Source organism: Apodemus sylvaticus, chromosome 20 (genome assembly GCF_947179515.1).
Source record: "Apodemus sylvaticus chromosome 20, mApoSyl1.1, whole genome shotgun sequence".
In the NCBI taxonomy this organism is placed as follows: domain Eukaryota; kingdom Metazoa; phylum Chordata; class Mammalia; order Rodentia; family Muridae; genus Apodemus; species Apodemus sylvaticus.
In genome coordinates, this window is record NC_067491.1 from 50,254,977 (window position 1) to 50,327,065 (window position 72,089).

The following is a 72,089-nucleotide window of genomic DNA, read 5'->3' on the forward strand; positions in this document are numbered from 1 at the left end:
GGCACATAAAGCATTATTAAAACACCATTAGTGACATTTCTCCAAAGGGCAAATACAGGAGTCTGTGTGAGACGCCTACATTCCTTGGTCCTAAGGCTTTATTTCTATCTCTTGGGAAGGGCGATGGAGGGAACCAATGCTAACCTAAGCCCCATCAGCGCTTCTTCCTGAAGGTGGGCTCCGAGTAGAGACCTGGCTCTACTCAGAAAACGGAAAGCAATCGCAGCACTGCTGCCTTCAATTCCAAAAGTCTTTTTTTAACTCATCCAAATGGCAGTACCCAGTTTAGGTGGGGCCCTAGGACTGGCACCACTACACTGCGGTGGGCTGGGTCAGCATACAGAATGCCAGGACAAACCACAACTTCTAGATGGATTCATTGGCAGAATTCTCCGGGTTCCTCCTAAGAGGGGGCCTGAGAGCTCCGCAAAGAGGCTGGGACTCTCTGAATGTCGGGGTACCATGGTTCTCTACACATCTGGGGTACACATAGGATGAATAGAGAAGAGAAGAGCATCAGATAGGGAACTTGAAGATGCAAGGCCAGATCCAGTCTCTTTGTGCTTGACACAAGCCCTGGAAAAGCAGCCTAACATGGTTAGTCCAGAAGGTAGTAATTTCAAGGCCACAGCCAGCAGCTCTAAGTGCCCTTGGCTCAGCCACTCACACCAGAAGTCAATTCTTTGTAATCAATAGGGCCTTAAAGAGAGTGGTCATCCATTATGGGTAGGGCAGGGAGTAGGCTCCCGGAGCAAACAGAGCCCTTATTACCATTCCATTCCCCTCTGACCCGCCCCATTTTTTTCAGAGGAGGGGAGGTAGGATCAACATTAATTATAAACGCCAGTCCAAATCCCAACTGCCAAGGCCAGTTCCAATGGCCTATTTCTTCTGTAGTGAATTCCAGAGCTGCCTTCAGCTTTGGAAGTGATTTGAGTGGCCAGTAAAGAGAAGCTCAGAAAGCTCACCTTAAGGTCAGGAGACCTGGATTCGCATCCCAGGCCTGCTCCTTACTGGCTATATGATCTCCCACAGTCCTGAACTTCTTCATTGGTACCTGAGAGCCTGTAAACTCCCTCAGCACAACGGCCACACTCAGTATGCCACCGCGGAAGTCCCTGGAGCCAGCTACGTTCTAAATAATCAACGTTTTCGTGAAAACTCGGGAAGCACAGCACACGTTTAATTGGCATGACTCCATCCTGTCTCTGTTCACTGAAGAACAAAGAGAGAGCCAACAAAACAATCCTTTGAATGGTAGAGAGATTTTTCTTGACAATCTACTTGGGGCCTGAAATGATACTGAAAGGGAGCGTGCAAAGCTGCCCTCCGGAGTCGTCCTATCTGTATGGGGTGCAGAAGTGGCTTTGCCCTAATATGGCACCATGCCAAGCATATCTTCCATCACATTACTATACCCATCATATATAATTTGTAAATGTATTTTTTATTTGTTTAAAAACTTTGATTTTTTTCCAGCATGTATTTGCCTGCATATATGTCTGGACTCTGTGTGTATGCAGTTTCCAAAGAGATCATAAGAGGGCTTAAAGTCCCTGGAACTGGAGTTACAGACAGTTGTGAGCCATCATGTTGGTGCTGGGACTAGAACTCCGGTCCCCTGGAAGAGTAACTAGTGCTGTTAATCACTGAGCCATCTCTCTAGCCTGCTTTAATTTGCTTTTGATCATGGAAAAACCATACTCCCAATGCCTCCTTGTCACTTAATTACAAATTTAGACCTCCATGGTTCACTAGTAGGTCCTACACTTAGTAGGTCCCACACTTACTGACGACACAGATTGAATGGACATCATGTTCTCCCTTCCATTGCATGGGGCTGGAAGAGGAAACAGAATCCTTTGGCATAGCCTTAAGTATTTCCATATTCAAACACAAGAAGAAATCATGGAAAACAATACCTAAGGTTAGGCGAAGCAATGTTGCTCCACGTGTGACAGAGTCAAATCATTCTGGTATATCTTTCTGGCACACTGACAAGAAATGGGTTTGTCTATAGATGCTAGAGAACATAATATTGTGTCTATAAGTTAAGCATGTTCCAGTCAGCCTTGTAGATGGAAGAGGTGCTTTCGGGAGAGGATTTTGTTTGTACCCATTGCTGCCTTTGGATTCGTCTTGAGCTGTTGGGTTCTGACATGACCACTGACTACGAGGGAACTGGCAAGGACTCATTGAGGACTATTATCAGACACAAGCAGCTGCTGACCTGCTTCATACCCTTTGGGTAGAGCAACTCAGTTAAGTTAAGGTCAAGAGGCTGGATTACAATCCAGACTTTCTGACTGGGTTCCAATACTGGCATCTGTAGTACAGTTTTACCCAGTGGAAGCTTATTGAATAGTTATGAGGTGCCCAGCACAGTGTCAGGTACACTTGCCTAAAGCACCTAGAACACAGGTTACCAACAGCTCAAACAGATGGTTTATGCAAGCCCAAATGGCATCCAACTAGCCCAGAGTATGATGAATCTGGGCATTTCATTTTGAAGCCAGCTACTGGGGGTGGGGGTGGGGGGGAATGCAGTAGGCAGGCTCTCACACAGACTCATGCAGAATCAATGAGTCCTTGTCCTGTGGGCAGTAGGCACTTCATCTCCATCCTAACTAGTAACTGTTGAAGAAAATCCCAAATTCAACACCACCTTGTATGCATGTTGTTTTACCAGGTTCCAAAGCAGACAAGAAAATACAATGTGTTTTCTACCACTCAGGCATTACCAGTAAGCTGCCCTTGTTTTGCCCAGCCAAGCAGGAGCCTCTAAACGCAGGGGATGGAATGTAATAAGGACATATAATCCTATATCCCATGTGAAGTGATGAGGGACGTGGGCCAGGATTCCCAGGAAAGCCTCCACAGAAAGGTCAAAGTTGGGGAAAGAGTGTGACTGGAGAATCAGGGTGTGAACTGTGCCTCTTGGTTGTCCCTCGCCTATGTCTACCCAACTGTTCTCTCAAAGTAAGATTCTGATTAGTTGTGGGGAGTGAGGACTCTATTATTGCCTTAAAGGTGAACAAGGGACCCAAGATGGAAGATAAGGAGAATCTAACACTTTGGTCATAGTGATTATTACATGAATAACTATATGTTAAGACCCAAGATGTCCCAGTCAAGCCCATGCCCCAGAATATGGAGAGGGAATCAGCCTCTTTCTATGGAAAGGGACATAATTTAGAGCCACCAGAGCTCCCCTCCCAGTACCTACCAACAACTGGAGCCAACATGGAGAAACAGACCAACACCGCATCCTAGGAACACTGGACTCCTGGATCCGACTCTGCCTAACTTAGATGGCATCCATCAGCATTCCATCATGGATATAGCAGGAGCTCGTGTAGCTCCCTCTCTCCCTGAGTTATAGGGAGTTGTAGTGGATGTTTTTCTAGGGTGAAAAGGGAGTCAGAATCTCAGTAGTGTAGCCACTGATATGTCACTCTTCCTCAAAACATAATAACCAGTACCCCCACCAACGCTCATGTAAGCACCCTAGTTAAATGTATAGTCTCTCTCTCTCTCTCTCTCTCTCTCTCTCACACACACACACACACACACACACACACACACACACACACCAGGGAAAAAAAGAGAGGAGGATTAAAACGGGACAGAGCACTTAAAGTTGACCTTGTTTATAGTCGAGAGAGCCTTAACACACTGGATTGTCACTTAAAATGGGAGGAATAACAGAAAGGTAATGGTAGAAAGAAAGACCTAGGGGCGGTGCAGGTATAGAGGCTTTTGGGTTGCTCACTTTTTATATGGTCAAGAACCATAGAAAACAAGGATTGGGGGCATATCATAAAAGTCCCAAGTGGCAGGAAGAAGAATTTATACTTGAACATCTGAGATTCTAAATCCAGAGATAGAGTTGGAGAAAAGACACAGCTAGACCCAATGGCATCTCATAAACCGACTGGTCAGTCAAGTTGCTGCACTTCTCATCTGGGAAAACCCTGCCATGTGTGCCAGATGCTGCACATCTGTGGTTAGCATTGTTCCTTTAAAGAATCACAAGGATTCCTCTGTGGGCGAGCTACACATTCTCATTAGCTGTGGTCAGGAGGGGTGCCTCACTCCTCCAGAGGAATCCTAGCTGACAGACTGCTGAAGGGCACGTCTGTTAGGGAAACTGATTCATCTCCTCTCTCAGCTGGCGGTAGGGGGTGCACACCTGTGTCCTAGGATGACTTCAGAGAAAGACAGAAGACAATGTTGGAGCCCAGCTGCCTCAGCAGACACTTCAGCAGCAGTCAAACTCAAGGGCTGCCATGCCTGGTGGGCAGTCCGCAGTAGGACTGTTTATTCTTTGTGCCTGGGTAGCCCCACTTGGGGCAATTCCTCTGACTTTGGTCCCACTAGACAGCTTGAGTTGGGGGAGTCTGACATCTGGGCTTGATTTGATTCCCCATTCTTCCTTTTCTCCGACATTCTTCAGCCATTGCAGAATGCAAGTTCCTCAAAGATGCTTTGAAGTTAGAGGCCCCAACAAGGATAGAGGTTCAGGTACATCCTACTCACATTTAACTTAAGACAATTCTGCTATATGTAGTTAAGAGGAGAGGAAAACATAGAGAAATAAAAGATGAACAATAGGTTTGACCCTGCGTCTCTAACAGGGCAGAAACACCACACCAGTGTTCCATTGTGAATGGGTATCAGTGATTCTCACAGGTAGCTTCTACCAAATAAGCACCTTGCTTTGCTAGTGTATTTGTCAAAATAAAAAGTAAAATAGCAGACATAGCACTGAAACAAAACTAGGGTTTTACTGTTGTGAAGAGACATCATGACCATGGCAACTCTTATTATAAAGAAAAACTATTACGTCTGACTTAGAGGTTCAGAGGTGTGGTCCATTGTCATCATGGTGGGAAGCATGGTGTCACACAGGCAGACATGGTGCTGGCGAAGTAGCTAAGAGTTCTACATCCAGAACAGCAGGCAGCAGCAAGAGAGGGTGACATTGGGCCTGGTTTAAGCTTCTGAAACCTCAAGCCCAACCCCAGTGACACATTTCCTCTAACAAGGCCTCGCTTACTCCAGCCAATAAGGCCATACCTTGTAATAGTGCCACTCTCTATGTGCCTACGAGGGCCATTTCCATTCAAACCACCAAGCTGTTCTACTGTCACGTGTGATGGGAGTTTAGAGGGCCCAGTTGGTGGCTGTCCTCTAAGAATTGATTTAAGGACCAGAGGCTTCCATCTCTGACATTGTCCTATTGAACAGCCTAATATGGAACAGGGTTTCCTCAGAGAGCAAGCTCCAGGAGCCAGCTCTGAGATGGGAACAGAGTGCAGGACACTTAAGTGGGAATGTTCGGGATTTGTATCTGTGGCAGGAGAGCAAGGTAGCAAGGTTAGATGCTTGGATAATGATGCTGATATGTGTGGTCCCAAGGAAGGATCTCCAGCAACTCCTCAAACAGCTGAAGGGCCTGGCCATGGGGAGGCTTTCTCAGCTGTCCCTTATTGGAGAAAGATAATGATGCTATGGAAACCAGACCAGGCATTAGAGGCAGAATGGGAGCATCTTGCAGCAGCCAAGAGTTCATTACCTATGAGTGGAGATGGAGCGTTACCACAGCCTGAAGGACTAGAGCAGGAGTCTACAGCTGCTCGGGAAATGGTTAAGGGTCTGCAGGCCACTCCGTCGGTCGCTTACTTATCTCTGTTGCTGTGGAGTGGAAAGAGCTACAGGTGGAATAGGGACAAAGGGGTGGGGCTGGGATCCAATGGAACTGTGTTTCTAAAACAAGCAGTGGACACTGCTGTGCTGACTGCTAGGCGGGAACGAGGGAAAGACGAAGCCTAGAACTGACTGTGAGCATCCAGGCCTTAGTCCAAGGCGCCAATCAGTCACAGGATGCCGCTGAATCATAAAGGACAGGAAATGGAAGCTTTCTTCTCATTTCAACAGAAAGCAGATGGAGTTTGCGGTGTTCTTTTAATGATCTATCACTGCTCTGAGGGGTCTCCTCCACCTGGTCTTTAAGGACAGCCAGCAAGTCCGGAAAGAGTAGAGGTGACTCCAGAAAGGGCTTCCGAGGAGCAATGAGGGCCTAAGGAGAGATCGAAGAAGTAGGAGATGGGCATGAAGACCTCAGGGGACACTTCCTAGAGGCCTCGGGGGTCATATCTAAGTAACACACCATGTGGCTTGTTCTGTGTGTAATGAGAGGACAATATGAGAGGAAGAAGAGCCCACAAATGCTAGCCTGTCAGAAAAAAATAAAAAGAATACTTCTCTATCCACATCCCCTTATGATAATGTCAGCGGAGGCATGGTCTACAGGACTGTACTACTCGGTATCTACTGGGGTGGATCCTGTCCAGAAATTTAAGGCCTTGGTAAAGTGTCGGGGTACCCCTAAACACATCCTGCCCAATCCTCAGAGACCCTACCATTTCTTACCATCACTACAGATCATGTCAAAAAACACTTCTTGCATTGAAAACCATTTTCTACCACAATCCAGGCCCTGCACATTATACACAACTTTATATAACTATTACTAAACAGTTAATACACACTTTACTTCAAAGGAGAGTTCTGAGGGTTTTTTTTTCCCAAAGCACTTTTCCAGACAAAAGCAAAGGAGATGACTCAGTTGGTTAAAGTGCTTGCCTTGCAAGTACCAGAACCGAGCTCTGACCACAGAACCCAGGTAGAAGCCCGGCATGGTGGTGGGTATTTGAAGTCCCAGCCCTGGGGAGGCAGAAGGTGGATGGATACCTTGGGCTCACTAACCAGCCGGCCTACCACAATCATCAAGTTTCAGGTAAAATAAATGACCTTGTTTCAAAAACAAAACCAGCATAGATTGCACCTAAAGGTTGGCCTCTGGCCTCACACACATGTATACTCATATACACACACAAACACACACACACACACACACACACACACACACACACACAAACCACTTTTTTAAAAAATCCCTTTTCCTTTGTGAGAAAGTAGCCTCATATGCTGTCTTTAACATGGAATCTATCACCTTGCATCAAGGGAAGCACCTGCAGGAGCCCCAGGTTTAGCGCTCAGCTCTGCTCCTTGCTAACTCTGAATAACTACTTACATGGACTTTCTTTTGCTACGTGTGTACATTCTTTTATGTACATGGGTGTTTTGCCTGCATGTATGTAGGCATACCACATGCACACAGTGGTATATAGATCTAGAGCAACGCACCATTGTTAGCTGCCACATGGGTGCTGGAAATCCAACTCAGGTCCTTTGGAAGAGCAGTCAGGACTCTTAAACTGCGAAGCCGGGTCCTCGGCCCTGAGCTGTGAGTACTTCTTGAGCCCCAGTTTCTCCATCCTTAAGATGATAACTGAGTAATTTACAAGACTTCAGCAAAGTTGAAAGAACCGTAGCGTACGTAAAGCTCAGCTCTCGGCAGCTGGCAAGCGGCAAAGCATTCAATAAGCATCAAAAGTTATGAATTATTAATACTGCCACACGGCAAGTGATCAAAGTCTGCTGGAGGGGACCTTCTGCAAGCTGCTGCATCTCCCTGACTTTGATTACAGCTTCTACAAGAATGTGGCTCAACCGACAGTTGTGTCCCATCTCGCACACTCCCCACCGCCACCACACACGCACACACCCAGTACGAAGGGTTTGGCATGAGTAAGAGGTTGTTTGACTCTCATAATTAAAAATAAATACAAAGCAATGTTAAACTTACCTGGAGGGCTGTTAGGAGAATAAACTATATGTCGCAAAAGGGGGTGGAGGTGCCTGTCAGGTGCCAAGGGAGCAAGAATAAATAAGATATTGTTATTCGTTATCTCCTGCCCGAGAGCTGCTCAGCTGAAAACGACCACAGGTTTGCTTCCCACAATTCTGTGGGCTGGCCATGTGGTGACACCCAGCTGGTGTCACCTGGGCTCGCTCTAACAGGTAGACTGTATCTGGCTGAGAGAACTGGGAAGGCTGAGTACTATGAGAGCAAGTCCCCCCACCACCCCAGCATAAGCGCTTAACCTCTGGATGTGTCCTGGGTGTCTAATTGGCCAGAGAACGTCATACAGCCAAGCTGCACACCAACACAGAAAGGGACCACACAAAGGCACGATAGCCGGTGGGTTCATTTTGAATCACTGTTGTGAGACAGTTGGCCACAAACATCTTACCTGCCCTGAGGTAAGCCTCTATAAAAGGTTCACTTTGCCCCACTAGGTTAGCCATTGTCCCAAGGCCAATTCCCTGGTACACCTGGGAGAGAGTTTACAGAAGAGTCCCCAGGTTAGTTTACACAATGCTATAGAAGTCTGGCTTTCTACACAGAGTCTTAGACACCAGTTGATCTAGCAAACATGACTAGACCATTCCTTGTCGTGTTCCATTAGCCTGAATCCGATCATATGGCCACGATCCAACTGCCAAGGAAAAAGTAGATTAGTCTTGGCGATATCCCTGGTGTTATTTCTGCCTCCATAGACTCTGTCCCGCTCCGGGATGCTTACAGAGACCTACTCCTTTGCCTGTTGACACAATCTGGCTGACAGTGTAGTGATCATAAAAAATGGTTTGGGCTGCTGGCCAGGCCACTGTGGGTTTCAGGGTACCCAGCTACACTACCCAGACCCTAAAGTCGCAGCCATGAAGCCAGTCTCAGTAGACACTGAGTAGTACAGACCTTTAAACAATGCCTCCACTGACTTTATCATAAGTGGCTATGGGTAGAAAGCATTCTTTTTATTTTTCTGGCCAAGTAACATTTGTGGGCCATTCTTCCTCAGCACTAGTAGGCAACAAGGACTATCATCCTCTTGGTACACACGAGACAAAGCCACATGCTATGTTGCTTGGAGATGACTCCCAGGCCTCCAGGAAGTGTCCTCTGAGGTCTTCTGCCCATCTCCTTTCTCTCTGGTCTCTCTCTGGGCCTTCAGTTCTCTCTGAAGTCTTTCTTGAGTAGCCTCTGCTCTTTCCGGACTTATCAGCCCTCCTCAAAGACCAGGCCAGAGGAGCTCCCTTGGAGTGGAAACCAAAGAGCACCGAAGAAAGCATCAGTCACTGTGGTTCAAGTGGCAAGACCCAGGGCTCCTGACCCCAGGATCCGCTCTGTAATTGGAAGGGTCTAGAGCAAAACGAACAGCAGAGCCTCTTGTTAAAACAGTGGGAGAAAATGACATTAAAGGAATTAACACGTGAGGCCTGACTTTTCCTCCCACAGTTCCTCTGCAACTTTTCAAAATCTTACTATTTGCTATTGAACATCATTGTATGTAAAGAAAAATGGGGGGGGGGGGAGTAAATGACTAGATATTACATGTAAATATGAGAGAATTCAACTCGTACACAGAATCATCAAAATGACTCAATTCTTAATTCTTGGCTCTTCCATGTAGGTATATATGAGTATGTGTAAATATATATACACATACGCACATGCACACACACATTCATACATATATACATACATATACACATACCTACATGTATTTTCATTTGTTCTAGAACAGTAGTAATTTTGCCATGGATTTCATCAGTTAGTTTTATTTTGCTTCTTCACCATGTTTGTTTGATTGATTGTTTGGTACAGGGTCATTCACCTAAAACTCTTGATCCTAGTACTTCCATTCCCCCTAGTACTAGGATTACAGGTTAACGGTGAAGGAAAGGAGGGCCAAGCTTCTCTCTCCTTCTCTGCCTTCTATATCTTCATTTATGGCCCAAGGAAGAGTGAAATAAGGTACACAATTTGTTATTCAAAGTAGGTGAAGGCCTACTTTCTTGTGTCCCACTGAACTGGGAACATGGCCTCTTAGGGTTACCAGTGTTCCAACATCTACTCCCTTCATGTTTTGTTGAAAAATATGTATTACATGTCTCTCAGGATTTATTATTTGAGTCCATCACGTGTATGAATAGAGGTGACCAAGCCCCAAGGAAGCATGGGCACAATATTCTGCTCATTGTCACACTCCAAAGTCCAGTCAGACTTCACTCACAAAATACATATTCAAATGCCAAATTCTTTTTTTTAATAATTTTTTATTCAATATATTTTTTATTTACATTTCAAATGATTTCCCCTTTTCTAGCCCCCCACTCCCCGAAAGTCCCCTAAGCCCCCTTCTCTCCCCCTATCCTCCCACCCACCCCTTCCCACTTCCCCGTTCTGGTTTTGCCCTATACTGCTTCACTGAGTCTTTCCAGAACAAGGGGCCACTCCTCCATTCTTCTTGTATCTCATTTGATGTGTGGATTATGTTTTGGGTATTCCAGTTTTCTAGGTTAATATCCACTTATTAGTGAGTGCATACCATGATTCATCTTTTGAGTCTGGGTTACCTCACTTAGTATGATGTTCTCTAGCTCCATCCATTTGCCTAAGAATTTCAACTTCACGATGACCATAGCAGTGCATGAGACCAAGAGAAAGGCTCTGCATGTGCCCATGGAGTTAACATCCAAGGTCTTCATGTGTCTGCAGCTGCCCCATGAGATATTCTGTTTCCCTTCATTCCCCTAATTTGATTGACAGCTCTACCGCTCACCTCTTGCTGAAGTCATTCTCCTAAAGCTAGGGTTGGATCCTTCTCACTCTGACCACCAGCCCCTCCTCTACACAGCATTCAATTACAGCATCCAGTCTTTGCCAAGCCTTACTGATCCTCGCCACCCATATAGGTCCTCCATCTGTCCATTTTGTGGAAATGGCCATTAGCTATTCCCCATACAATACTAAGAGCCTGGATTGTTGGTTCTCCCTAACAATCCACTGGCCACTTGCTTTCCAGAATGGTGACCCTAAAGTATAAATGGATTCCCTTGAATGTTTGCTGCTGGAATTCGTTCATTTGCTGATGTCTTCAGACCCTTCATATCTGTGCTTCACATTAATCCCTCAGAGAGGCCTTCCAGGAGTGTTCAGTGCAAAATGGACACACCCACAGGCAGAGAGCTGGCTCATTTCCTTCTTCACTCTTATCCCCATGCGCAACTGTGTACGTGGGTGTTTATTATGCCGGAATATAAATTCAAAGAAAACAAAATGATTTGTCTCCCAACACAACATCCAGCAATTAGCCCAATGCTCAATCCTTGGTAGGCACTTGGATAGCTTAGGAAATTGATATACGAGTTAATAGAGTAAAGGGAAGGAGCCTGGCCAACTCCCAGGTCTGGCTTACATGAAAAGGAGCTCAGGATAGCACATTGAAGGAGGGATAACTTTAATGATAGAACAGTTCATTTGAAAACAGAAGAGCTGGTGCGCGCGAAGCTCATTGGATACCATGTCACATGGGTATGTAATAGTAAGAGAGACTAAAATTAACTCTAGATAATGCAGGCTGGGCTGACCAAATCGTCAGAGCCAGGGAGAGTTTCCAGTGAACAGATATGTTTGCACAAGAGGAATAAATCAAGACTGTATGGAAAAACAGGCATCAGGCCAGCCCAGACATAGATTATAAAAACTGTGTCACTGGACCAAAGAGTGAGTTCTGTAGACAGATTTCAGATCATTTTGGGACTAAGAATAAGAAAGACTTTGATTATCCAAGAGTTGGTCTGTTGCCAGGGTCCAGAAGACCCTTTCACAAACATGGCTCCATATAGTATATAAAGCCAGGCAGTCTCTCTCAGAGATTAACTACAGGAAATGCATAGCATTCAGAGATTCAAGTCTGACTGGCGAGGCAAATAAGCGAAAGGATTAAATGTTTAAAAACCCTGAACAGGCAAAGACAGAGCAGAATCCTGGGAAAGGCAAGCCTTGCGAGTCAGATGGTTTAGGGATGGAGGAGCTATCAGGACATTTCAGGAAACAGGAAGAGTACGAAGAAAGGTAAACGGCAAGATAACTGAAGATAAATTTCACCGTTAAATTTCACCAAGCTAATCATCTATGCAGCCTCCCTATGTGGTAATGTTGCAGGATATTTAATCACACTGTGAACCCCAAGATTGTTATTTAAAAAAAAAAAAGCTGTTTCTAGTTGTGATGTGACTCAGCCTTAGTATATACCTTTAATCCCAAACAATGAAGGTAAAGTTAGTTTATAGGAGGAAGTGGTCATGTTTTAAAGTATGTCTAATTGAGTGGCAGACAAAGTGATGAATCAGAGAAAGATTTGACAGACTAGGACATGTCCAACTCTCATGAGAAGAGAGAGGAAAGGGAAGCTACTTGAAAGGCAGTGCAGAAGGAAGAAGAGGAGAAAAAGCAGGTTTACTGGGACGGTTGTACAGAGACAGGTTGCAGAGATAGAACAAGCTAGACACAATGAGGCAGGAAGTGAGAAGGAACCTGGTTTGAACAGATGGCCGGAGTTACTTTGAGGCCAAACAGAGCAAAAATTCAGAGGCCATGGGAGAAGCCAGATTGAGTCAGTGAGCTTGGAAAGGAATTTGAGCCACAGTAGCTGACTTGACCATCAAGCCAGCATTCAGAACGAGCTAGAAAGGGTGAGCTTATTCAGCAGTAAGACAACAGGAGTTAAAAAACATTCAATACCTAGATAAAAGTGTATGGAGGCTGGAAACTTCTACAATGAGGCCTAGGTGAGCAGGCAGTGGCAGTAAGCCTCTGAGATGAGAATTATATCAGGAGAATAAAAGGTACTTCTACACAGTAATCTTTCTTAGTAATAATCTGAATTTTAATTCTTGCTCCCACGATCTTCATGGTCAATGTTGAATGGGCAACAGTGAAGGCCTGTCTGTAGCTGGTGTCAGTTACATTGAAGGGAAAGCCACCCTATGGGAAGCTATTGAGACCACTGTGGTTTCTAAGCCGACACAATCCAGTCAACTAGGACTTTGAAAAAGAATATAAAATATGACAAATTAGAACGCATCGTAATTCATTGTAGACAATAAGGGTAAACATAGCTTTGTCAAAGATATGTTTCACCTTTCAGCTTTATAGGAATGTATAGGTCCATAGTAAAAACAAAACAAAACAAAACAAAACAAACACTTAAAGACATAGCCCAGAGGTGGATCACATTCAGAGTCTTTTTATTGCTTCCTGCTTCATGGGAGATGGGTATATAAGAGACAGCAAGTTGAAGAGGCGGTGATGTTAACCAGATATTCCTCTAGGGTTTGATTTCTGGTTGTGTTTTAAAGAGGTGTCAAAAGTTTATGCCACATTAAAATAGAAAACACATTTTGGACCTTCCTCTCCTTTTCAGGTCTTGTCCTATCCATTGGTAGACCTGTCAATATGGAGCAGAGAGAAACTGAATGGACTGATACTCAGTGCAGACACCAAGAATGAATAGGAATCTGCTGCTCTCTGACCTCAGCACTAGATCCTCCAGATGGACTATTCTTGAAGATACTTTAACAACAACTGACCATGACCTTGCCCTGTGTTGTGCTTTGAATGTGAAATATCCTTCATTGGCTGATGACTGAATAATTGGGTCCCAGCTAGTGGCACTGTTTAGAACAATTATGGAGTCTTTGGGAGGTTAATCATAGCTAGATAAATTGGATCATGACAGGCTGGTTTTGACAATAGATAACTTACCCCCATTTTCTGTCCCCTCTCCTTCCCTACTGTTGGCACAAAGTGATAGCTGAATCTAATAACCCCTTCGGTTCCTTCTCTGCTATACTTGAAAAATCTCCCTTGAACTCTAAGATAGAATAAGATTTTCTTTCTTAAGTTGCATTTGTCAGATATTTTATAGCAAAAGGAAAAGTAGCTAATACACCCTGTCTTTCCAACTTACAAAACAATCAAATCAATGGCTTTTCTATGAATGGATGAATCCAGATCTCCTGACAGCCATGCAAGCATTCGGCTCTATAGGTTGACCAAGAACAGCAGACCTTGCGTAGCAAGCTAAGCAGATTCTCAGGCTCTCAGTTACTAGGTCAAGATCCTAAGAGCCAACAGCTCCCTCTGTACCCTTCCCCACCCATGGAAAACTACAGCATCTGGGTCATTGAACAATGTCCAGTCGGTCTGGATCTGGACCATTACACTGTGGGAGGTCAGTTTCCCTTTTCCCTCGGCATCCAACATTGAATTTCCCGTTCCTTCTTTTCTCATCATAAGATCCAGCTGTTTCCTGCAGCCTCCTGCTAAGATGTGAGCTCTGAGCTGGAAGACCCAACTCCAAGATTAGCACAGTCTTCTGTCTGCCGTCCACGTCCTGGCCTTCCCTGTAGAGCTTGGGGGATGGGATTGCTTGGCCTTCTGCTCCTCCTGTAAGCATAAATGATGATAGCATTACAAGCCAGCCCTCCTGGCTTGAGGATAATAGGATCTGAAGTCTGGGTGTCAACCAGAAACAAGGGTAGATGCTCAAACGAAATGCTGACCCAATGATACCTTCATTATCCTTGGCCCTCAGCCCACCCACAACTTTCCCAGCAATCCGGCTACTTCCACACCTTAAAACCACCCAGCAAGAAAGGGGGGAAGTCTTTCTGCCCAGGAAACCCTCAGGTCCACCCTACAAAACCAGAGCCTCAGGGAAGTGAGACTAGCTAGTTAACTCTCTGGCTGAGGCTGTGACACTCCAGGGGCCAAAGATGACTCCGGACTTAGCTTCCAGGATTCATCCCTTCCAGATCTCTAGCAAAGAATGTGAATGCCATGCGCCTCCTCGGGTATCATGAGCATCTGTCCTTGAAGAGGGGACAACTAGGGCTACCTAAGGCTTATATTCAGAACTGAAGCCAGGCATGATACCCTTGTCTTTCAGCCACACCCTACCCTCCACCCCCCACCCCCTGACCCCAGCCAAAGAAAGAAGACTACAAGAAATTTCCAATCCTCTACATGAGAGTCAAAGGTCTTTCTTCTTTTTCCCTCAGGCCTCCTTGTTCACACTTCTCTTTCCTGCAAGTGTTCATAAAAAAAAAAAAAATAAGATAACATGCCAGGGTCTATAAACCAATACACAGAGATGAATGGACAGGCTTGATGTGACCAAATGTGACCAAATGAAAGCCTGTGAGCTGGGGGAGACAATCCTCCTCAGGAAAGAAAACGGAAGGAGACTGGGAAGGGAGTGGGGCCCAGATGTGGAAAGAATGCTGGGAATGTCAACCAGCTAAACACACCTTAGAGATGTCACCACCTCAGGTCCATCCACTCCTGTGCCAACGGAGGAAGCTTTGAGGTTTTCCCTGCCTCACCTTGGACCCTCCTCAACCCCCGTCTGTACCTTCTTTCATGCAGAGCTCACTGCCAGGACTCAGCAAGTCATAAATAATGGTAAAATAAAGCCTATCGGATGGAGGCTGAGTAGTTCAATAAATCAACCTAATTAGACATATTCCTGTTCCAACCAAAGGGGACAGCAAAAGCAGCTGTGGACTGCTGGATACCTGCTGGCTCAGGAATGTCTGGTTTAGCTTCCCTGATTCCTGCGCATTGGGTGTCTGGGCTGGTCCACCCTCAACCTGTGAGTCTAGGATAGCCAAGTGGTCCTAGCAACAGAGGCCATGCATTTGACCAATCTGCAGGCCAAATTAGCATGCATCAATATTCTAATATCATGATGGAGTCTATGATCTCCGCTTTGGGCTTTCTTGTCCCTGCTCCATGTTTTAGCTACATTGGCCCATTTGCTTCAGAGGAGAAACAGACACATTTGATGCTGGTAAAAAAGCAAGCCTTTTTGGCTCACTCTAAAATATGAAGAAGAAAAAAAGCAACCAAACGAAGACTGCCTTGACCTGAGCGAACTGCTCTATCACCGCTCAGGACGCATGAGGTTAAGTCCAGGAATAAATTGATCTGTGTCACACCAAGAGAGGAAATACTTGTTCCCTTCTTTTCATGATGTATCTCCGTAGCATTGCCTGACATCATTGTGTGTGTTTTATATTTATCACTGTAGAAGGTAAGTCCTGTGAGAGAAAAATATCTTGATTTTAGGCCTGATTATGCTCCACTGTTCTCTAGTGGCCATGTATGCAGTGGATGAGCAGTCTAATGGTTATCTCTAATCACATCAGAACATAGAGTGGTAAGTGGATTTCCCAATGGCATGAATACAAGAGGCAGAAATAGACGTGCACATACCCATACAACCAGGGGACTGTGGGGAGTCATGGATATGTATGATAATATTAACCTTGATGATAATGGCTTCCAGTCATGCCCTTCTATGCCACAGACTAGGCCACTGCTTTTTAAGTAAGATCTTAGTCAATATTTATTGTACCTGGTTCCAAACAGAACTCTCACCCAGTGATTAAGTAAAACATCAATGTCACAAATCACAGGAACAGAGCCAGGCTTGAGATCAGACCCACCTGTCTGCAGAGGCCCTGCTAGTTTCTGAACATTAGCATCCTACTTACACATATGTTTATTCTACAAAATGCTGTCGTGCTACCGGACTTCTGTCTCTGAGAGGACTGTCACTAATAGAACATCTGAATCTTAGAAACTGTGTCATTTCCTTCTCTTACGCCAAGCATGGCTTGGAAGCATGCACTACGCAGGGCACCTGTGTAACACACACATGCAGACAAAGCTAATTAACATACAATCACAGAGTGTGTCAGAGAAAGATAGATGATCTAAGTAGCGATGGCAAAGTGAATCTGCCTGGCCCTACATCTCCCAGCATAGGGACAGTCTATTGTTCTCAATTTTTAAATTATCCACAAGGTTCTTTGCATCATGCGACTTGCATGTCCCAGTAAGAAGATTGAATCCAGCGTGTGCACTCCCCTCTGTCCTCCATACCCACCGCTCTTTCTTCATGGACAAATCAGCACAAAGGCCCTACCCAGTGAATCTGAAAGAGAACAAGGGGGTGTGGTGGTTTGAATAGGCAAGGCCCCCACAGACTCATGTGTTCAACGGCTTGGCCCGTAAGGAGTGGCACTGTTAGGAGATATGGTCTTGCTGGAGTAGGTGTGGCCTTGTTAGAGGAAATGTGTCACTGTTGGGGGTTGGCTTTGAGGTTGCAGATGCTCAAGCCAGGTTCTGTGTCTCACTCTCTTCCTGTTACCTGCTGATCCAGATGTAGAACTCTCAGCTCCTTCTCCGGCACCATGTCTGCCTGTCCGCTACCATGCTTCCTGCCGTGATGATAATGGACTGAACCTCTGAAACTGTAAGCCAGCCCCAATTAAATTGTTTCCAAATTAAAGAATTGCTGTGGCCATGTTCTCTCTTCACAACAATAGAAACCCTAACTAAGACAGAGGGGTCTATTAACAGTTTTGAAGGAGGCAAGAGAAGGGGGAAATTATGTAATTATATTATAATCCCCAAATCTAAAAGAAATATTTATTAAAGGCCCTGGCCAGATGCTGGCTCCATTCTAGATCTCCTAGTATCCAGAACAACTCCCTAAATCTCTGCTCTTCTTAAATTCAATTCTAGCAACAAGAAATGAACTATGATAGTTTATATAGTCTTATGACATTTAAGATGGAGAAGCAACTAGTGTAAAAGCAACTAGTATAATGTTAGTCATAGAACCTCTAAGCACCACTGACTATACCATTCCTGGCCAGAATGACTGGGGCAGTATCTGACATAGACTCGACTCCATAACCAGACATAGAACGCATGGCTCTTAGCAGTCTAGTAAAAATGGCTTCTGTTTATTTTGCCATGTGATAGGGTTTATTATTTTATTTGATCCCCAAGCCAACTCTGCAAAGCATCCATAGTTCATAAACTGGAAGAGAATGTTTAGGTCGCTTGCCTGATCCTCACACACAGAAGATGTAGCTGGGATGGAAAGTGAACTGAAAGTTGCCACCATGTTGGAGTCTTCCTGGCCAGCTCCTTGTGTCATGAACCCTCTGTCTTGGCAGCACCAATGGTCCTGGAAGCCTTTATATACCAGGAGCTGTCCTCCTGGAAAGGGTTCTGATGCAAGGCAGAGCTATAGGTGACATCCCATCTTCTGAACTTGCCAGTAGCCCAGAGCTCCCAGGGACAATGCAGGGAAGCTCATAGGGACATGGGACACCCGAAAACTATTGGCCCAAGGAGGCCAAAACCCAAGCTTTATTCTTTCATTGTAAATATTGGGTTCCTTCAAAACACAGAGACTGCCTTATCTAGGAAGAAACTTATATAGTCTATGAAGCTTGGTGTAACTGAGACTTAATGAATTTCACAAAATGGGACTGTGGCAGAACTGGATTTTGAGCTAAAACTAGCTAGTTTCCTGAACTTGTCACTGTGACTGCCTCGTTTACACTTCTGGTGTCCAAGATGACCAGCTGAGTCTCCACTGTCCATCTAATAGAATCGTGGCAATCATGTGCTGGGTACCTACTGTTCACCCCATGTTGTTCTCTTTATATGAGCCTTCTGTCAGTGCAAGGAGGTAAAAACTGCTAGTCACATCCCACTGACAAGAGAAGTAAGGCTAATGCAAAAAAGCCAGTGGTAGAGCTGGGATTTGAACCTGGGTCTGGCCACTTCTAACAGTCAGACACAGACACCTTCAAAAATGGTAATTCCATATCTATTATTCCTTGGATTCTTGTTCTTAACCAATAAACTTTGTTTAAAAAAGTTTTTATATGTGTGTGCACATGTGCATGTGTATGCATGTGTGTGTGCACGTATGTGTGTATGTGTGTGTGTGTGTGTATGCAACAAGTAAGTCTTATACATCTTCCTCAGCTGCTTCCCATCATATTTTGTGAATACATGTATGTAATATGTGTTCCTGGACATGTTTGAGCACATGTGTGAGTATACACACATGCATGCTGCACTGTATGGGGGGAGGGGGTAAAGGACAACTTCACTTCCACCTTGTTTGAAACAGGATGTCTCTGTTGTGCATGGCTGTGGTCAGGAGGCTGGCAGGCCCATGTGACCACAGGGATTCTCCTGTCCACCTCTCGTCTTACTATAGGAGCACTGAGATTCCACATTCACACTGTCATGCCTGGCTTTCCATGGGTTCTGCAAATTCTAATTCACATCGTCATGCTTCAAAACGAGCCCTTTGCCTAGTGAGCCATGCCTTCAGTACCACTGGGTAAACTCAAATTGCTTTTCTAACTTTGCTCTTCACCCTGAATCTTCTATAAAGGCCAAAGGGGCTACGGACAGGAAGAGTATTAGGAAAATACAATTTGATGCCTTGGAAGGAGTGCTTGCAGGGGTCGTCCTGGCTCTCTGCTCTTTTCCATAGAAGTGTTAGGAAGCACCCTTGAGGACTTTTAGGAAAAACACTGCTGAGAGCCAGTGCTCCTCAGAGTCTGCTCAGTCAGCAAGGCCAAAGGAGGGGACGTCCTCTCATTAAGGAAAAGTATGGCTCTTTGCAGCACACTCTGGAATCATCAAAACAACCGCTATGCAGCAGACGACAAGTAAACACAGACGTGTGTGTGTGTGTGTGTGTGTGTGTGTGTGTGAGAGAGAGAGAGAGAGAGAGAGAGAGAGAGAGAGAGAGATGTGCAGAGGCGCAGATGCTGAACAAAACGCCCTTTGGCGTGTAAGTCTAGATCCCCATGGAATTATATTACAAAACTTAAAAAAAAAAAAAAGGCAGTCAGGAAATGAATAATTCAAAGAGATGGCTCTAGGTGTTTTCCAGAAATAATCACGTGACGCTATTATCATTAGCATCGATGTTGTCAGAGTGGAGCTTACACATGAACTGAGCTGGTGAGTGCTGCCGGGGAGGAACAAAGCCATCTGCAGGAGCTTTTCTTTTTCTTTTTCTTTTTTCTGTGCTGTGGTTTTGTCATAAATATTCTTGCCACACTCACGGAGATCCACAGGACGTCCAGTTAGAGATAAGAAAAGTGGGGTTCAGATTCTAGGCTGTGAGAATTCAACCTAGTGGTCCAACCAATTAAAGTACAACATTGATGAGAACCAAGGAGATGCCTCTTCTCCCGTCTCTCTCCTGCCGAGGTTAGAGCTCGCGGTTTAACTATTTATATCTTAGAAAGCATGAGAGAAACGTGCTTCCAAATATGAATATATGGATATAAATATTCATTTTACATATACGTGTTCATATATAGTCTACATCTACATCTAATACACATCTACATACACATCTACATATACATTTAATACACATCTACATCTACATACACATCTACATTTAAGTACATATTTATATCTAGATCTAGATCTATCTAAGTATAGATTTAGATCTAGATCTAGATCTAGACATATACATAAAGATGTCTTGAGGAATGGAACCCAAGTGTAAACATATAAATCTAGTGATTTATACATATAAATCTATTATTTTATACATACCCTATTGTAAACATAAAACTCACTGTTATTCTTTACATATCCTACATACATGGCTGAGGGGTTTTGTGCGCTATTCATAGTGTGCCTGTATTTTGATGGTGACATGGGCCATGTGTGGGATATTCCACTTTTAGTGTTGTAGATTTCAGAGCATTTCAGGGTAGGGATATTCAACTTAGGTATGCTCAGTCTTACCTAGGCTCAAGAACACGCAGATCATGGTGTCCTTGTCCTGTGAACCAACTGGAGAGGTGAGATTTGGAGAGAAGCTGATGTTGGACAAGGCAACGTTGGATCTCTCTCTATCTTAAACCCACTTAGTCAACTGTGGAGCGTGTTAATGTACTTGGTTTTGTTTTGTTCTCTCGATGACAGCCATTTTGACTGGGCAAGGTGGACTTATTTTTGTGTAGTTTTGATTCACCTTTCCCTGGCAACTAAGGATTTTGCATACTCTTTTGTGTATTCATAGGCCACTTGAACTTCTTTTAATTTTGAAGTTAATGTTATGTGGGCGTGCATGTGGGAGCTCTGCAAGCCCCTCTACCTGCTGAGACACACCTCTCTGCCCCTACTTTCCATCTTCCTTTGATAAGTGTCTATCTAGCTTACTTAACTCTTCATTGATTGAATAATAATAATCTTTTAGTGTTTTTTAGTGTTTTTCAATGCAGTCCAGATTGGTATATTCTAGATCAATAGTCAGCAAGGATTTTGTCTATTCTGTAGTCTATCTCTTGATGCATAGTTGTTTCTTAAGCTCTTCAGAAGATTTTTAATTTGATGCAACCTTAGTTATCTGGGGTTATTTTAAATTAATATAAAGTAAATGTCATTAGGAGTACACCACTCATTTTTATGGAAGACCATGTGGCAAATCACAGAAAGCAGACAGATGCAGAAGGGAAGGAACTGTCCCGCATTATCTCAGTGACTGCAGTCCTATCAGTCTGTGACCTTCACTGGTTATCCTCCTGCCTCCAACCTTGTTCCCACTGATCCATTGTGCCTACTAAAGCCAGAACAAGGTTTGTAAAGGCAGATCCCAGAAAGATCCGGCTTACACAGGGAGCTAGCTCAGGCCAGGAAGTTCTTGCCCCGAAAGCATGAAGACCCATGTTCAGTCCCCAGATCTCCCACACAAAAAAGACGGATATAAAAGTACACCATTGTAACCCCAGTGCTAGGGAGGCAGAGACAGGCCAGCCTAGCCTTCTCAGTAATCTGCAGGCAGGTGAGAGGCCCAGCCTCAAAGGAAGGTGGGCTGGAAGAAGAATAAGGAGAAAGACCCCAAAGTTGCCCTTTACTTCACATGCACTCACGCAGAAGAACCTTAACCACAATAGCCCCACCTTCAGCTGTGGGTTCACTTCTGCTACCTGATGTTAGTCACAGTCCAGAAGAAATATTAAGTAAGAAATACCAGAAATAAGCAGTTCATATGTCTTAAGTTGTGTATCATTCTGAGTACTTTAAAAAAAAGGAATTATTTATTTATTATGTATACGAGTACACTGTCACTGTCTTCAGACACACCAAAAGAAGGCATCTGATCCCATGACAGATGCTTGTGAGCCACCATGTGGTCCCTGGGAATTGAACTCAGGACCTCTGGAAACGCAGTCAGTGCTCTTAACCACGGAGCCATCTCTCCAGCCCCCATTCTGAGTGTGTTGATGACATCTTATGCTGCCCCATTGCATTCATCCTGAGACATGACTTATCCTCTGACCAGTGCATCCATGCTGTATAAACTCCCTACGCGCTCATCGGTGGAGAGGCATCTTGGTTATGGGATCTACTTCTACGGTATCATAGTCCTTGGATTCAAGTAACATTTATTTTAGTTAATAATCGTTCCAAAGATCAAGAGTGGGGATGCTGGCCATTTCATTACATTATACCACATTTTTTTTTATTTCATTATAAACTATCACTATTAACCTGCAGCTGGCCAGGCGGTGGTGGCACATGCCTGTAATCCCAGCACTTGGGAGGCAGAAGCAGGCAGATTTCTGAGTTCGAAGCCAGCCTGGTCTACAGAGTGAGTTCTAGGACAGCCAGGGCTACACAGAGAAACCCTGTCTGGAAAAAAAAAACTATAACTGTCCACATTCCAAATCTCTACAGTCCACAGAGAACCAAGCTCCACACCACACACACACACACACACACACACAGAGAGAGGGGGGGAGAGAGAGAGAGAGAGAGAATACAGCCCCACTCTTTCCCAGCACTCAAACAACTATGTTCTCAACATTAGACTGATACAAGATCTGTTTATCTGGGCTTAAGAAGGAAACGTTTACAATTGAAAAAGTCAATGTATGGTTTCCTAGCCACTCCCTGTGTAACTCCTGGGTGACAGTATTCTCTCTCTGGCTCTGACTCTTTTCCTTTCTCTTTCCTCTCTTCTCCCTGACCCTCAAGGATTTTGTTTGTTTGTTTGCACACATTTGTTCTATCTATCTCAATGCACTGCCTATACAGCCCAAGCGGTTCACTGCATGCACCCAGCCTGGCTCACAAATGCTTCTGTAACACAAGACTTCTGTCCCTAACTCCATACCCGTCTAGGCTAGGGAGGGCCATGATTTCTGAAGCGAGGGTGATATCCTGGAAACTACTTAATGGCTCAGCTCATTCCCCCCTCCCCCACCCTTCTCCGTGCTGCTAATCTAAGCTCAGAGCACCCATATGCCTACCCCTCGGGATCTGATTCTACCACCTCTCCTGCACCCCAGTTAGTGGGCACTCATGAAACAAGATTGCCTTTTCAAATGAAGGTCTGAGGAATGTGCTATAAAGGAAGGCAGGCACCTCCCAAGAAGGCCATCCCAGTACAAATGGCTTCAGAGTCTACTCACGGCAAAGGAGGCCATGCTGCGGTCAGGCGTGGGGAAGGCCTGAGAGCATCCCAATGGCCAAGTGCAGATGCTGAGCTGCCCTCCCCACCCCCAGACTTCCCCGACTCTCCTCACGGCCCAAGGCTGTCCTCATCTCTCACAAGCCCCAGGGGCTCATAACCATCAGTCACTTGGTCCACGGACAACCAGTGCTTCTGATCACTTCTATGTCATGTACGGCCAAGAAACTGATAGAAAAGGGACAGGGGCAATTGTCACTCTACCGTTTACCGTGTACTTGTCTTATGTAACCTGTTGTCATCAGGAACTTCCCATGCTGTGACTTCAAGGAGTTTCACGTGGTGACAATGGGCAGCTTGAGAGACAGTCACTAGGTAGGACGCCTGTCCCTATCACCTACCAGCTGTGTGACTCTGAGACACTATTCATCCTCCTGCACCAAAGTTTTTTCACCTGTATATTTTACTGCAGATGCAGCTGTTGTGGCCTGATATGACATATCCCCCAGGGGCTTGTGTACTGTGACCTTGGTCCCCAGGTGGTGGAGTTTTTTTGTGAGATCCTGGACACCTTAAGAAGAGGGGCCTCGTCGGAGGACCGAAGGACATGTCTCTGAAGGTCCCTTCTTCCTCTCTCTCAGTTCCTGTCCACTGTGAGGGGAACAGCCTCGGCCGCGTGCTTCTGACATCTCGATGTTCTCTTACAGCAGACTCAGAATTGATGGACTCTGAAACCCTGAGCCAAAGTGAACCCTTCCTCCTTGTGAGTATTCTGCTGGATATTGTGTCATAGTGACAGGAAACTAACATGGGAGTAACACCTCAGAGACTGGAAAGATGACTCACCCAAGGGCGTGCGCTTGGACAGCATGTCTATCAATCCCAAAGCCCAGGCTCCTACTACGCTGCCATTCGGTCCACCACTCTTGGCTATTAAGCACTTTGAAATGATGATCTTTTGAATGGCGTGTGTATGCGGAAGCAACATTTTTCCATATGTTCCCTGACTGTAAACACAACACTGCTCTGTGCCTCCTAACAGATCACTTCCTATAGGTCAACAACTGTTGGTCAGAATTTGGTCAACAATGGAAGTCCCAGAGAATTGCAACAGCTGAAAACTCCCTCTCACTTGGTGACATCCAAACATCAAGACTCAGAGACAACTGCTTGGGTGGGAGTCTTAGTGTTACATCTGTGAACAAGCCCTACCTATAAAACAGAGCAGTACAGCTATGCACAGAGTACAATGACCGGATGTGGCATCAAAAAGATTGGTCACATGGAAGGAGACAATTCTATGTGTGCGGTGGCTCTGAAGGCTTTCTAGTAGGACAAGATGTGGAGGGTTTGTGGTGGGGCTGATTATCTAGGTCACCTGGGTAGGCCCAGGTTTATGCGTATGGCTGGGACTTCATTTCTGTTGGTTTTGGGGGGGGGGAGAGAAGGAGGGAGGGAGGGAGGGAGGGAGGGAGGGAGGGAGGGAGAGGGGGAGAGAGAGAGAGAGAGAGATAGAGAGAGAGAGAGAGAGAGAGAGAGAGAGAGAGAGAGAGAGAGAGAGAGAGAGATTTGTGTATGCTTCTACATGGCGTGGGCATATGCCGTGTATACCCTGGCAGGCTCACAGAGGCCTGAGAACAGCTTTAGGTGTGGTTCTCACCTTCAGTATTGTTTGAGACAGGGTCTCTTGTTTATTCCTGTGTGACAGACCAGTCAGCCTATGAGCTTCCTAAAATTCTCCTTCTTCCTGTTGGAGCCCAGGGATTATGGATGCAAGCTACTGTGTCTACTTTTTATGTGAATTCTAGGGGTTCAAACTCAGCTCCTCACACTTCAATGGCAAGTCCTGAGCTGTCTCCTCCTCCTCCACCCCCAGCCTTTGTCTTAGTTTAAAACAAAACAGAAAACACAAATAGAGATGTAATAGGCTTCAGTCCACAGCCTGGGTTTCTAGTAAACATCATCACCTCAGTTTCTGTCATTGTATCCCACAGTATTCACACACAGCCACAAGCCATATAATGCAAACAAAACAAAAATTTAAAATACTTGTCACTAAGGGACGCATAACTGTTTAAGAAAACATTGTATAAACCCTAAATTGGAATCTATTCTGAAAAAAAAAAACAAAACCAAACAAAACACTGTCACATGTTCTGGCAAAACATCAAGGTCATGACCACAAAGTCCGAGGACAGTTCCATATGGAAAGAAACTGGAAAGATGTCACAGTAAGTCCAGGGTGTGACCCTGGACACATCTAGAACCCCTCAGAAGCTTTTGTTGCTCTTGTTGGTTAAATTGCTGTCAATTTTTGCCTAACATCTGTGAGCTAGATACTTAATTTATACTGGCACAAATCACCTAATTTTGATCATCATAAGAGGTACATGGTTCCCAGGGAAATGTACACTGAAGTATCCATTTGTGTGTATGAGCGTGTGTGTGTGTGTGTGTGTGTGTGTGTGTGTGTGTGTGTGTGTGTGTATGAGCATGTGTGTGTGTGTGTGTATGAGCATGTGTGTGTGTGTGTGTGTGTGTGTGTGTGTGTGCTCATTCATTTGTGGATGGAGACCAGAGGTCAACTTTAGGAAATATTCCTTAGGTGCTGGTCACCCTTTTGGGGGAGGGGCGGGCTCTCCCTCAGGAGGACCTAGAGCATGAGGCAGACCATCCAGCAAGCTCTGAAGATGCCTGGGATTGCAAGCTCACATCACCATCCCCAACTTCTTATCCTGATTCTGGGGATCAAACCCAAACCTTTAGACTTTCAAAACAAAAACTTTACAGCTGAGCTTCTTCGAGGAAGTGCCTCATGACAAGGACACGTGTGTCTTCTCAAGCAGCTCAGAAAGACATGATGTTGTGTCCAGAGGAAGGCGAGCAGGCACAGCCAGAGGTTGGCCTGTGGAAAAATAGGTGAGAGATATTCAGAAAGTCTTTGCATTCGGTGACATCCTTCCTACAGATCTCCAACAACTTCAAAATAAACCTGTCTTGAAAAGTGGGGATACCCAAAAGACTCAACCTTCCGCCCATGTCCAGGGATTCTCAGAGCATGTGTGGTATGGGACTGAATTCCTCTAGGATCTTAGCTACAAGATGTCTCTCCCTTTAGAGACAACCCTGTTGTCACGTCAACACAGCACGATTTTCTTTTCCAAGAGAGAAAATTCCTCCCAACTAATCAGTTAGGCCTTTCACAGGAAGAGAGAAACACTTCAAAATTGGAAGACTACTCTCTCGTCCAAGAGGACACGGCCACCCCTCACCTCTTTCCCCTCTCTTCGAAACAAATGTCCATCCATGGTTACACCCGTCATCTGACACCCACTCACAGACTTCTTTTTGTCTTCCGGATTTTCACAGGCTCCTAAAGAATGTGGTGAATTTGCTGTTTCTGAATGTGGTTCATTTGCACAAAATTCTTCATCTCCTTTCTCCTTCCATGTTTCCATCATCCGTGACCTTTTCCCCAATAGGCTGCCCAACCGAGAGCAAGAGAAGGGATGGGAAGGGTTGGGGGAGGGGGCTCCCACACCCTCTCTCATCGGTGGGAATTTATTTAGTTAGCGCCTACTAGACACCAGTTAACAGGGCCAAAGACCCAGGAGGAAAGGAGGCAAACCCAGCCCTTCCCTCACAGTGTGCACCAGGGAAGACAGGCAGAGGATTCCAGTGAACCCTGGAAATCATGGCCAGGGTGGTGGGAGACATACCCATGGGAAACCAGTTTACTCTGCAGAGGTCAAGGGAAATCTTAACCTAGATGACGTCTCCATTGTTGGTTAGGTCAGAGGACGTCGGAGAAGGAGAAGAAAAGAGAATTCCTTTCCTCCCTTACAAATAAACATCCTTATTTTCTCTTGAAAACCAGTAAAACAGCTCTGTTGGTGGGATTGCAAAATGGTGCGCCAGCTATGGAAACAGTGTGAACGCTTCTTCAATAAACTAAAAATAGAACCGCCACAGGATCCAGGAGATTCACTCCTGGGGAGCAACGGAGACAGCGAGAGAGGTTTCCACACCCGTGTTCTGTAGCCGCACGACTCACAGTAGCGAAAGGTAGACGGTGCCCAACTGTCTACGACAGATGACTTGACCGACAAGACACAAACCCTGAATGTACAACACAGTCCTACCAGTCATGTGGAGGTGGAACCCCCACCACACACTACGTCATGGATGAATCCTGAGGACATTATGCTAAGGGAAGTGAATTGATCACAAAAAGACTAGCATCGTATAATCTGCTTCCGTGAAGCACCTAGAAAAGTCAGGGTCACAGGAAATGAGGTACAGCGTGGCTGCCAGGGCTGCACTGTGACTTAAGAAATATAGACGTTCAGTTCTGTGGGATGGAAAAGATCTGGGGGGTCTCACAGGTTGAGGGGTGGAGGTGATGTTCAGCTTCGCACGGTGTATGGGACAGCTGTCAGTCTAAGACCGTGTCCCCCAAAATCCATTGCCAGGACTTAACCCTGACACAGCAGTGTTGAGAAGTGGGAGAAAGGACTCTGCTTCACAGCACTGAGGCTATGCTATAAAGTTATGCACCCTGACCTTTCAGAGTAGCGGGAGGGGTGGCTCAATGGCTAGAGCCCTTGCTGTTCTTTGTCATGTTGGGTGGCGCACAACTGCCTGTGACTCCAGATGCAGAAGATACAATGACATATTCTGGCCTCCTCAGGTATCCACAGACATGATATCTCCCGACACACACAACTTTTAGAAGTGATCAAAATGGTAAATTTTATACTATGTAAGGCTTGTTTTGCTTTGTTCTAATGATAGTTCCCCATGCATACACTGAACATTGAGTTCCTATCCACAAGGAAGTAACCTATGTCAGGTCAAATGGGCGTCTGTCTGATCGGAATGGAGGTCATTATACTGGCTGCATAATGAAATGCCCTGATACTCTGTGCCTGATTTGGATCCAAGTAAAAGAAAAAAAATGACTTCAGCAATAAAGGACCAAGGTACCTGTATGTAAGTAGTTTAGTAAATATGATTGGCTCTTAGGTTTAAAATGATAAAATATACCAACATTTTTTTTTGTTAAACCAATTTTTTTTTAAGATAAGATCTCTCTGTATAGCCTTGGCTGGCCTGGCACTCGATATGTAGACAAGGTTGGCCTCAAACTTACAAAAAAAAACCACACACCAAAACCATACTTGGTCTTCCAAAATGCCCCCCAACACTTTGCTACTTCTAAGCCCCAAACCATGATGACAACATTCCCATCCTCTGACACCGAAACCCTCAATTAAATGCTTTCCCTTTGTAAGGGTTGCCTTGGCCATGGTGTCTCTTTCCAGTAATAGAATGATAACTAAGACAAAGCTCTTTCCTCATCTCTGGAACCCTCCTCAACGCCCCGGTCAGCCTCACCAGCACTAGGCATCTCCAGTGCAGAGGGAGCACAGGGTATCTTTCTGCCTTACCCCGGCCACCGTCACCTTCTGTTTGTTTTTGATCCCTCCAGAGCAGCGACAGAGAGAGTTTGTATTCGATTAGCACCAATATGTCTGACATTGTTGGATGGAGACGCTCCGGTGGTTATTAGACACTCTGTGGATACTTTGCTGAGACAAGGACAATCCACCAGCACTACACTGATTCCCGTCTCTCCCTCCCTTCCCTCCCTGCTCCATGGGAAGGGTGGCTTATTTCAGGATAGCCTGGCATGAATCCTCCATCCCGCCCCTTCCACTGCGGCCCCCACTCTCTAATTCTGACACGCATCTCCAGCCAGATGCCCATCCTGATACTTCTCCATGGCCAACGACCCTTGGATCTCCTAAGACATCCAAGTTACCCCCACAGGTCTGCGCCAGGTATGCTCACTGCTAAACTACCGAAGGTCTGCAGGCTGTGAGCTTGCACAGCGTACCTTGCACCGGTGCTGAGAAACCACATTTGCTTCTTTATCTTAGCCCAAGAAAAAGGACAAGAGGCAGCTTAGGATTCCTTACACAGAACAATAGTCCCCTAGGGCAATATCGCCTCTCTCTCCCGTCCTAGGATCATTTGGCAATGTCAGGAAACAGACTTCCACTGTCACACCAGGAGATCTAGGTGGACGAATGACAAGGTTATTGTCAAATATCCCACAACACACAGCACAGCTGATGTGGTTTTAATATTCGTCCCCAAGCCTACATTCTGGAAACTCGGTTGTTAATGCCAGAGTGCTGAGGTCTTCAGGGTATGAAGGCTGTGAGCACTCTGCAGATGTCAATAGATGAGCACAGCTCTCTTGAAAGTGAGTCTATTCTCTTTAGAGTGGGATTTGCCCCAGGGTTGTTTTCGGTTTTTTTGTCCCTCTCTCCCACTGCCCTTCCACCTTCCCCCATGGAACAATGTAGCTAAAGGAGCCCCGCAAGGTACTAGCACCTCGACATTGGTGTCAACGCTTTCTGCTCTTCTGAAGTTGCCGGGTTGTCATACGCTGTTATAGATGAAGATGACCGTCCTTCCTGATGAAGAGCTATTGAGTCTTCAACATCGTCAGGGACAAGGCTGAGAACCTTGTGTCTACAACTTCTTTGGCGTGATGATGAGGGGAGGGAAGAGGTGTCTAAGACCATTGGACCTCAGCCAAGAGCAGAAAATGTCCATCAGAGCACATGCATTCACTATCCGTAAGAGCTTCCGAGAGAGGCAAGCCCAAGCAGAATTAGCGGCCATTTTGGGCATCTTCAGAAACTCTTTGCTGGGCTCTTTCCTCACTCTGCTGCCTAGCTGTGGAGGCTGTGGAGGCTGTGGAGGCTGTGGAGGCTGTGGAGGCTGTGGAGGCTGGCTTCCTTCTGGTGCAATACATCTGTCTGCCCCTATGTAGGACATAGGACAGAAAAGGAAAGGATCCCGTTTCTTCTCTCTTTGTTATTGTATATGTATACACATACAAGAACTGTGCTTGAATGTTCTCATGTATGTAGCGCATGTGTATGTGCTGGTACATATGTATATACATCTGTGTGGAGACCTGAGGTTGACAATGGGTGTCTTTTTCAATCACCTCTCTACATCATAGACTGAGACATGTTCTCTCACTGAATTCAAAGCTAACGTTCTCAGTTAGGGGAGCTAGCCAGCATACCCCAGAGATACCCTGTCTCCCTCCACTTTGCTAGGTTTGTGATTTCCACCAACATTGATCTCTGGCCCCATTTGAACTTGCATGAGGCAGACGGTGCAGCTGTGGTAAGGTGAGAGAGAATATATGGGCACAGGAGAACCACTGTGCCCAGTTGCTGGCACATTCAACTTGCTGGGAGTTTCTGAGTGAAGACTGTCTTTGCGATGCTGAGAGAGGGCACTCCCAACAGATCCTGTCATTGTTCTGTGTCTAGAGCTTGGTACCAGAAAATCCAAAAGCTGTCAAATAGCTAGAGGGTTGGACTTTGGCATCCTCTCCCTTGATCTGAGAACAGGACACAAAGACCCAATCACAGGCCAGTGATTTAACCAGTTCCTCTGCGTTGGAACCTCAGCAAAACATTTTGAACAGCGCAGTTGCTGGTGGGGCTTCCTGGTTGGTGAACCCTTAACTCCATGGAGCGGAGGCTTCTGGGCTTAGGAGCCCTCCAGACCTTGTACAATATAATGATATGATATATAAAATAATAATTAAAATGATCACTAAAAATGCAGCAGTTTCTGAGTGCTATGAACTACTCTGGTGCTGCCCTAGCTCTCGGCTCCTCGGTATTGACCTTGGAAGTAGAGGGTAAGAATGCTCAGAGTCGACGACACAGATTGTGGAAGTCAGGTGAGAAGCAGAAGCAGATTCACTTATCACAATAAGTGAATTAAAGGAGTACCTTTATGTCAATTAGCCCATGACTGCTCGCGGCATGCAGTTGGGAACATCTGATTGGTTGTTCTGGTCATGTGCCCTGCCGTCATTTGTCTCCGGGTGGCAGGCTGGCTTTAGGGTTAGCAGGCACAGAAGCTACTATTGCACATGCATGTGGACCAGTGTAGGCCTCCGGTCAGGGTGTGCTGACTCATTCCTCCTACACTGTGCCTAATTGCCAAACCTGGAGGGAGCGGTGGTGGTGGGAGTCTATGCATCCGCACCCAAGTTGGACAGCAGTACAAGCCAGTCTAGTGACCCTGCTGGCAGCCAAGGGCAGCCCTGTTGAGGATGTTTTCTTTGCATTGTGCAGTCCGAGGCCAATTCCAGGTGAGTATTACCTGACTCCAAGCATTTATAGCTGCTCTCTGTTAGTCCTGAGCTCTTGTCTCTGACCAAAATACCTGACTGAGGAAAAAAAAATCTAAACTTGAGGGAAGATTCACTTCTGCTCAGAGCTTGAAAAGGATTTTAATTATCACGAAGGGGAGGACGAGAAGGTGGTGACATGGTGACAGAAGGTCACATGGTAATGACCCAGGAAGCAGACTGGACACCAGGATGTGATGTTTGGCTAAAAGCTTCGAAGGCCTATCCCTAGAGTTTCTGTCATTAAGCCAGGCCCCATCTCCAGAAGGTTCCACAGCATCCCCAAACAGAAGACAAGCATTCCAAACATGAGCCTTTGGGGAATATTTTTTTTTATTATTATTAAGACCAAAAACATTCCGTTCTCTAGAGGCTCATCTGTGTTTCAAAATGCAGAATGCCGTCGAGCATCAAGAGTTCTCATCGCCTTAAGAGCCCAAAGTTCAAAGCATCTCTTGAGACTCAAGGCAAACTGAACTGCGAGCCCCAGTAAAATCCAATATATGATTGGAATGTATATTGGAAAGCCCAATATACAATGGAACATTCCAAACGGGGAAGAAAGACTGGAGATTCACAAGGAAAGATTGGACCGAGGCTGAATCCCAGGAGGGGAAACATCAAGTCCTGTGGTTCCGTGTCCAGCATCTGGGGCACACAGTGTCATGACATGAGCTCCAACAGGCTCGGGCAGCCCCACCCTACAGGACTGCCACCTGCAGTACACATGGTCTTTCTTTGAGACTGGCTCTGCCTCGATCTGGAAGCTTTTCCCTGCAGACATTGCACATGCCTGGCATCGCCAACACTGGGGTTTCTATAGCAACGCAGATTACATATCCAGTTTCACAGAGGCCCCGTTCAAGTTCTCTCTCACAACCATCCAAGACTGCTACACACTGCCTGACCTCACACTTCCCCCTGCCCCAAAATCTTGATGGTGACTTCCGGGACTGCAATCCCCCAAAGACCAGCACCACATGGATAGCATTGTGTTTTGCTGCCACGCCCCTTTGGGCCCTGGCAGTCTCTGAATGCCTTTGTGGCTGAACCTGGAAAGCAATTCCCCAAGCACCCCTAGTTCTGCAGAGCATCGATTGCATAGCAGAATGTACTGGAGCCCGAATCCATACACAGATTCGCTTAAGGCTGACAGACAGGTCAGCTCAGTTCCTCTCCCTGAGCGTGTAAATGAGGCCCTCAGTGTCGAGCGATGCAGAGTTCTGCAGCCACTTCCCAGAACTGATCACCATAAACATTTATTTAAAATAGCATTTCGAATGCCCGTCCTTTGAAAAGCCTAATGCAGACAACTTGGGGCAGGTCCTGGAGATTTGTACCTCAGGTAACAGGTGCTCCAGGTGACTCTGAGGCTCAGGCAAGTGAGGCAGACGGCTCTGTGCCTGCTCTCCCAGACTCCATATTTGGGTTATTATTATTCTGCCCTATAACCCAGCCCTTTTTGCTGTGTCCCAGCACTCAGAGCATCTTATTACGGAACATTCTCATGCAGATGTTCTGCACAGCTGGATGGAGCGGCTTCCCAGTCATTCCACTGTGATTCTATCTATCCCTTGGAGAATATCAATGAATTCATCGATATGAATGAAACTCCAAATCCACAATGGACTGCCCCACGCCTCTTGTCTCCTGGGTCTTCCTTCCATAGCCCACCACCCACCAAACACCCCAGCCAGGGATCTTTGAAACATATCTACTCTATTTTCTTTCTGATTCCTCATTTACTAATGCGTTCTTGCATTGTTCGTTTGTGTTTTGCTTTGTTTTTGATATAGAGTCTAATTCTAGAGCCAAGGCTAGTCTGGAAATCACTGTATAGCTTAGGTTGTCCCCAAACTCTTTATCATCCTGCTCTAGGTACTAGGGTTAGAGGCACAAGCTGCGTCAGATCCTCATCTTCTTTCTGATATAGTATCAATACTTGGTATCAATACTTTCCACTTTCATTCTCTATGCCCTTTTCATATATAAACTACCGGGCAGTGGGAGGGGATTCAGTACTCAAAAAAATGGCTATAATTATGTCCCCTCTGGAGTGCTTTTCAGGAATGTGGCAAGCTGTGGGGATTTATTCTCCTTTCCTAAATATGGGTTCACATTCTCGACTGCTTCAACTAGCAGAGCACGCAGAAGCAAAGCCACATGATTTCTGAGAGCAGTTCCTAAGAGGCAGTTCAGAACCTACCTGGCCCATTACCCTGCATCTCCAGGCTGCCAGGAAGCAGCTTCTTCCCCAAGTCATCTTGCTGGAAGAAATCTGAAGCTAGCGTCTACCCAAAGACCAATTCGAATCACCTCTGACTGCAGAGAGAGATGTCCACCCAGCTCTCACCAACACTAGGCCTTCAATGTTCCGGCTATGACCACATGATAAGTACTAAACCAACCCTTTCCAAATCCTCCATCCAAAGAAATGAGAAGATACTAAAATCGTTGTTTTAGACCAGAAGATGAACGCATGGTTTTTAATGCAGCAATAGGCCCCGTTAGGTTGAATACATTTAATATGATTCATGAAGGGGGCAGCACTCAGAACCAAACACTTAAAAGAGCTTCGCAGCATTGGCTGTCAGCTGACCAAAATGAAAAACACAGATCACTTGACCAATTACAGCAAGATGTTCGTCTTTGGGGGCGTGGCCTGATGGGCATGGCCGGTCACTGGCTGGAATCTTGCTACTAGTTGTACTCTTAAGTTAGTTCCCATTTATTTCCTACTAAGTTAGGTTGCAGTTTGTAAACTTAGGCTGATCTCAAGGCCGCCTGCTTCCCGGCAGCTCTGGCAGCTCTGGAAGCAGAGAGTAAGTAGAAGCTTTTGACTGTCTGACTGAATGCTAAATAAATATAATCATTTAAAAAAAATCTAATAGATTAGGTCTTGTCTGAATTTGGAAAGACCTGAGCTCCAAGAGCGGAAGGGATTGTGTTCCCGACTGGGTGGGGGGAAGGGTGGGGTGGGAGGGAAAGGACATGGCAGATTAATGTGACAGAGCTTGTCCCTGAGAATCCTTACTCACGTGAGTAGCCCTACTCAGGTGGATTTGGACTGCGCTTCTCAGATATTTTCTACTTGTGACCTCTGTACCCAAAGGATTTTTACACGACCCGGGGTTTGTCGGTACATAAAACAGGTATAGAAGAAAACATCATAACAAAATTAATCTTTTTTTTTTTTTTTTGGTTTTTTTTGGATTTGGTTTTTTCGAGACAGGGTTTCTCTGTATAGCCCTGGCTGTCCTGGAACTCACTCTGTAGGCCAGGCTGGCCTCGAACTCAGAAATCTGCCTGCCTCTACCTCCCAGAGTGCTGGGATTACAGGTGTGCACCACAACAAAATTTATCTTAAACCAATTACTTGATATAGATATGTTTACCACCATTAAAGATTAAGGCAAATTTGCATGTTAATGAGATGAATGTGTTCTTTTTAAACTTTTGCATAAATTTAAATCTTTTCTGAATATTTAATTCAGTGGGATGTGGTGTGTCTCCCATGTTTTTCAGAATTGATTGATATTTCAATTTTATAATTATTAATGCTTAGAGTGTCACTTAATATAAATATAGAGTATAAAATGGGAGAAGGATATTTAAGGCCATTCCCGGAACTAAATCCTAATCTCAAGTTAAACTGCACTGAGTGACTTTTTTTTTTAAAAATGAAACTCAGATTAGCAATTCAAACAGCAATTTTTAAAGTCAAACATTCCAGCACAACACAGTCTAAAATTGGCTGATTTGATGGCCATGCACTAAGTAGCAATGCACTAAGCATGCACTAAGTAGAGGGCGTTGGAAGTCCTCGTTTGCCATAATTAGGTTGTTCATTTTGCCAATGGCAGAAAATAATAGACATTGCAATGAAGAACACACAAGTCCTCCCATCTGAGCAGAGGTCTTGCAGGCGTTGTTTGCTGATACTGTGTGGTCTGATGGCACACGCAGTGCAAAATGTTCCTCTTGCATGGTCAGGCCTGAAGCTGCAGGAAAGTCTACACGTGCAACAAGGCGACCATTGCCCGATGCACCTGAGGGTCACTGCATGATTTCTTTTGAATTAATTTGTGATCAGAGTAGGTTCAGAAATCTTCTACAATTAATATTTTTTTTAAATAATCACACATCCAGATGTGTAATACTATATGGTGTCACGACCCGTGGTTTCCTAAGCTACGTTTTACACAAAGTGTGGCTTATTTTCTGATCCTATTAAAATATCGTTGGGTGACTGTTAGGTTTTGCATAGTGTTGGGGGATGGTCAAGAGGACACGGAAATGAATTACAGAGTGGGGATGAAGTAAGGAGTTTATTCGGAGAGCTGTTAACACCCTGGAGACAGAGAAACAACAGAATGGTGGGGGCTTTGAAGAGAGTAAGGCCCCAGTGCCAGAGGCAATATGGCTGAATTCTCTCTTCAGAAACCAAACAGCAGAAGTAGGAGTCTGGCCTGGGCATGGGGCCACTTCATAGCAAGAGCAGCAGCCAGGTTCTCCTCTTCCCAGGCAGGAGTCAGGGAAGGGAGTGGGCACAGAATGTGTTATGCCAACACCCACTCTGACGCTAACTCACTCCTCAGGTGAGAGTCCCGGCACCTAGGTGTCTGATAGTCAGGGACTCACAGACAACTGGGTGGGACCAACATGTTGGTGTTTGTGAGAGAAAACCTAAGCAGAGGCTGGACCTTCTTACAGCGACAGCCCTGTCATCTTGGGCACCAGACTTGTAGCCCTTTGAATGTTTTCGCTAAAGTCACAGGAAGAAGGCCGCGCTGCCCTGGGGCAGGATAACCCTGGAGGGTGTGCTGTGCTGGATCTCAGAGCCCAGAGGAGCTTTAAACTCTAGTTGTCCATGGGCGATCATACTAATTCACTCTTTATTGCTTCCTTCACTCCTGGCCTCACGTTCTTTTCTTTAACATTTCCCCTCCCAGATAAACAGCGTGTGTTCCGTGAGACTCATGTTTAGAAAGACAGAAAGCAGCAAGGCATGATACCACAGACGAGGTCTGAGCAGACAGAGGCAAGACCTTAGCTAAGGGGCACAGGGAGAGATATGAACATACAGAATTATGCTGTGCCTTCACGAAAGTAGATTTTGCTGCCTCAGAAAGATGCACTAGGCTCACCAAGACGCCAAACAAAAACATCTCTGTTGTCACTGCTTTGATTAGACTCTGTCCCTGTAACCTGCATGTACTGCAGTCAGGGATGGGGGAGCTCATGGGTTGAAGGGCTCAACTGTCACAAAGGAATCCACAGCATCTCCATAGAGAGAGTGAGCTCTCAGAGTGTCTGAACCAGACCAGTTTCTAGACCTGCGATCTGTTTACACAGCCAGGCCATTCCTAGTATTTTGCATCTTCACACTTGCTAATTTCCCCTTCACTGCCATGGTGTGAAGACCTTATCAGAATCTAGCAGATGCTCGCACTGAGCTCTTGGGCCTCCCAGCCTCCGGGTTCAAGAGCCTAAGTAGACTCCTTTCACTAAAATACAGGTCTCTGGTATTCTCTGATAGCAACAGAAAGTGAGCTAAGATGCTAAGACAATCACAAATGTAGTTAGCTCTCCCCAAAACAATCTTGGTGTGTAGACATGGATGTGTGTGTGTGTGTGTGTGTGTGTGTGTGTGTGTGTGCAGATGTTGAATGTTTCTCTATTATTATCTCCCTTATTTTTTGAGACAGGAGTTCTCTATAAACACAAAGCTCATCAGTTTGTTAACCAGTGAGCTCCTGGGGTCCACCCATCCACTCTCCCCTGTGCTAGAACACATATCACTCTACCAAGCTTGTATGTGGCTCTTGGGAGTTCAAACTCAGGTCCTTATGCATTATAGCAAGTATTTAACCAACTAAGCCATTGCCTCTCCCAGCCCTAAAAAAATTTCTTAATGGTTCTTCACTTGAAGAAAGGATGTCTCCTGATGCCTTGTGTCCTAGAGCTTCTGCCTATGAAAAAGAGCCACCTAGGAAAATTTCCCATGGTGGGCATGCCACCCCACCACCACCTCCATCAAGCATCTCTCCAGCAGACACATCATGGTGTCCTATGTAACCAAGGGCCATTTCCTTCATCTCTTTGTGACTCCACTGGAAACATCTGTGTTCTAACAATACTGTGGTTTGAATAGGTATGGCCTCCACGCATTCTTGTGTTTAAATGCTTGGCCTTAGGGAATGACACTATTAGGGGATGTGGCTTTATTGGAGGAAGTGTGGCCTTGTTAGAGGAAGTATGTCACTGTGGGGGCGGGGAGCGGGCTTTGAGGTCTTAAATGCTCAAGCTACACCCAGTGTGCAACACATCCAGTCTCCTCCTGGTCGCTTTCAGATGAAGATATAGAACTCTTGGCTCCTCCAGCACCATGCCTGCCTGGACGCTTCCATGCTTCCCACCATGATGATAATGGACTGAACCTCTGAAACTGTAAGCCAGCCCCAATTAAATGTTTGCCTTTAGAAGAGTTGCCTTGATCATGGTGCCTCTTCACAGCAATAAAATCCTAAGACACTGCCTTTCAGACCACTTCAGAACACAGTGCCAAACAGGAAGGTGTACCTAGGGTCCACTCATCAATAGCCCATTCCCTCACCTCTCTTCCCACACTCTCCTTCACAACTCTGAATGGCCAAGCAACCAACTCCATCAGTCTAACGTTTCTCAGCCCACATGCTTCTCATGATTATGTCTATGAGGCTTATACCTCCTTACAAAAACACTGCACTCTAATAGCAGTGGGGCCATAAACAGAGGCCCAAGTCACATAAAACCATTATAATCATGGCCCAGATTTAATCACTGGCTAGTGGGCTCCCCTGTGGTTTGACCAAGAGCTAGGCAATAGTCAAATGATCAAACTTCAGATGCAGAGCTAAATTGGCTTATGTGTTAAACAGTGGAGAAGTTCTAGATTATAGTTGGGAGAACAGAGAGATGCAGACAAAGAAAGATGTAGACGTTACACAATATCAGACTTTCCCATCCATGGCTTCCCTGGTTAATTGGTCTATAAAATAACCAGGCTTGTTAACGGATAATAGACTCATATTTTTGAGAGGCCCTCGGGTCAGGCACTTACTCTGGGATGTTGGCTCTGTGTTTAGAGCCAAGACAGATTCTCAGGGTGATGTGGAGGTAGGGCCATTGTGACCTTTGTCTTACTGATTACTTCCAGACACCCAGCTGCTTAGAAAGAGGACTCATGTCACCAGATCAGTAAAGAGGGGAGGTCTGAAATTCTCACAGTCTGAGGATCCCTCTCTGAGGAAAACTTAAACAACACTTCATATGAAAACTCGCTGCTATCACTACTGTGGCTTGAGTATGTCCCCATAACCCACATTTAGCCTAGTACTGCAGTGTCAGGGGGTGGAGCTCAGTGGGAGGTATCTGGGTTGTGGGAATTCTGCCCTCCCACAGACACGCATGCAGGCAAACTGCCAGTTCACATAAAAACAAGTAAATCTTAAAAGCATAAGAATAAGGTAGGAAGGCTGTTCCACTTAAATAAATGTCCTTAAGAAAGACAACACTGTTCACTTGATCTCCTTCATGTGAAGACACAATGTCCAGAAGGTCTTCTTTGCTGGAGAGCCAAGGAGACCACAGCAGCATATGCGCATCTCTTCTGCAGACCTGCACAGTATGCTGCCCGCACCTGCAATATTTAATGCAAAAGACTGTCAAGGCAGCTTTGCTGTGAGTATGCTCAGAGCATTTTTCAAACTGAAAATAATTCTCAGCAGGAACATTGGTAGACTCTGAAGAGCAGTTCCGGCAAGAGAGAATAATTGAAACCTTCCTATCATCGGATGGGCAGTGTCTTAGGCTGGTCTTCTGTCTACTGCCTCTCCAATGTTTGCTCCAGAGAGAGATGCACTCCATCTGCTCGGAGAGGGATAAGGTGGGAGGAGCCAGCACCTATATGCAGACCCAATGGGATGACTTCTGTTTGAATCTGAAGACTATCTAAGCCCTGTGACTTGTGACTGAGGACCACAGTTCCTAGGGGAAAACATATAGCCACATGTTGCTTAAAAAATCCCAGAGCATATGCAATAGAGCCACTTCAACATTTTGTCATCTGAAACAAGAAGCTGAGGTTTGATGGTATTGTTGTATGTAGCTTTTGCTGTCCCGCCTTAAGCCCCAGGCAGGCCACACTACCAGCCCCCACCCAGAGAATATTGGATCCAAGGATGAAAAACATAAAAACACACATTGCTTAGTTTAAACTTGCCTTATGTTTCAATTGCTGGGTGCCTCTAATTTACTGTGGCAAATGTGCCCTACCCAGTACTTCCAGCTCAGCATCCTAAATCTGCCCTCATCTTTAATTGCTCAGTCATTTTCAGTCCCAGCTCAACATCCCAACCTTCATCTGGAGAAGCAGTTCATGGCCACTCGACCTGAGATCTCACGTGGCTGGTTGGCTTTTTCTCCCTCCCAAGCATGGCGAACACTCCTTTCCTCTCAGTTGTCCTGTGACTTCTAGCTTGTCCGTGGGGACTGAGAAGGCCCACCTATTCCTCCTAGCTCATTGGCTGCTAGCATCTTTATTGATAGATCAAGAATCAATTGGAGAACAGGACCTTAGCATCAGACCCATCCCCTACATGGTATTCCTTCAGTTTTCATCTGTAGAACTTTCAGAGACTTGAACATGAAGCCTGAGATCAAGAGAAGAGGGCAGGACAGGACTGACTTTTCCATGTTGCTTTATCTTATGGTACTGAAACAAGAGAGATTTACACAAGAGCCATTTTCTCAAAGTTGTACTGTCAGAGCTGGGCCTCTACCAATTATATTTCATCTTGGCTTTCTGGCTACATCCTCCATCACTTCCTCTTGCTGTGATAAAACACCAGGACCAAGTCAACTTACCAAAGAAAGTGTTTAATTTGGCTTGCAGTTTTAGAGGGTCAAGTCCATGATAGCAGAGTTGAGAAACAACTGAGAACTCACATCTTGGTATCCAGCCTTGAGGCAGGAAATAAAGCACCAGGAATCTCATGAGTCTTTTGAAGCCCCAAAGCCTATCCCCAGTGACACCTGGGGACATCACCTCCTCCAACAAAGTCACACTTCCTAATCCTTCCCAAATACTTACACCAACTGGCAATTAATTATTCAATATATAGGAGCCTATAGAGGCCATTTTCATTCGGAACACCACATTTCCACTCCCTGACCCCCATAGCCCCATGACCATATCATAATGCAAAATACATTTAGTTCAACTTCAAAAGTCCCCATGCACATACACACACACAAATAAAAAAAGAAAGGAAGGAAGGAAGGAAGGAAGGAAGGAAGGAAGGAAGGAAGGAAGGAAGGAAGGAAGGAAGGAAGGAAGGAAACAAAACATTTACTTTGGCTTCTGGTTTCAAAGGGTTAGAGTCCATGATTGCAAAATGAAGGAACAGCTGAAAGATCACATCTTGATCCAAAACCATGAGGCAGGAGTGGAGGTGGGGTGAGAGAGAATTAAGAGTTATGTGCATCTTGAAACTTCAAAGCCTGGTCCAGTGATATACCTCCTTCAACAAGGCCGTATGTCCTGATCCTTCCTAAACAGTTCTACCTGCTCTGGACCAAGTATTTAAATAAATGAACTTATGGGGGCCATTCTCATCCAAACCACCACATTCAGAGAGGCTAAAGTGATCCTTTCAGTGTCCTGGTCAGCTCTGTAATGAGCTGTAGAAATCTCTTCAGCATCCTCACCCAACATACACAGATTCATACAATATACATAAACTCACATGTTATATGCAAGTATACACTCTCAGGTACACACATGCAGATACCCCATGCAAAGACGCATATTCACCTTCATATACTGTGAACCTCGCATCCAGACACTGTCTAACTGCCTAACACTGACCCTGGGAAGAATACCTGTGGGCCACCACTGAGCTGTGCCACCCAACTGCCAACTGCTACTCCCTATAACCCTCAGATTCCAGAAATTTCTTCCATGATCCAGATCTAGATTTTTGTTTCTCTTCAATTTATAACCTTTTGCTGGTGTCCTGAGATTTACAGGTTTTATTCCTAAAATCTGTCACTAATATTTATATGAATTCTATAGAAAGGACACAACATGATCTGGTGGAAAGACATGGGAACTTGCTCAGTGTTCCCATAGGAGAACAAGGAATAAACCCACATATAAAGCCCTCTTCCACCTTCATTATGCTAAATGCAAAACCCCAAGAAAATAGGAATAGATCAGATGTAGTGGTATATTAAAGAAATACCAGAATCCTGAAGTAAGGCGCACATTGCTGTAATTTGGTGCATTAACTCATTTAAAAGTATTTATTGTGTTATTTGAGCACTCTCTGCTGGTATAGAGCTGGCTCAAATACAAAGCAATAGAACAAAGAGGCGTATGATTTAGTTAAGCCTGAAGTGTACGCATGGACTTCAGAAACAGGCCTTTGATAGGGGTAGGCTTTGTGATCCAGGTGTCCATTCCCATTAGAAGGGGGAAGGAAAGGGCTAAAGAGATGCCTTAGCCATTAAAAGCTAAGGCTTGCAGCAAGAAGAGGGGAGAAAAGATCCACCAATATATGGTGTTGTTGGTGAAAGTAAATAATTGCTACTTCCTGCCATTCGAAACACTAAACCTGATGCATTAGAGATCAAGACAAAACGCAAAACTCCACACTCCACAAAGCACATTCAGCAGCAGTATGGCCAGTGAGTGAGTGACTGGTGGCTCTCCTTCTTAACATTGCCCCACCAGAACTGACAGAACCTGTTCTGAGTCTCCCCTCTAGCAGTATGGAGGGATTTTATGATAGTAAGCTGTGGTGGTTTGAATATGCTTGGCCCATGGAGTGGCACTATTACGAGATGTGGGCCTTGTTGGAGGAAGTGTGTCTCTGTGGGGGGTGGGCAGTGAGACCCTCATCCTAACCATGTAGGAGCCAGTCTTCTCCTAGCAGCCTTCAGATGAAGATGTAGAACGCTTAGCTCCTCCTGCACCACGTCTGCCTGGACACTGTCATGATCCCGCCTCGATGATAATGGATTGAATCTCTGAACCTGTAAGCTAACCCCAACTAAATATTGTCTTTATATGACTTGCCTTGGTCATGATGTCTGTTCACAGCAGTAAAACCCTAACTAAGACATATGTAAAAATGCCTTGAGAAAGAAGGCTTTCCACAGCAAGTCATAAAACTCAGGAACCAGAGGAAGGAAGACTGACAAACTACTACACTGCCACTTAAAATCCTGTCAAATTAAAACTAACTCAGGGAGTGAAACAGTAAAGTCCTGCAGATATCCCAAGTGTTTTCCAGGAGGGAGGTCATTAATAATCGTCATTAGATAATTTATCATAAACGGATAGTCAGGCTCTGATGTCCTGAACGGGATTGTAAGGATAGGAAGATAACTCAGTTAGCAAAGAGCTTTCTTTGCAATGGTAAGGACCCGAGTTCGAGTCAGAGAACACACAGCTATCCATGCTGATGCAGTCCCGTAACCCCAACATGGAGAAGAAGATAGGTAGATCTCCAGTCTTGCTAACCAGGCAACCTAACTGGGTGAATATGGAGCCAATGAGAGAGCATGTCTCAAACACAAGACAGGGACTGGGGAGATTGCTCTGTGGGTAACAGTACTTGCTGCACAAGCCTGACAATCTGAGTTGGGATCCTCAAAACCTATATTAAAAAGTCAGACGTGGCAACCCATGCCGACAACCCCACACGTTCCTAGTGAGATGGAAGGCAGAGATAGGAGAAGATCTTAAAACCCACACCCACAGTGACACACCTACTCCAACAGGCCATACCTGTCAGGATTCTGTCTAAGCTCCACCCCACAATTTCCTGGCAATACAATAGCCAGGTATGTCTCTCCCCACAGTTGCCTGGCAACAGCTAGGTAGGCCTGGCCCACTATAGAAGGGGCTACTTGCCCCTCCTCTCTCTCTCTCTCTCTCTCTCTCTCTCTCTCTCTCTTCCTCTCTCTCTCTCTCTTTGGTTTCTTTTGAGACAGGGTTTCCTCTGTGTACCCCTGGCTGTCCTGGAACTTACTCTGTAGACCAGGCTGGCCTCGAACTCAGAAATCTGCCTGCCTCTGCCTCCCAAGTGCTAGGATTAAAGGCGTGCGCCACCACTGCCCGGCCCCTCTTCTCCCCCTCTCTCTACACATGGTCATGGCAGGCCTCCACTTCTCTACTCTCTCTCTCTCTCTCTCTCTGTCTCTCTCTCTTTCTCTTTCTCTCTCTGCTTTCCTCTGCCTCCACTACCCATTAACTCCCATCCTCTGCCTGAATAAATTCTACTCTATACCATGTTTGGGCCCTGGAGGGAGGAAGAGATGCCCACTGGGGGACACCCTTCCCCCACACCGCCATCCACCATTCTCTCTAAACCTCTTTGTCTTTTTATGAACATAACAATGGTGCAGAAACCTGGGAAATAACAATACCCTCTAATAGTGCCACTCCCTAGGCCAAGCATATACAAATAACCAAACAAAGGGATCCAGGTCACCTCAGAACTGCTGACTCAAGCTTCCGGTTTAAGCCAAGGAAGAATGGGAAGAGAAGCAGAAGGGTCTGAACAGTTGAACAGTCCTGGTCAAGACACCATCATTGTTGTGGTTTTGAGAGGTGACCTGAGGAAGAAGGCATTGCCTCTGTCATGGCTGGAGGGCATTACTCTGATTTCTAACAATAACAACAACAACAGCAATTTCTGCTCCAGGATGCAGCCTCTCTCATTACAGATGCAGTATGGTAGGGGCAGGGGTCTGGTTGGTAATGGGCGTGGGGGTGGGGGTGGGCATAGGGGTGGAGGTGGGGGTGAGGGTGAGGGTGGGGATAGGGAGGGATGAGGATGGGTTCTGTCCTGTGAGGCTTGGCTGCTCTGGAGTCTTAGAGGACTACAGGATTAGGACAATGGTTTGCCTTTGTATTTTTAACCTTGCAGTGACTGAGGTGGGTTAGGGGGCAGGACCTTCCTTAGGTGATTAACATCTACCTGTGAGGAGAGGTAAGCAGGCAGGAACTGAAGGCAGAGGTGCCAGACTTTCAGTCTGCATATTTACCTTATGGACCCAACAAGTGGGAAGTCAGCAGCTGGGGGAAGGGAGTTGGTTGGGTTGGTTTTGTTGTTATTGTTGTTGTTGTTGTTGTTTTCCCAGCAAAAGCAGTCTCTAAACAGCTGTTAGAAAATGATCTTGGAAATATGGAGAACACTCAGGGAGACCTGAGTCTGTGGTGCTGCAATTAGTTCATTAAGAGTGTGTGCTGACCATACTCTAGGCCCTGGATTTCCCAGCATCACAAAATAGTAGTAGTAGTAGTAGTAGTAGTAGTAAGAGGAAGAGGAGAAAGAAGAAGAAGAAGAAGAAGAAGAAGAAGAAGAAGAAGAAGAAGAAGAAGAAGAAGGAGGAGGAGGAGGAGGAGGAGGAGGAGGAGGAGGAGGAGGAGGAGGAGGAGGAGGAGGAGGAGGAGGAGGAGAAGAAGAAGAAGAAGAAGAAGAAGAAGAAGAAGAAGAAGAAGAAGAAGAAGAAGAAGAAGAAGAAGAAGAAGAAGAAGAAAGAAGAAGTGTTTTGACTTGGGCTGCTTGGGAGCTGGAATGGGCTTTGAGGCAGTCTTGCCTGGATCTCAGTGTTTGGGAGCTAATGTTCTAGCTGTGGTTCTGTTGCCTCCACTACTTCCCTAGCAGAGGCGTGAGAGCAAAGGTTCTCAGTCTGTGGGTCAAGACCCTTTTGGCAACCTGCTATCTCCAAAATTATTTACATTACAATCCATAACAGTAGCAAATCCACAGTTATGCAAGAGCAACCAAAATAAGGTTATGGTTGGCGGATACCACAACTCAAGGAGCTGCTCTAAAGGGTCACAGCCTGAGAACCATTGGTCTAGAGGAAGGATGAGACTCATTGGTCCTAATGTGTGCTGGGGTTGTAAGGCCTGATTCTGCTATGTCCTTGTCTGTTCTTGGCACTGGGACTTAAAGGGATGGTCTCACTTCTGCTTTGTTAGCCCCGGGGGGAAAACCACAGGGAGAACTAAAAATACAGACGTCAGCTGGGGGGTCAGCTGTCAGCTCTAACGCTGCTCTTGCCTAACTGGGGAAGAGGGTGACCGTCTTGACCAAGTGGATCCCTTAGACTTCACTCCATCCCACACCCACAGATGTCTAATAGAATGTACTGTGAAAGAGCTGTTAGTATTTCGTTGCTGTTACAGAATAGGTAACATAATGTTAAAGAGGAAAGATATATTTGGGCTTATGGCTTTAGAGGCTTCAGGTCATGGTACAGAGAATAGTTGGGGATCTGAGCCCTACTCAGGTCCTGGGTGCAGCAATACACAACAAGAGCAGCTCTGTTGTGAGGGTTCTGTCAAAGCCTGCATCCTACGGACAGCCCGTCATGGAAGGAGCGAGAAGGAAGGATGGACACACATATTCAGGTCCTTCTCCTGATTCAGCCTGTCAGGTCGGGGTTCTCTTGTCTCGTGGCGAATAACTCAATGGGCAAAATATATGAAGTGTATTACCCTCCAGTACTTCAATCTCCCTTTCACGTCTCCCATTTTCTTCATGAAAAGAGGAAAACCAGAGGGGAGTGTCTCCTAAAGTCCTGTTGGGTCAAAGCTTCCAACTGCTCGTGGCTGAGTAAAGATTCCTACCTACCTCAGCGCACGCTGATGAGAGAACACATGTCCCTTCCTGGCTGAGATCTCCTCTCCAAACTGGCCCACAAAAATGTCCCGTGGGGCTGGCACTGTGTGCAGCCAGCGTTCTTTGCACAGCTTTCTGACTTAGTCCAGTGAACTATCTCCCCACCTCCTTTGAAGGGGAGGGTTTGTAATTTTAGCTACAATTTTCCCCACAACCCTGTCTCAGTAACAAAAAGACTCTCTGGCTACTACTCCACGTTAAGGCACATAGATGATCAGGAAACTCAGCCGCTGCCAGAAACCTCTCAATGATATCTAGGAGCCCTGGAGAACTGCAGTACCCTAACAGTGTGTCCTGCCAGCAGCCAAACTCACTCCCCCTCCTCCCCCTCCTCCTCCCCCTCCTCCTTCTCTCCTCCTCCCCATTCTCTTCCTTTCCCTCCTCCACCTCTCCTCTCTCTCCTCCTTTTTTTCTTCTTCCTCTCTTGCTCCAAGGAAGATATATAAGTTACCTTTCTTATAGATAGAACAAAATATCCTCTGAAGAACAACTTAAGTGTGGGTTTATCTTGGCTCACAAGTTGAGGTGCAGTTTATCAAGGATGTGGTGTGGTGGGAACAGCTTGACGCACGTCGGTCATGTTGCATGCACACTCAGGGAACAGAAAAGGATGAGCGTTCGCGTGGAGAAAGGTCATGAGACGAAGTCAAAAGTTCATCCAAGAAAACGATGCAGCCTGGTTGTCAGCAGGTTTGTATGCTGGCTGATTTGCTCAGGAAACAATGGAGGCTCACAGACGCACAGATGAATGAGATTTCCATTGACTTTATTCATCCCATCCTCTCCCCAGGCCAGATCACAAACTAAATACTAGGAGTATTGAATTAGCCACAACTTTAATCAGTGCTGAAAAAAAAATATATTAATAGCTTTCCATTGCACTTAAAAGATTCCCTTATCTCGGTAACGGGACACCTGCAGCCGTATCAAGCACGCCCGCAATTCTGAAGTCTTCTTCTTGCATAGCTGAGGTCCAAACGGGTTTCTCTGGTCAAAGGGGCAGCTCCCCTCCACATAAGGACACAGAGATTGAGGTTCCTTCCATCTACAGCTCCATCACCTCAAACACACGGATTCTAGTGGAACCATATTGAAGAAAGAACATGAAGTGCTGAGATGGACTGGGGTGCCATTGGCTAGAAGTCATTCGCATAGCCATATGTGGACGCAAGGAAAGATGGGAAATATAACTTTGTGTCCAGGAGGACGAGGACAGCTAGCAGGTTCCATCCTCTGTGGTTGTGACGTCTGGTCTCTCACAATGTGGTTCTTGTTTACATTTTCAACCTCATCTGCACCCCACCCCACCTCCACCCTGACTTCACTCGGCCTCAAGATCGTTTCTGCTTCTTGAATATCCAAACTTGGCTTTCTGCACGTTGACCTGCCGTAGAAGCTGTGTCCTTGTTGATCCTTATCCTGGGAGGCTATTATGAGTGACTGTCAAGCAAAGCCAAGCAACCACCATCTCGGGGAACCCTCTTGGCCAAAGGATTGTTCCGGGTGGGCTCATTCATTCTTCCTGTTCCCTCAGGCTGGGGAGAGTCTCATCTGAGTATCCAGCTGCTGCTACTACCTATTATATGCAGCTCTGTCTCCATTGCCCACCAGGACCATCACTGTGGCCTTGGGAGTGCAGCTACAGTATATAGGGTAACGGAGGGACCACAGCCCAGGAATGGGAGCTCTACCCATATGGCTGAATTATTCCACATTCTTGTAAGTAAGGCATCAACTGTGCTCAGTTGTAAGGAAGCCCAATAAGGTCGCTGATTCCCCAAAGTGAATATTATAGTGGAATGTTGCCTTGGTCTGTCATTGTGACCTCAGGAAAAGGGGAAGACATTTTTTTATGTCCTCCCTGGGAAGGAATTTTAGCAACAGAGGCTCTTCCCCAAACCCAGCAAGAGATGACCTTCTTATAGACATGTCCCACAGACCTCAACTTTCTTTTCTTTTTCTATTTTTTGGGGGGAGGGCAGGGGTGTGTGCTGTATTTTTTTCTCTTTTACATATTACATCCCAACTGCAACTTTCTATCCCTCCCCTGTCCCCAGTCTCCCCTGACCCCCAAACCTCCCCTCTCCCCCAGACCCACTCTCCTCTGCCTCCCCTCAGAAAGGAGCATATCCCCCCAGGGACATCAACCAAACATGCCAAAAGATGCTACAATAATCCCAAGCACCTACCATCGTGTCAAGGCTGGATGAAGCAACCAGTAGGAGAAGGGTCCCACAAGCACCAGACCTTAACTCTCCATCCTCTCCCATCCCTCATCTGACCTTGTTCTACTATAAAACAGCTGGAACTATGCACAATTATATTATTTATTGGTTGTCATCTGTCTTGCCTGTTAAGTACAAACATGAAAAGCATGGAAACTTGGTATTGTCCTACAGCAGAGCACACGGTAGGGATTCCACGAAGAAGTAATGAACAATATCAAAAAAGACTTAACCCCAGGGTCTCCCCTACCCAGCATTCTCCCAGTTTCCCAGGGCAACCTAGAGCAAGAGTCGGGAGCAAACTTTGTAGCCAAGCAGCCCAAAGTCCAAGCTCTGGGCTTGTTAGGTCACACATTCCAAGTGACCTAAGATAGTAAGTTGCTTCTTAAATCTCAATGATCATAACTATAAGTTGAGTTTTTTTTTAAATCAGCCTCCTTTGTTGTAGAGGTTAGGAGTGATATCAGTGAGCTACCCTGGGCTCAGACAAACAAATGGAGGCTTCCTAGACCTGTAGGGGCAGGCTAACTTAAAGGACTGTTCAGGTTTCCTTGGGGAAAAAACTTGTTCCGTACCAAGTCTCCGGCTAGTGACAGGACTGAGTGACTGTAGCGATTGCACTGGAGTCACAAGAGGGATTGCTTTCATTCTTGTGGTGCAAAAGCATGGAATCTGTGCTGCTGTGGAAGTAAAATTATACCACGGGATGCCGACCTAAACTTGAATTTCAAACATACAAACAAAAAAATTTTTTCTTTTAATTTAAATGTAGCCCATGCACTATTTTACACATTAACTTGGGCATTTTCCCCCCAATGGTGTAGAATAAGAAAATGTGTTTTACACTGAAATGTGTATTGTACCCCTAATAGAAACCAACCACATTGTAATGAGCAGAACTGATAAACTATAATCGCAGCCTTGAAAAATACTGTCTCCCTGGATTGAGACCTTCAGCTTGGCCTTTCTAAAGAAAATCTGGTGATGGGCATTAGCAACTGACCTGGCATCTTACTCCATGGAGACTCCCTCAACCACAAGCGTTCCTCCTCTGTTCAGAATAGCTAGGAAACGGGAACAGCACAGAGTCTCTTCTGTTGGCATATAGATAATGAAAGCATGGCATATATCCACTGTGGAATACTCAAATTAAATTATCAATTTGCAGGGAAATAGATGGGATGAGATATTTTATGGAGTGAGATTATCCAGACCCAGAAAGACAAACGCCACATGTTCTTTCTCATCTGTATTCCCTAGCACAAAATGTTCAAATGAAAATATGTAACCTGGAGTAACCATAGAAACAAGGACAGTAGAAAGGAACTATGGGGAGGAGCATAAGACCGTAGGGCAGGGTAGTATGGAAGGGAATAGCAGGATATAAATGATATAAAGTGGGGGAAAGAAAAAACAAGGATGGCTTCTATTTGGGAGGAGAGAGGGAGGTCAATGTAGAAGGAGATGGAGGAAGGAGGGAAAAATTAAGCTAAGGGTGTTCAAAAGTGTCTTATTTCCAATAATACTTGAAAATAAGGAATATTGGACTTTTTGGCTTACTCTAAATTATACACACACACACACACACATATGTGTATATATATATATCTATATATATATACACACACACACATATGTATATATATATATATATATATATATATATATATATATATATATATATATACATATGTGTGAGTGTACACACACACACAATTTGAATGATGTTCAGCCCCTTGGGTTGACAGTGCTTCCCCTAGACTACCTAACCAAAAACTCAGTGGCAGCAGTGAGAAACTCCCTTTTTGAATTGTTGGTCAGGCAAGTCCAAGAGACGCTAAAAACCACGCAGGCTATCGCTGTTGTCCTTGGCTGTCTTCTCGAGGTTGAAGCTATCCTTTTGCTAAAGATATCAGCACTTTGGACAAAGAACTCCGAGCATACAAGCTGGATCTGACCTGAAAGCCTCTTCCCCAATGACTAGTTTTCATCGTCATGTTGGGCACTATGTGTGCTGGCAAGAGAAAGAAGCAACCAATCGTCTTACCCGGTGATGAACCACAGCAACCAGCACGACAATGCGTTCCTGAAGAGGCAATGGTGACACTCATGTCCTGGCAGGGACTAATAGCTCTCCCTTGTAGACCTAGTGCCCATTCAACAGGAGGGAAACACGAATGGTACTGGAAAGACAGTCACCTACCTGGTGCTAGGGAGATCACGAATCTTAAAGAACCTACAACTGCCACTTGAGTAAACCAGCATAATTTCTAACTGCGTTCTAAATACTTATCGTTATGCCACAGAGAGAAGTAGCTCTCACCCCTCATTTAAGAAGCTTCTCTTTGCCACACAAAGAGACAATTACAGAAAACCATAATCATAATAGTCAAAATACATGAATAGTATGTTGCATGGGTACCCAACACCAACAGATATATCTACAACACAACTCCTTCACAGAAGGCTCGGGGAATATTGCTGGGGAAGAGGGGACAGAAAGTTTGTAAAACCCAGAGCACCAGTATATCCGCTATGAGGGTGTCTCCTATGAATGATAGAGAGGCTTCCCCAACGGTGCCTCAACAATATGGCTGCCTAAATGAGCCCTGAACACCAACAACACCACTAAACACGTTAACATGAAAGAAGGAGATATCGTGGGTCTCCACGTACAGACAAAACCAAACCCAACAACAACAACAACCAGAAATTATAGAGCTAAGGGATTCTGAACAGCCTCTTTCCAGGAAGGAGCCCCTCATTTGGTTGTTCAGTACCGAGTGGTCAGGCCTGAAATGATGGAGACTAAAGGATCACTGACCAGACTCCTCATCAGGCTGTGTGTGTGTGTGTGTGTGTGTGTGTGTGTGTGTGTGTGTGTGTGTGTGTGTGTAACAGAAACAAAAAGGAGAAAGTCAGGAATTTAAGCAGGGGACATGGGAGGAGCTGGAAGAAGAGAATGGAGGGAAATGTTAAAGTATATTTTAATAAAAAGAGTATCTTTCCCTGGATGTACTACAAGCAGTCATTCTGGATCCCTCAGTGCATGTCTTCTGTTTTGTTTACACAGTAGGGCTACTATCACAGAAATAAAAACACCAGTACCTTTCTCAAGATCTATAAATAAAAAATAAATGACATGAGCAAATGTCTTCACAATGTTGATTGTGAATGCCACGGATTGAATTGTGTCTTTTCTGCCTGCTATTGAAAGACAAGCACCCAAGACCTTAGAGTTTGAAGACAGTCTTCCCAGAGACCGTCAAGAGTCAAGGCAGTTGTGGGGGTAGCACTAAGCTGATGGGGCCATTTACTTTTGCTGATGAGTAACTAACTATTCTCGATCTGAACTCTGAAAACTGTCTTGGTTTAAATGCACTGTGGTACAATGGAAACTGGGCATCTACCACTACAGAAAAAATAAAACAAGATTTTCTTGTCTCTTGTTTACAAAGAAAAAAGGTTGGAGTCAAACTGACTTCGTTCAAGTACTCATTCTGTTCCTGCTGTATCACCTAAATTAGCCTCCCCTAGACTTAGTGTCTTCATCTCTAAATTGGGGGATAATAATAGTAATTCTCGCCTCATAACCAACCCTCGTTCCTAAGTCTCTTAGGGTTGTGATGAAGCTTAAGTGAATTGTGACATGTAAAAGCATTAGCATAACACACGCATGAGGCCTTGTAGCTATTTCAGTTAACAGCACAAACTTGGTACCATGGTTGTCAATACATACCTATATATATGTATATGTGTGTCTTTGCATGATGCATGTGCGTGCGTGTGTGTGTGTGTGTGTGTGTGTGTGTGTGTGTGTGTGTGTGTGTGTAAACACAAAACTCCTGAAAAATAAGCCATGATTCATTTTGGGTAGTAGGATCACAAAAAGTTTCCTATCTTTTTCCTTTTGTTTATGTTTACAAGCTACTATATGAAGGTCCTGTGTTGCTGGCTTAATGAGTTTTTAAATGCTGTTATGTTAGAAACACTGATTTTTTTTTTTTTGGACATCCTTACAGCTTTCTTGCAACAAGTGGTCTGAAAAGAATTTGATTGGCAGCCAGCTAACAAAAGAGCGCTCTCATCCCAGGGCTTGTGTTCAGACTTAGAGGCTAACAACACCTGCAAGTTTGCATCTGCAGGATTTAGGTAGAGAAAGAAAGAACGTACCCTGACAGTGGCTGAGCTGAGCCGTGGCTATCGCTGCTTAGATGTCCTGTGTGTGAGCCAGGTCTTAGTGATTCATTTGCTTATAACCTTTACATGTACGTGCTCATAAAGGAATGTACTAAATACATTTCTGTATCAGTGTTCGTGGAAAGATGGGTTAATTATACTGCTAGCCTGGCAAGGATATACTTCCTTTAAAACATGAGGGGTGGATATGTTCATTATGTGTCATAGGACTGGAGAACGACTCTCTTGCTGTTGAGAACATTGGCTGCTATTCCCCAGGACCCAAATTCAGTTCCCAGTGCAGGCACTGGGCAGTCCCCAACTGCCCAGAACTCCAGCTACAAGGTATTGGGAGTCCACTTCTGGCCTCTGTGATCATTCGCACATGCATGGTGTTCACCCACACAGACACATGCATAAACATACATTTAAAAAATAAAGATACATTTTAAAAGATACATTATATACATGTATACATTTTCCCCCAAAGAATAAATATGAAGTGAAAACTAAAACTGAAACAAAAGGAGAAGAATGTCTTCATTTTGTGAGACTGAATCCTATCTGCCCTCGGACGTCTCGCTTCCTCTCCTTTGCGGGATGTTATAAATATCGAAGAACAAAATGTCAGCTCAATCTCGATTCCTGAAGTGGTCTATAAGGAGTATAGACATCCCATAATGACTTGTAACAAGATAAATGCTGCTAAGAGCTTCGCAAGGAGCTTCTAGCACAATGCTAAACTACTTGATACGCCTATGCCATGCCCAGTGATACTACTAGCTGTTTAAACAAGAACCTCCTTGGGAAAGCTATAGCCGGCACCTGACCTCAAGCTTGCTGGGCTGATCTGGACATCTCACTGGGCCCTCTCCCAGTCCACAAAAAGAGCCAAGGTTGCACACACATTCTCTTCTGTTTGCACACCCAGCAAATCACATGGAGCCGGACCTGCAAGATTGCAAAGCATTTCAGCCCCACAACAACGTAAACGGTTCCCTTTTCTGACGCAGGTGTTGTCCTGCCAGGTTACTGGTGAGTGGTTAATGGACGAGAACTTGCAAAGCTCTTGGCAAACTTGATAAAAGAGATTGTAAAAGATCCATAACCCAGCCGAGTGTCTCGGGCCTTGGGCCAGAGTATCTCCACCGCTGCGTGTCCTTGTCACCTCCCACAGGCCCTGACTACAGGAGACTGAGCAGGCTCTCTACACGCTTGCCTGACAGCTGGCCCTTTGCCACCTGCCCTGTGTGACCTGGGGGAGGGGGAGGACTCTGGCGAGAAGGCAAGCTAGAAAAAGAAAACAATTCTGACACCTGAGAAGGAGACTATTGATGAGTTCTCAGCACCTCCATCACCACACTGTTGGAAGATGTCAAACACCTGCATGATGCCAGGTACCGGGAACTCATCATGAGCCACACAGAGATGATTCTGCCCTTCGAACACCTCCATCCCCGGAGAAGACGGTTAAACAATTTCAAGACATAACGCTGCACTCAAAGGGTGACGGTAGGAAGACTATGAGTTCGTTGCCTAGGCTACACAGTCACACCTTGTTTTCCTTCTTTTAAATCAGATGTTTGTGTCTGATACAGAAGAGATAAAAAATGAGGTTGGATGCTGGCTAAACGTAACTACTGAGAAGAAGGGAGACATCCTCACGGGAGGGAATCAAGCAACAAGAAGGAGCCCTGAAAGACTCCTCCCTCCCCCCAAATAGGGAGCAGCACACGCAGAGGCTGTGGATGAGGAGCCGTGTAGAGAAGCAGAGGGGTAAAAGTCCAGCCAGGCCTTTGTGTTGGGGGCAGGGAGAGCGTGAAGGACCAGACAGGATAAGGCAGCCCACAGAGGGCTTGAGCACCATGTTGAGGAGATCTGGTCTTGCTCATACCTGTCCTTTGTTCAGCATCTATCATGTTCTAGGCATTTACGAACACTGTTTCCATCCCCATGGTAAAAACCACGCAAGATGGCTGACATTTTGTACATGGAAAGGGATCACATTCTAAGACTTTGTGTTCCATCAATGGAAGCCTTACTGGCTAGTACTCATATGGTATAGGAAAGAGATTTCTGGGAAAAAGTTTGTGTGGGGGAATAAAATATTCAAAAAAGGAAAAAATGATCCTGTTCAAACTGAGGAAATCCTTCTTACCAAAATAACATTAAATTTTGAGCCAGGCGGTGGTGGCGCACGCCTTTAATCCCAACGCTTGGGAGACAGAGGCAGGCAGATTTCTGAGTCTGAGGCCAGCCTGGTCTACAGAGTGAGCTCCAGGACACCCAGGGCTATACAAACAAACCCTGTCTCGGGAAAAAAAAAAAAAAAACAAAACAAAAACAAAAAACAAACCAAAAAAAACCCAAAAAGACAACAACAAAAAAACACAAAACAAAACAAAAAACAAAGAAAAACAAAAAAATCTTTTAAATTTTGAATAACTATCTCCATAGTATATACATTGAACTGGGTATTACAAATAATCCAGTAATGGTTTAAAGCTCATGAAAGATAGAGTCATAGGTTAAATGCAAATACTATATTCTATTTCACTTTTTAATAGCTAGTCCATGTTTTAAAAAATAATTTATCACATCTTTTATTTTTTGAGATTATAATAATAGTCTCGCCAATGTGACCGAACACTGAACAAGGTCATGCTCAATAGGCAGGGAAGGCCTCAACACAAGATGTCAGCCATCTTGTATGGTTACCACAGGAACAGAAAACAAAACACTCTAGCTGCTGAGAGCCACAGAAAGTCTTCCAAGGGCAGAGCACATCCCATGGCTACTCAATACCCAATGGTCAGTCCTGAAAACATCCATGTAAGGAACGCTATACAGACTGAGTGGGCTGTCGTTAGGAAGATATATGTATTTGCATTTTATGTGTGTGTGTGTGTGTTCATGTGAGTAAGTGTGTTTGTGGATGTGCATGGACAGATTCTCATGTGCATGTGGAGGTCAGAGAAAAACCTCTGGTGTTGTCCACGGCCCTGGTCATCACTGGGCTAGAGTGGCTGGCCTGCCAGCTCCAGGGGTGGAGTCTCCACTCCGCTCCCCAGCACTGAATTACTAGTGCATTGCATCACACCTGTCATTGTAGACTTGTGTTCTAGGGAATCTAACCCAGATCCTTATGCTTGTACAAAAAGCAATCCACAGTTAAACTATATCCCCAGCCTATCCCAAGTCATTTTATAAGTGTGAGATCTGGAGAATCCACAGATTTGGAGATCTCTAAAGGGTCTTGGTCCTAAAAGGAGAATATATAGAGAATCAGAAATATGGGTTCTGAGGTCTTCTTTCGTTTCTTATTAACTTTACATCCTGATTCTTTCCTCTCTCCAAGAACCCCCTCCCATACACATACACACACACACACACACACACACACACTTTTCTGGCTCTGACAGGAACAACTTTTAGCAGGATTGACTTTGTCTCCCAGTTTGAAAAAGAAATCAGACAGATAATAATAAAATAAAATAAATATATTTGAGTAACTGATAAAGTTTTACCTAACTCTTTAAGTTTTAAATAAAGTTTAAGAAGGCTGTAGGCTGAGCATCTTTTATTCCCAGAACACAGTAGCATCTCTGTTTTATAACTGGTGCTCGCTGAATGATTACTAAATAGATGTGTGTCAGCTCTAGATTGTATTTGATTATTACTAACAGGGCCAAACTAATTTTTCTCATCAAGAAAAAATATATGAATGAAACAACAAACATGAGTCTAGTTTTGGGGCGTGCTGATGCAAGCCTGTAATCCCAGCGCTTGGGAGACCCTAGCAGAAAGACTGAGTTCTAGTCTAGTCTAAACTACATACAGAGTGAAACTTGAAAATCCAAACAGACCAAATGAAGAGTTTGTCTCACTCCCTTTAAGAGCAGCTCCCCAAGTTTAAGATACAGAAGTGGACCAAGCCTGGAGTCTAATTGCAAGCATGCATGCAAATTCCCAGCCACAGGACCTTGAACTTGCTTGGTCTCTGGTTATGTATTGGTTTCTCCCATGGTAACCGGAGAATAACAATAGCTTCCGTCTCTTAGGGCCAGTTGTATATCTTAAAAGATACAATGTTGCTAGTCAGCTTTATCACCCTTGCAAACAAATAACCTGAGAAAGACGGCTTGTAGAAGGGGAGTTAATTTGTTCTGCTCTCTGAGATATTCCAGTCGGTGGCCATCTGGCTTCAGGGTGAGTCAGAACACCATGGCGGTAAAAACCCGTGGCTGAGTGTGTTCATCTCATGGTGGGAAAAGAGGCGAGGAAGGGAGGCAAGGAGGGAAGGGGGGAGGAAAAGAGGAAGAAAGGGGAGAGAGCACAAAAATATACTCAATAACCTTACTATTGAACTATTTAACTAACCTTCATCTCTTGCTTTCAATCATCTTGCAATAATGATGGATTCATCAAGGGATATTATATTAATTGAACATTATGTCAGAATGATGGAGTCTTTGTGGATTACTCCAGAGTCGAAGGGCTCCCCAGAAGCCTATCAGCTTACAACCAATCCCTAACCTGAGCCTGTAGACATGTGGCATTCAAATCCCCACATAAAGGAACTGGACTTGGATCAAGGTGTGGCCCTGATGGCAAGTTACCATCCATCCATTCCACTCCAGTCACTGACAGTACTAATCCCACAACTCAGTGGCAGAAATTGTGAACATCCGCATCTGTACTTTATAACGTATGAAGCACTCTCTCACATACTGTCTCTGCCTTCAGTCCCCTCTAAAATGTCAGAGGTAGCCAGAGCAATAGCCACCTCAGAGATTAGAGAAGGCCTGGTAGATGGCTCAGTGGGTAAAGCACTGACCACACAAGCATGAAGACTTACCTTTGGATGCCCCAAAGCCCACAGAAAGCTGCTGCAGCATGCATCACTAATGTCGGCACTCCCAAGGTGAGATGGGGGCACTAAGTCAGGAGGATCTCCAGAACTTCAGGGGCCAGGTAACCTGGGGTAAAAAGCAGAGATGGCATGTCACACATGCATACGCACAAACATACATCATATGTGTCAGATGCTCACCAGATAGTAGGTGTCTTAGTCAGGGTTTCTATTCCTGCACAAACATCATGACCATGAAGAAAGTTGGGAGGAAAGGGTTTATTGAACTTACACTTCCATGCTGCTGTTCATCACTAAAGGAAGTCAGGACTGAAACTCAAGCAGGTCAGGAAGCAGGAGCTGATGCAGAGGCCATGGAGGGATGTTTCTTACAGGCTTGCTTCTCCTGGCTTGCTCAGCCTGCTCTCTTATAGAACCCAACACTACCAGCCCAAGGATGGCACCACCCACAAGGTGCTAGGCCCTCCCCCTTGATCACTAATTGAGAAAATGACCCACAGTTGGATCTCATGGAAGCACTTCCCCAACTGAAGTTCCTTCCTCTGTGATAACTCCAGCCTGTGTCAAGTTGACACACAGAACCAGCCAGTAGAGTAGGTGTGCAACAGTCTGTATGTTTAATCCTGTACTCTACTGCATAGCCTTAGGTGTGTGTAGCAAATGCCAAATATTTACACATTGAATGTTTTCTATGATTGGACAGTGAATGTCTGTGCAGAGTCTGTATTCTGCACATTATCACCCATAATCCACGCTTCTACCTCACACTCACAGACAGCTTCTACTGAGACTCATCGCCCAGATACTCTGGGACTAGGTTTTCCTTACTACAGCTTAACCCTCTGTGATGGTTCGTATATGATTGGTCCAGAGAGTGATCCTATTAGGAGGTGTGGCCTTGTTGGAGTAGATGTGTCACTGTGGGTGTGGGCTTAAGACCCTCACCCCAGTTGCCTGGAAGTCAGTCTTCCACTAGCAGCCTTCAAATGAAGATGTAGACCCCTCAGCTCCTCCTGCACCATGCATATAGATGCTGCCATGTTTCTGCCTTGATGACAATGGACTGAACCTCTGAACCTGTAAGCCAGCCCCAATTAAATGTTGTCTTTTATAGAACTTGCATTGGTCACGGTGTCTCTTCACAGCAGTGAAGCCCTAACTAAGACACCCTCTCTCTGCCTCATGGCTCCCCTCTCCTTTCCTTACTGGCTCAAATTAGATCTTCTCTGGAAGCCTGGTTCAGGAGTAAGTTCCAAGCTGCGGTGTACTTTGTTCTTTCTCTCATGCCTGGATCAAAGCTGGGAAGAGCCGTGGTAGGAGAAGAGAGGAGAATCAAGGATGCTGAATGGTCCGAGAACCGCATGTACCAGGCGGGTCCTGACTTGCCCACCGCTATGATGCGTGTCTTGTGTATCCAAGTTGCATCCTAGGCAGGCAAGACTACATCTCATTCGCTTTGCATCTTTTTTCTGTGTAGGTAATTAAAAGATGTTTCATAGGCTGGAGAGATGGCTCAATGGTTAAGAGCACTGACTGCTCTTCCAGAGGTCCTGAGTTCAGTTCCCAGCAACCACATGGTGGCTCACAACCTTCTATAATGGGATCCAATGCCCTCTTCTGGTGTGTCTGAAGACAGCTACAGTGTAAGCATATAAATAAATCTTTTTTGGGAAAAAAAATGTTGTTTTATGTTGCTTGCACTTGAGGACCATGCTGGGTGCAGAAATCTGGCAAACACCCCTGAGCCAATGAGATGGCTCAGCCACTATGTGGGCCTGATGACTAAATTCTATCCCATAACCCACAGTGGAAGGAGATAACTAAGTCTCAAAAGCTGTTCTCTGACCTTTACATGTGTGCTATCGTGAGCACATACACACACGTACATGCCCTCACACACATGCTACATACACACATACTCACACACACATGTTACACACACATAGTACACACACACATTCAGGCACACATACCATCCTACACACACACATACACACACACACATGCTACACACACATGCAGGCACATACACACATGTTACATACACACATGCTACACACATATACAGGCACACACATGCTACACACACATGCAGGCACATACATGCATATGTTACACACACATGCTACACACATGTAGGCACATACACACACGTTACACACACACATGTAGGCATATACACACGCACATGCAGACACACATATACAGGTACACACACACTCTCATACACATATGCATGCATATTTGATACCACACAGTTCTATAGTTCACAAATCTAACCCAATGTGACTAAATCCTCTGTTCAGCATCTCTTAAGGCTAAAGTCAAGTTGTGGGAACAGCTTATTCTATTTTGCCTTCTATTGCTATGATAAACACCATGATCTAAAGCAGCTTGGGAAGGGAAGGTTTTCCTCTTACAACTCACAGTCCATCGGGGAAGGAACTCAGGTTGAGAACCTGGAAACAGGAAGAGAAGCAGGAGCCATGGAGTAGTGCTGCTTCCTAGTTTGCTTCTTGTGGCTTGCTCAGCCACCTTTAAGATCCAACCCAGGACCACCTGGCCAAGGAACTGAACATTTCCAGATCAACCTCAACCAAGAAAATTCCCCCCTGCAGACTTCCCACAGGTCAATCTGATGAATCCAATTCATTCCTCAGATAAACCACCACACAGCCACACTCACCCCAAGCTCATCGACCTGTTGGCAGAATTCATTTCTTTTAGACTGTAGGACTTGACACCCACATTCCCTTGACTTTGGGGGGGGGCCTCTGTGATGGTTGGTGTGATTACATTAATAGATGCTTAGGACTGGTGAAATGCATAGTGTGTGATGATTGTGGTGTTTCTAGAGGAGACTGATGGATGCCAGTGTCTGGGAGTAGACAAGACCAGCCCTGAACGAGGACAAAAAGCAACTTAAGGCAGGAAGAACCTATCCTGAGTCATGGTTTGAGGGTATAGTCCATCATAACGGGGAAATCATGGCGGTGAGTAGAAGGAAGCCGGTCACACTGTGACGGCGATCAGGAGGCAGAGAGAGATGAGTACAGGTGCCCAGCTCCCTTTGTCCTTCTCATTCAGTTCAGAAGTTCTGTCTTCCCTCTGTAGTTTAACCTTTCTCAAGCCTCCTCACTCACATTCTGGGTGTCCTAGGTGACTCCAATTAGAGACAAGTTGACAGTGAAAAGAACCATGACAGGCTGAACCGGCTGGTAACATTGATGGGCTGTAAATGAGTCGCCACTTTGCTTCCCAACGACACTCCAAAATGACCTGACTTTCCTCCCGGGTGCTAAGTCTGGTGGTATCGCCGAGTAGACGTTCTCAAAGTCCAATCAACTGGAACGTGGCAGAGGGAGGAGAGGGGAGACCTGGCACAGAAGAACTCAAGTTGGAGAGCCTTTGATCTCAAGTGGTGGGTGCTGTGGGAGAGTAAAGGGGGTGCTGGGAGCTACAGGGAAGATGGCTGGAGATGGAGGGAATGGAAATGTAGACCAGGAGCAAGGTCGGCTCCTCCCAGCTGCCCATTTCTAGCATTTGGTACAAGCCAAAAGAATGAGAAACCAGGGAGGTGTGCTGGGGGTGGGTAGGGGGCAGAGAGTGATTGAACCTGGGACACCTGAAGATCTTTGGAATATAGATCCATCCCCATGAGCAGCAGAGCAGCAGAGGGGATTTGAGAGAATGAAAGCTTTAGTTAAAAGGGAAAGCGAGGAGAGAGGGGAAGGAAGCCACAGAGTGGAAAGTGCCCACAGGGAGCGAATCCGAGGAGGGGCACCCTACCGTCAGGCAGCCTGCAGTGGGATCAGAGGCGGCTGCCTCTATATGAAGCACATGATCTCAAGCTCCCATCTGCCTTGTAGTCATCCACCCCAGTGTCAGCTTCCAAGGCACAGGCTGGATGCATCCCTGTGCGTCTGCAGCCCTGCATAGGCCTGCTGTCCTCATTTTGCAGCAATAGAGCATCCCCGTGATATTATGAGACTCCAGATGGCACTCTGGGCTTCCTGCCCATGTGCCTTATGCATTCTCAACCCATGAAGGGCACCGCCACCTGGGGTCTTCTTTATTCCTTCTTAACACAGCCTACCGCAGTCTCTTTCTTCCTCTTCATCAGCACACACTTCGTCTCCCTCCTCAGACCTCTGGCCTAGAGTATCTTGGAAAGATCTCGGGCTCTGGAATCCCATAGACCTAGCTAATTATTTGGCTTTTCTGAGGTTCCAAATGCTTCATTACATGCAGAATGCAATATGTAATAGCCTAATTCAGCGCTTGGCACGAAGTAAAAGCCACATTGACATTAGTCTGGGCACACAGACCTGCAGACATCTTTTCAAAATCTAACAAATCTGTCCAGAGTTGGGGGAGGTGGGTACAGTGTCAGTCAAAAGGAGAGAACTGCTGTCTGGTCTTTGCCACTTAATTGTGTGATTTTAGGCTACTTAGTCATGTGACTTCTTTGAGCCCTGGTTTCTTCATCTATAAAAATGAGGCTACAACTTGAATACCCTTACTCAAAATGCTTAAGACCAGAAACATTTTGGCCTGTAGACTTTTACAGATTTTTTTTAGTATTTACATAAACATAGTGAGCTATCTTTGGGGGGGGACCCAAATCTGAACATGGGCCCATCATACCTAGCCTGAAAATAAGCTAATGATTGATAGTCTCCTGGGAAAACATGTCACACCAGCCTTCTCGACAAACCTTGTCCAAGTTGTGTCCCCAAATGTCACGTCTTTGTTCATGATGTCCTAATATGCTCAACATGTGACTTTCTTCCTATTTGGATCCTTTGAGCGCCTTTCCTACGTCTAAAGAAGTCCCCAATTTTAGATGCTTATTACAAGGTGGAGGTTACTATGGAAACCGTATTCTCAGAGTACAGGCAGGTGCCCAAATCTACTCCAATTAGAGAAGCCCTGGTCTAACTTTGACGTGAATTCAGATCCTACATGAAGTCCATTCTAAGAGTCCATTCTAAGTCAGTTTTCAGAGTCAGCCCTGACAAATGTACATTACTAATATTCAGTCCTCCCCACCACACTGTCAGATGTTGGCAGTGCATGGAACAAAGTCTGTGACCACTAGTGCTGGCTATGAGGTCTCTACCCAATCAATTCTATAGCCGGGTCTTGTTTCTACGCATGGAGTCTCAATGACTTGTCCCAATGCAAGGCTCCATGTTTATAAGGAGCCTTAATCATTTCCATCCCTGTTGACAGGTCCTGGAATTTTCTTCCAGCGTTTGAGGCTAAGAACTTTGATTGGTACAGCTAGTGAAGTAATGTCCCTCTCGGACCACGAACAGGATGCGAACAGAAGCCAAGTTTGTCTTAGTCAGCACTGAGTTTCACTGTCTTAATCTCATGTGTTCAGAATGTGGGTCAGTTGTGAATCCTTCTGTTGCAAGATGACAGACAACCAAATCCAACAAACAGAATCCAAATGAGGGACTGTCCTCTTTCGTGCTTGCTTTAGGGACGGGCGGGCTCAGACATACAATGAGATTGCACTGTGCGCTGCTCTCCGGCCGTCAGTCAGGTCACTGTCTCTTGGACTTCTTGTTCAACTCATCTCTTTTGTTTCTCAAGGGAAAAATTCTGCCACCAGAAGTGGCTCTAGGTTGACTTCATTTTCATAGAAATGTAGAGAAAAAATAAAAAGAAAGAAGGACAGGACTAGGCCGAGGAGAAGAAAGGAGGGAGAGAGAGGAAAGAGGGATGACCACCGTAAGTTTCTCTGGCCCCCCTACTTCAAGTCACATGTCACCGATCGGCCATGTTTGGGTCCTGGCCTTAGTGAACTCTTAAGCCAGTTGTGAATCCAAGAGAAGGAGAAATTCAAGCGGGAAGAATGGTGAAGATTGCTCTGCTGTGATACAGAAGGTCAAGTGGCCATGTGACAGAAGGTCAAGTGGCCAAGTGACATCCCCCCACCCCCACCCTGGCCCCGAGCATCATATAGCATTGGCAAGAACCATACAGCCATGGATATGACACATAACTGCATTAAAAAAAAAAGTTCTTAAAAAGACTGGCACATCTTCATCACCACACAGCTAAATGAGGGCATAATATAAATGCAAATATATTTATATAAATATAAAACTGAATCCCACCCACCTGCCTGTCTCAGATGCTCAGATATATCAGGATGAGGTATCAAATAGGCCTTCGGCACTTAACCAAGGAAATGGTCATGAGCATTCATCCCAGGAAAGAGATAAAGTTCGTTGCATCCAGAGGAAATGAGAAACCATTCACTGAGGTGCGACTTTCCTCATTAGATGATGCAGACCTCAGTACAATCTTATCATTCTCCAATAGGACTTACACTTCAGGAGGTTGTTGTTAAGCCCTCTTACAGGGACGTGAATAGAGGTGAGGGAAGCAGGCCCTGTGCTGTTAGAGGCTGCAAGAGAAAACTATCCACTCTGCTGCTGCTGCTCTTCCCTCCTCAACCAGCCCAGGCCTGGAACCGAACCATCCTAACAAGCCAAGAATAGTATTCCAAAAATTAAAAAAAAAATCTTCCAGACATTCCCGCCATGTTAGTTTTATCAAATTATTATCTAGCTGCAACCTTAGAAATAAAATCATGGAAAGGCAGGAAATGTGGTGACTTCATTAACCCATCTAGCACTAATTCCAGGCCTGCTCATTCCAGGAGCAATAAACCTCACCACAGATCATCATTTGATTCTTGCTTCTCCTTAAAAGTCCTTTCTTCGCAGTTCGGCCTCCCAGATGTTGTGCAGAGCTTTAAGAGCACATCTCCGTGTCTTTATGTTAGTCATCTCCCAGTCTTCCAGGCAGTAGCTGGCCTGACTTTCTCGTTGACTCCCATTCCAATCAACAGACCACAATGGGGAAGAAATCATCCCAAAGTTGGCAGCAAACATCTGGATGACATGCAAAGAGTTCAAATGGCCTTGGACACAAAGCCCAGTGCTCTGGTGGACGGCTTGCACATGCAGAATGCTTAATCGATGGCAGCAGAAATGAAGACAGAAACCATTTGGTCACAGCAGGCAAGTTTCCATGCTTGGATGACACAATAAATTAGGAACAGGAACTCAGAGGATGGGAAGCCCAAGTTCAAGTGTGGACTGTGTGCTTACCAGCTAAGTGACCTGGATGCATGATGTTTCTTCTCCCAGCATCCCTTTCTTCACCATTTCCTAAGATGTCAATATTGGTTTCCATTCTTAATCTCCCATGATATTCACAGGGATGCAGGTGGCCCAGCCTACTGCCATCTGCATAATCTCAACTGCCAACTTGGTGGAATCTAGAATTTAACAATCCATTTCTTCTAGGGGAAGCATCATTTCCCCATGCAGGGGACCCGTGTTCAAGCTCCCCTTTTAGTATACATTTTAATTAGTTTAGTGCTTCCATAAGGGTCTTTCATATACACTTAGTTTTGGTTAGTTTCTTGTTCTCCTTCTACCCCTTATTCATGCTTGAACTTTTAATCTCCAGTACCCCCTCTCCATTTTTCAGTCATGGGACTACATTTTTAGATGGATTAAAAGCAATACCAAAACCCAAGTAGACACCATCTATAGAAGCCTGTTCTAAATATAAAAGCCCAGATCAAATATAAATTTTAAAAAAAGCTAGTGTAACACTAATGATAAGTGTTAATGGCTATATTATCACTTAATTTCATTCTAATAGAGGAAAGAAGGATAATTTATAATACCGCAGCTCTTATGCCAACAGGGTAACATGACCATGGTCAGTAATGCACCTAATGAATGGGCTTCAGAGTGCATAAGGCAAATTCTGATTAAACAAATGTAGACATGGGCAAGCCTACAGGAACAGGTGCTTCAGAAAGTTTTCATGGTGTTGATAGGCTTGACCAAATTTTGAAAAGGTATAGTAGACCCAAGCAGTGCTAGCAACTATCTTGGCTTCATTAACATTAGGTAGAGCGACCAATCCAAACCCACATGAATATTTTTTACTCTACATGGGGCATCCACCAAGGTGGACCAGATATTAAGCATTGAACTAGTTTCCACAAAGCTAGAAAGATTGAAAATAAAATATATGTGTTCTCTACTATAGTCAAATTGAATTTAAAAACCACAAACAGAAAGCTATCTGGTGAAAAAAAACACTAAATATTTTTAAATTAGGTTATTTAATTATAAATTACCCAATAAGCGAGTGTATTAACAAGTATAGTGATTGGAAATAAAAGCATAGCATATCAAAATTTGTGAAATGGGGTGTTGGCAGTTTTTATACCAAAATTCACAGCTTTCATTGTTAATGTGTGAAGAGAATAAATGATCAAAAGTCATGGCTTAAGTGTCTAAAAGTCTGAGGCAAAAAAGGGACAAATTAAACCTAAAGTATGTAGGGGAAATGACCAAAATCAGATTATCACCATCCCCCAAAAACACAAAACAGAATTTAAAGACAGATCTATCCAGAACTTTATTCTTGGAGAAAAACTGAACAAAATTGATGAACTATTTGTAAGACAGACAGGGTGAGGGAAAGAGGAAAAGAGAGAATAAGAACATAGAAAAATTGAGATTAAAAGAAAAACCAGCCAGGCGGTGGTGGCGCACGCCTGTAATCCCAGCACTCTGGGAGGCAAAAGCAGGCGGATTTCTGAGTTCGAGGCCAGCCTGGTCTACAGAGTGAGTTCCAGGACAGCCAGGAAAACCTGTCTCGAAAAAATCCAAATACAAAAAAACAAAAACAAAAAGAAAAACCATTGCCAGGGATTCTATAAAACATAAACGAACAACAAAACCAATGAGCTATTAGGAACAAATAGCACACCAAAATCTGGCAAACCTAGATGCTAAGAACTACTTTCTTGAACAAGATAACTTTCCCAAAGTAACTCAAGAAGAAGCGGAAATCTAGATAACTTTGTGTTGGGTAAAGAAATAAAACTCCTGATATGAAACTCGTTTATATAAAGGAAACTCCACGTTCAAGTAGCTTCACCGGTGTACTTGTTATTTATCTCACTGATAAAAACAAAGCAAAACTAAACAAAACCAAAAGCCTGCCAGAAGCAAGGTAAGGAAGGAGGGCCTTCTTCTGGCTCACACCTAAGGGAATGCGGTCCGTCATGGAAAGGACCGAGGTGACTGGTGTTGGAAGTGTCATGTTGTAACCACAGCAGGGAAACAAAGGGGACAGATGCTCCTCTTGCTTTTCTCATTATTCAGTCCAGTTACAGGCAGGTCTTCCGACTTCATTATGCCTAACCTAGAAAAATGGGACACAGTCACTCTTGGAGACCAGCGTGATCTACGGAATCTCTCACGGGCAAGCCTAGAGGTTCGCCTCCTTTGTGAGCCTCTTAGCAGTCAACACTGACTATCACAACTGGTGAGCTACGTTAGATATTTAATGAAGAAATGATAGCTCTCGTACATAAAACTTTCAGATGTTAGAAAGGAGGAGACCATGTCCCAATGTATTTTACGACCAATGTTTCTTGAATAATAAAAACAGATGGAGACATACAAAGAAAACTCATGAAAGATGGAAAGACAGAAACATTGAAAGAGGGAGTGGAAAGGAAGTGGGAGGTGGGAACCTGAAGGAAGTTTTTCTGTCAAAATTTTCAGCCTATCAAAATTCATAGAGAAAGAACAATATAATATGCCTTAGGTGTAAATTATACTAGGAAGGCAAGGTTGACTTTTAACATTTAAAATCGAAAGAAGCTGTCACCATATGAAGACAGTCAAGGAGAACAAAATCACAATTAGCTTAATAAATTCAAGAAAAATACTTGCCAAATTCGTAAACCAATTATAATAATAAAAACAAAACACTGCCCGTTGTCTAGGGAGAGAAGGGAGCATGCTCAGTCTAACCGAAGGCATAGAGAGCAAAGTCTAAATGCTATCCCTTTAGTTCAGAAACAGAGACTTTGTCTCAATCCCAACATTGTACCAAAGGATGTAGAACCGGCATGCCAGTCTGTTCGCTGTTGCAACTTCTGTACCCATAACAGTGCCGGAGACCACTGTTCATTGTGTTAACAAAGCGGGGCAAGATGTGTTTCCTATCAAGAGCGTTTCTGATGCCAGAGGCGATAGGGAGCACTGCCGTGAAACATATGGAGCACCTAGATGCTGAAAAGCCAAAAAACACCATGCGGCTATTTCTCTCGGTGTGCCTGTATCACTCGGAAAAGTAAATTTATATTTCAGAGTTAAACACATGTCTAGACAAGTGCTGGACTACAACGACACTGGACCCCTAACCCACGGGCCTGACAATTGTGAAAACTACCACAATAGCGGGGGAGGTTCAAATACAATGGCCCATTTTGAGATTTCCAGAACCTTCTGCACTTGTTTGGTATTACATTAAAATTGACTCTGATGGGGAGATTCTAACCCCAGAAATTAGTAAATGCCTCTGTTCTCTTCAGAGGTTTCTTCTTGACTCATAATTTGAACATTCCTGTCTCAGTGAAGTCCCTCTCTTTGCCCATGAGGAAATGGAGTCCATAAAGGCTAAAACAAGATTAAGATCACAAACGGTAGTAGACTTGCCGACACTTGACTCTTACTTCTGCATGGGCATCTGTGTTGGATCACATGCCATGACTCCTTTAAGTTTGAAAAGATAATTCTCAAAGAAGCACTGGGTCAGATGATGTGTTCAGTTCCACCAGAGAACACAGGTTGTTCCTTTGAGGTTCATGCTAAGGAAGTCACATAGAGACGGCATCCAAGCAAGGCAAAAGTTCAGGGCCGAGAAAAGACAGAAGTGGTTTAGCAGGAAGGGAGCGGGGAAGGGACACAGCGTGGAGGTTCTCGGTGTTGACTGTGAGCATTATGATTGGCAAGGAATATGAAGCAGGATCCTGGGAAATTGGTCAGAATGGAAAGTTAAAGGCCAGGAGGATCTCAGGTGGACCCCCAGTGATGGGTAACCGCTGGACCCTCAGAAGATGACTTGGATTTTTGGTCTGTTCACTCTGGAATCTTCTGTTCTGTGCCGAGCCCACTCAGCCTCGTGGTCATCCCGACCCACCATTCCGAGCACCCACAGCACCTGGGCTGGGCATGTGCTTATTGGTTCTTGCTCTAGAAAATGAGTTCATGCCCACGTCTTTGCTCCGTCGTCATCATCGTTGTCATGTGTGTCTAAGAAAACGGTTCAGGCTGGGTCCACTGCCAAGGGCCCTCTGGACTTCACAAAGACTGAACTTGGTTGGAGCAGACCAGCTGGCTTGCTCTGAGGTCTGCATCTGGCTTCCAGCTTTGAACGCATGCTTTGTCTGGGCTCCAAAGACGGGATGGCCGAAGCTTCTGGAATGCCCTAGGCATTGCTGAATCAGATGTTTTTCAACTTCAGTGATTCACAAATTCCAATGTGCAGAACATTCTTGGGGAAGCTATTTTTTGAAGCCCCCCCCTTCTTTCGCTGCCTCTAAAACACAGTGTGCTCTGAGCCCAGTTTCATCTGACAGTAAGACCTGACTTGAGAGAATGTCTGTGCTGACTCCAACTCTACCTCAGGGCTTTGAAGACATTATCCTGCCCTGATGTCCACATGCCGGAAGTTACTTTTGCAGCACTTGACTCCAGGCAGGTCTGTGAAGCACACTCAGGCATCTTGGGTTTCTGCACGACTCCAGGCAGCTTGGTGTGTAAGCACTGGGGCCTCTACAAAGACTTAGGGGATGTCCTGAGGGCCAGTGACACAGGAAACAACACATGAAACCCTGTTCACCTGCAAGTGGTGACAGCTGTGGATTGCACCTGGCCACGGGAGGCCTCCTGTCCCCAGCTGGAGTTCTGAGCAGCTCAGCAAAGAGAAAGGTGAACCCCTCTGCCCCGTTCTGCACGAGAAGAGTCAAGGAGACTGGGTCATTTTATGTTTCCCATTTGTTGGATGATGTTCTAGATCTTGACACCAGTGAGGAATTGGGAAGGGTTGTCCTCGTCTTCGTATTTGACCAATACTCTGACTTCAGCCTGTGTCTTCCTTCCTGGTGAGATCTAACTGGGTTCCTGCAGGGGTCTAACTGTGTGCGTGTAAGGTGACAAGGAGTCTGAGATTCAGGATTGGTCTAAGTGATCAACGGAGTAAACAGCAAGAGCTCAGAAGCCAGGTAGCCAGGCCCACATGTGAACCCAGCTTCATCGGGTTGGGTTCACAGCTGGCTGAGTTAGGCAAGCCATTGCTGTTTTTATTCCCCCAAAAGCAGTTTCTTCCTCTATGATAATGGAAATAAGGGAGCATGTCAAGTAATAAAAGATGACAGACAGGAAGGATGGGAACATAGACTACTTCATAACTGGGTTAATATCATAATTCTTCTTTTTCTTGCTGGGAGCTCCTCATAGGAAGCAGAAGTGAGATGGAAGGGAAATGTTGCCATGAATTCACCTGACCCTTTTTATTGTCTGCTTTTAAACTACTAGCTACTCAAAGACTTTCCATGATGGTACGTTGGGGTCAGGTGGCTGAGGTCAGGAGTGGGGGTCAACACATTCAGACCATATCCAAGCTTGGTATTTACAGATGTTCGCCTCTGCTCTTTCCCTCATCTATATAGTCAGGAGTAAAGAGTTTTGGGATGTCAAAGCTGTAGGATGCAAGAATCTTACCTTGGAGATGGATGGCATAGAAGAACAACTGCCCAACCTGTGCTGGCCAGAGAGGAGGATCCAATTATATTGAGCCACTGAGATGTTAAGGGTTGCTTGTTACGTTGGCACGCCATAGCTTATCCAGACTAATTCAGAAACAGAACCAGGCAGAGAACGAGCCAAGGAATTAGTCCATCGGGATACAACGGATAACCCTAGTCTGGAAGAGATGCTGATGTATTTTCGATATGACTCACTCCTCCCCAAGGCTTGTATTGAATTACTAGTCCCCAGCTGGTGGCGCTATTTGGGTAGCTGGGTCTAGCAAGAAGTACTAGGTCAACGGGAGGCATGCCTTTGAAGATCATCCCCACTCCCTGCCTGGTTCCCTTCTCTCCTCTCTGCTTCCTGTCTGCCAGGGGTCAACATCCTTTCCACTCTGACTGACTGGAACTCTAAGCTAAAATACACAATTCCCCTCTTAAATTGTCCTGCCAGGGATGGGGCCACCACTGTGGAAGGCTAATGTACATGGAGAGTGTATGTTTTCATCAAGAGGAAAGTAATTGTTGGAATCGTAAAACAAAAGTAACTGCTAACTTCTTGCATCAGTTTCTGTTGGAACCAGACAGCAATGCTGGCATGGGGGCAGGTCTAGTAATAGGAAAAGCTGAGTGTGTGGACCATAGTGTTCAGACATAGAATCACAGCCAGTCCATTCCCATACCCAGAGTGTCGCATGATCCTGGGAATTAAAAACATCTCCTCCATACATTTCAATAAGTGGCAGTCAGTTTTTGTAGCAGAACAATATTCTCCTTTTAAATTGCACATCACAGCATGTGTCGTGTCTGGGGACCACCTGTTAAAGGATGCAGTGATTTGTAATTAAGGAAATACACAGTCATAAATGATCACAGCCAGTCCTTGTTAGAAGACGGACACACATGTTTAAACAAACCCTACACTCCCTGGCCCATGATCAGCCTATGCCAATGGACCAGAAATTGATACTTTGTTGTTTTTGATGACCACGGGGCCTTTGCATCATCTACGTCCTGTCTGGAATAAATATGAATGCTCACACTTCCAATGGCTAGTTCCTTTAGTTTTGCCTTCTTCTCAAGCATCTGTGTAACCCAGAAGAATTGACATTTCGCTGGGGTCACCCTGCATTTCCTCACTAGCTTGTTCAGGTCACTTCTGCTCCAGCCTCTAAGTCATATGCATGTCACGACTTAAAGTCCTTCTCTGTGAGTGCAGAGCTACACATTTCCAAAAGGTTCCGTTTCTAAGTAGATTTCAACTTAGTTCCTTCCTCTGCGATGTCTGCTGTTTGTTAATGGAGTCGGGGACTGAGGCAAGAATCATCAGTACAAATGCTGCCTGAAAATGTCCTATTTTAAAACTCCCTAGAGGGCTGGGGTGTGTGTGGAGTACAGCAGTTATTAACCAAGAGCTTATGAAGCAGTAGTCTGCATTCCCATTCTTCATACTTATGCCCTAGGTACTGCTAAAATATCTCCAGTATGAAGTTAAAAAATACATTAAATGAAGAAGAGATGAAAAAAAGCCAATGGTTATTGCTCCATCAAGAAGGGTCTGCTGTTTCATATTCAGGACAACTCCATAAGGGTTTATCTCACTCTTTCTTTACAGCTGTCAGAGCTATGCAAGGATGCTATCAATAAAGCCATTGGAGAACAGGGAGCTGACTCGGTTGGTACAATGCTTATCCTACAAACTTCAAGGTCTAGGATCCATGTTGGGGAAAAGGGCCAGGGGTTGATGACATGTTTGTAATCCCAGAACTGGGGGGAGGAGAGGTGCAAGCAGAAGGATCCCTGGGACTCACTGGTCAGCAGAGTAGTCCGTCTCAAAAACCTAAGGAGGGTGGCATTTCAAGCATGACATCCTCTGGATTTCATATAAACATGCAAACATGCTTGTATACACAGGCACACACTTGTGGCTACAAGCCAGAGAGAGAGAGAGAGAGAGAGAGACGTTAGACTTTGAAAAATTGAGGCCCAAGGAGTAATAGCAGCCTGACTCAGGGACAATTATCAAGTCCAGATTGGAGCTGGAATGTCTCCATGATATCCAGATGTGAGAGTTTGGTGTGGTGGTTTGG

General features: G+C 45.1%; 1 long non-coding RNA gene across 2 annotated transcripts; it reads right to left on the reverse strand.

The window, feature by feature from the left end:
* Positions 1-12,260: 12,260 nt before the first annotated feature.
* Positions 12,261-57,757, reverse strand: LOC127671129 (uncharacterized). Of its 2 annotated transcripts, XR_007974665.1 has the most exons (4): positions 57,616-57,757; positions 57,330-57,450; positions 25,876-25,992; positions 12,261-14,206 (listed from the first exon to the last, which is right to left on the reverse strand). It is a non-coding gene; the product is annotated as an uncharacterized LOC127671129 (long non-coding RNA). The 2 variants fall into 2 exon arrangements; XR_007974666.1 differs by lacking the exon at positions 25,876-25,992 and having other exon boundaries at positions 12,262-14,206.
* Between the last annotated feature and the right edge of the window lie 14,332 nt (positions 57,758-72,089).